At 43.0% G+C, this 72,089-nt stretch overlaps 1 protein-coding gene, 5 non-coding genes and 2 pseudogenes across 6 annotated transcripts; 3 read left to right on the top strand and 5 right to left on the bottom strand.

Moving 5' to 3' along the window:
* Positions 1-564: 564 nt before the first annotated feature.
* On the bottom strand, positions 565-728 carry LOC147050546 (U2 spliceosomal RNA; annotated as a pseudogene).
* Positions 729-18,088: 17,360 nt separating this feature from the next.
* LOC147050545 (U2 spliceosomal RNA) lies at positions 18,089-18,277 on the top strand. Its single transcript, XR_015067503.1, has one exon. It is a non-coding gene; the product is annotated as a U2 spliceosomal RNA (small nuclear RNA).
* A 5,485-nt stretch (positions 18,278-23,762) lies between these two features.
* LOC147050544 (U1 spliceosomal RNA) lies at positions 23,763-23,927 on the bottom strand. The gene has a single exon (XR_015067501.1). It is a non-coding gene; the product is annotated as a U1 spliceosomal RNA (small nuclear RNA).
* A 328-nt stretch (positions 23,928-24,255) lies between these two features.
* LOC147050543 (U2 spliceosomal RNA) lies at positions 24,256-24,445 on the bottom strand. The gene has a single exon (XR_015067505.1). It is a non-coding gene; the product is annotated as a U2 spliceosomal RNA (small nuclear RNA).
* A 15,893-nt stretch (positions 24,446-40,338) lies between these two features.
* LOC147050542 (uncharacterized) lies at positions 40,339-41,520 on the top strand. Its single transcript, XM_085922610.1, has one exon. It carries the CDS (start codon positions 40,339-40,341, stop codon positions 41,371-41,373), a length of 1,035 nt encoding a protein of 344 aa, XP_085778736.1. The 3' UTR covers positions 41,374-41,520.
* An 11,789-nt stretch (positions 41,521-53,309) lies between these two features.
* On the bottom strand, positions 53,310-53,503 carry LOC147050541 (U2 spliceosomal RNA). The gene has a single exon (XR_015067507.1). It is a non-coding gene; the product is annotated as a U2 spliceosomal RNA (small nuclear RNA).
* A 410-nt stretch (positions 53,504-53,913) lies between these two features.
* On the bottom strand, positions 53,914-53,995 carry trnas-aga (transfer RNA serine (anticodon AGA)). Its single transcript has one exon. It is a non-coding gene; the product is annotated as a tRNA-Ser (tRNA).
* Positions 53,996-64,085: 10,090 nt separating this feature from the next.
* Positions 64,086-64,204, top strand: LOC147050539 (5S ribosomal RNA; annotated as a pseudogene).
* Positions 64,205-72,089: the final 7,885 nt, after the last annotated feature.

Here is a 72,089-nt window from a genome sequence, read left to right as displayed (position 1 = left end):
CTCCGACCCTCCCTGTGTGGAGTTTGCATGTTCTCCATGAGCCCGCGTGGGTTTCCTTCGGGTACTCCGTTTTTTTCCCCACATCCCGAAAACATGCTTGGTAGGCCGATTGAGCACTCCAAATTGCCCCGAGGTGTTAGTGCGGATGGTTGTTCGTCTCTGTGTGCCCTGCAATTTGCTGGCAACCGGTTCAGGGTGTCCCCGCCTAGCGGTACAGAAAATGGATGGATGGAATTGTAATAAAAATTCCTCGTACAATGATAGGAAAATGTCAAGCAAAGAAACATCCATCCATCCAGTTTCTGTACCGCTTTGTCCCCATGGGGGTCGCGGGGGTGCTGGAGCCTATCCCAGCCATCATCGGGCAGTAGGCGGGGGACATTCAGAAACACATTTTGATTATATTTTAGAACGGGTACGTACATTCTTGCTGCCTCTCAAGTCGAAACGTCTTACATTTAGATCAGACCCCATCAAGTCATAATTGACTGCTTAATCCTGTAAGAATGAAGAGAACGGATTGAAATGGTTTTCTAACATACAGACTATTGATTTGACCAGTAGAGTGGGTGCATCTTTCGTGGAGATACTGCTATACCAGGTCGATGCGTGGAGTGAACAGGGCAAGCCCCTATTCCAACTCCATATTCCAAAAATCAATTTAATATGTGGTCCCCAGAAAAGGGATGTATCAGATATTAAACTCTCTCATTTCACAGAAAAACAAGTTCCGGTTTGATTGAGCTTCGCTCGGCATGGAGTACCAGTTGTCTCTCGTCGCCCGTTTGACATCAAGTCAACAAATTTGCAAGCAGAATCAAGACGCGGTGTAAGCCCCTGCTGTGCCGCCCAACTCTCTTGTATTCTTCGATCAAAAATCAACAAGACCTTGAGCTCCAAGCGATTCTCCTAGAACGCCGGAGTGACTTGATTGAAAGATGGCGAAGGAGGAGGCGCACGTCCCAGGGTAGTGACGACGATGACGACGATAAAATGGAGGAGATTAGGAAGGGCTTGAAAGACCTGGCAAAAAAATGGACGGAATGGTGGAAAATGTAGGAAAAATAAGTGGTCTGGTTGAAGATGTGAGGAAACTAAACAACCTACTCGCGCTGAAGGATGAGAAACAGGTGATTCAGTTCTTTAACAGAAATGACATCACCATTCATAAGGAGAGTATCGCTGCCTGCCATACTCTTCCCAAAAAAAAAGCACAATCAGAGCGAATCATCATTCAGAGATTTGTAAACAGAAGACACAAAACGGAGCTTTTGAAACAAGGAAGGAAACTGAAGAACACACAGGTTTACGTGAACGAACACATTACAAAGAGGAACGCCAAGATAGCCAAACGTGCGAGGGTTCTGAAGAAACAAAAGAAAATCTATTCAACATGGACAAGAGACTGTAAAATCTGGATTCGCACAAATGGTTCACTTGGTGAGGAGGCGAGTCCTGCTTATCCGGGACCTCAAAGACCTGGAGAAATATGAAACTGCATAGCCGAATAGAACATCCTCTAGCTGCCCAGATTTATTATTTTTGTCACTGTTCGGTATCCTTCCACCAATTGTTTTTTGGAATTACTGGAAACAGTTCTATCCTATTGTCGCTGGACTCATCTTGGAAGTACTCTTTTTTTTTTTTTTTTTTTTTTTTTTTTTTTTCCATATTGTGGATGCCTTTTTTGCACTTGAAGAGCACGGCTTGGTAGTGGTGAGTAGGTGTCTTGATACTTACTATGCCGGATTACTGGTAATTTTTCTCTTTTGGCTAAGAACGCCGACTGACTCTATCACAATCACACTTTCTTTCAATACCCCCAATGAACTCAAACTGGACTTGTTTTTCATCAATACACCTGCAGAATTTTTATACCACCATTACGCAACTTTTTTGCTGGACTTATATTGGTTAAATTGTCTCAACTATTTGGCTGCCATTACAAATGATATGTGTGCATGCGGGTGCGTGTGTGTGTGTGGACGTGGAGCTGTGGGTGTGTATGTGCTCAAATTTGGATGTGTGTGGATGGGAAGACGACTGTTTGCATTTACCTCAAACAATTACCATGCAGGTACAGAATGTAGATATAGACCCGGAAAGCCATTTCTTTGACTATGTAAATAGAAACGGCTGTTATTACACTGCAAATCAATTCAAGGAGAAATTCAACTTAGAGCAAGATGTATCAATATTACACTTCAACAGTAGGAGTTTATACGCAAACTTTGATAAGATTAAAAATTATTTACAGCATTACACCATGCAATTCAATATAATTGGCATTTCTGAGAGTTGGCTTAGCCACGTCAAAGGGACCGATTTTGAATTAGAAGGATATAATTTCAACTTTGTGAATAGGGCAAATAAAAAGGGTGGATGAGTTGCACTGTATATAGACAGTAGGTTAAAGTAGAGGATTGTAGAAAGCATGACAACTGTTATTGATGACTTATGTGAATGTATTGCTGTTGAAATTGATATGGGTAAAATGTCATTGTTAGCTGTGTTTATAGAACACCCAATTCTAGTATTGAAAATTTCAAAGAAGTATTTGAGGCCATGGTTTCAAACACCTAGCAGACGGTAGCCTTTTTATGTGGGGGCGATAATATAGACTTCTTAAATCCAAATAAAACACCTGCGATAATTTATTTTACCAGCTCAATGGCCTAGTAGTAGAGTGTCCTCCCTGAGACTGGAAGGTTGTTGGGTCAAACCCCGGCCGGTTAAAGATTAATCAGAGACGCAGGCCAGCAAACCTATCCTAGGCCGTTGCTTCGGGAATACTCCCGGACTTCGTGTTGGATCATGAGTGAACGATTCGTTCAAAAGAAAGAATATTTTTAGTGAGCGAGAGTTTTTACGGTTCATATGACTTCAACCAGGTGTCGGTAATGCCCATTGAAGCTGGTGCCACCTCGCCGTAAAACAAAACAAAGACGAAAATGACGTAACTTTCCGTTCATGAACGAGTCGTGAATTTAATTTCCCGTTCACCAACGAACGAATCTGCGAGTGAACGAATCTGCGAGTGAACGAATCTGTGAGTGAACGAACTGTAAGTGAACGAAGCTGTGAGTGAACGAATCTGTGAATGAACCTATCAGTGAGTGAGTGATTCGTATTTCCAGTTCATTGTGAGAACGGATCAGTGAGGGAACGAATCCTGACTTTCCCGTTCGCGAAAGAGTCAATGGGTGAACTGTCTTCCCGTGCATCAACGGATCAGTCAGTGAACGTGTTGCGTCTCCGAGCGTGAACTATGTAAGCAAGAATGTAGATTTACGATTTACTTATAGTAGGTTTTAAATAACGTGGATGCATATATATGCCTAAATATTGTGATCCAATATATCGACTGCAGTTTCACATTAGATTGCTGGTTTGAGGTGTACTTTTATTCTTATTATTATTCTTATTATTATTGTGTGAAGGCGAAGGCCTTCACACATATGTTATTCTACTCCATTCACTTTATTATTATTATTATTGTGTGAAGGCGATGGCCTTCACACATATGTTATTCTACTCCATTCACTTTATTATTATTATTATTATTATTATTATTATTATTATTATTCTATTTTATTCTCCGCGATTTCTGTCCTTCTACTTCTTCCACACAATTCAACCCATTCACTCCATTCCACTTTTCACTCATTCCAACTATTCCCGAGATGAGCGCTTCCATTTTTGGTATTCCGTAAATTCTCAGATTCCGCAAAATTCCCAAATTCCCGACAATTTTTTCCCCATTCATTCTCAATGGCACATTCAACATTTCACATTCACGTCATTCCAGTTTGAAATTCACGTCATTCCAGTTTCAAATTCACGTCATTCATCACATTCACGTCACATTGGGAAAGATTCCCAACATTCCCCAAATTCCCACTTCCCAAAAATTCCGCCAAATTCCACCAAATTCCCCAAAATTCCGTTTTTCACCTCTAAATTCCACGTTTTTCAACCCATTCAACCCATTCCAGCTTTCAACTCTTCATATTCTTCCACGCTATTCCCCAAATTCCCACTTACCAAAAATTCCGCATTTTCAAATAATAAATTCCACCAAATTCCACCAAATTCCACCAAATTCACCCAAATTCCACCAAATTCCACCAACTTCCCCAAAATTCCGTTTTTCACCTCTAAATTCCACGTTTTTCAACCCATTCAACCCATTCCAGCTTTCAACTCTTCATATTCTTCCACGCTATTCCCCAAATTCCCACTTCCCAAAAATTCCGCATTTTCAAATTTGAAATTCCACCAAATTCCACCAAATTCACCCAAATTCCGTTTTTCACCTCTAAATTCCACGTTTTTCAACGGATTCAACCCATTCCAACTTTATTCACCTTATGCTTCCCATATTCACCCCCTTGACCCCCACTTCCACTATGTGGCGGCCATCTTGGATTGACCCTAAAGTGACCCCAATGAGCCCTGATTGGACCGGAAGTGACCCCAGGGACCCCGGAAGTGACCCCAAATAGACCGGAAGTGACCCCCAATGAACCGGAAGTGACCTCAGGCAAACCGGAAGTGACCTCAGGCAAACCGGAAGTGACCCTAAATAGACCGGAAGTGACCTCAGGCAAACCGGAAGTGACCCCAGGTAAACCGGAAGTGACCCATATAAACAGGAAGTGACCTCAGGTAAACCGGAAGTGACCCAAATAAACCGGAAATGACCACAATAAAACCAGAAGTGACCCAAAAAATATTCAGCTTCTTCGCCTTCACACGCAATTTCTCCAGAAATTGCAAATTCTAGTTATTATTATTATTCTATTTTATTCTCCGCGATTTCTGTCCTTCTTCTTCTTCCACACAATTCAACCCATTCACTCCATTCCACTTTTCACTCATTCCAACTATTCCCGAGATGAGCGCTTCCATTTTTGGTATTCCGAAAATTCTCCGATTCCGCAAAATTCCCAAATTCCCGACAAATTTTTCCCCATTCATTCTCAATGGCACATTCAACGTTTCACATTCACGTCATTCCAGTTTCAAATTCACGTCATTCAGCACATTCACATCACATTGGGAAAGATTCTCAACATTCCCCAAATTCCCACTTCCCCAAAATTCCGCCAAATTCCCAAAAAATTCCCCAAAATTCCGTTTTTCACCTCTAAATTCCACGTTTTTCAACCCATTCAACCCATTCCAGTTTTCAACTCTTCATATTCTTCCACGCAATTCCCCAAATTCCCACTTCCCAAAAATTCTGCATTTTCAAATTTGAAATTCCACCAAATTCCACCAAATTCCCCAAAATTCCGTTTTTCACCTCTAGTTTCCACATTATTCAACCGATTCAACCCATTCCAGCTTTCAACTCTTCATATTCTTCCACGCTATTCCCCAAATTCCCACTTCCCAAAAATTCCGCGTTTTCAAATTTGAAATTCCACCAAATTCCACCAAATTCCACCAAATTCCCCAAAATTCCGTTTTTCACCTCAAAATTCTACGTTTCTCGAGAAATTCAACTCATTCCAAAATCATTCCACAGTATTCCCCAAAAAAAAAATTCAGCTTTTCGCCTTCACACGCAATTTCTCCAGAAATTGCAAATTCTAGTTGTGTGAAGGCGATGGCCTTCACACATATGTTATTCTACTCCATTCACTTTATTATTATTATTATTGTGTGAAGGCGATGGCCTTCACACATATGTTATTCTACTCCATTCACTTTATTATTATTATTATTATTATTATTGTGTGAAGGCGAAGGCCTTCACACATATGTTATTCTACTCCATTCACTTTATTATTATTATTATTATTATTATTATTATTCTTCTTCTTCTATTTTATTCTCCGCGATTTCTGTCCTTCTACTTCTTCCACACAATTCAACCCATTCACTCCATTCCACTTTTCACTCATTCCAACTATTCCCGAGATGAGCGCTTCCATTTTTGGTATTCCGAAAATTCTCCGATTCCGCAAAATTCCCAAATTCCCGACAAATTTTTCCCCATTCATTCTCAATGGCACATTCAACGTTTCACATTCACGTCATTCCAGTTTCAAATTCACGTCATTCAGCACATTCACATCACATTGGGAAAGATTCTCAACATTCCCCAAATTCCCACTTCCCCAAAATTCCGCCAAATTCCCAAAAAATTCCCCAAAATTCCGTTTTTCACCTCTAAATTCCACGTTTTTCAACCCATTCAACCCATTCCAGTTTTCAACTCTTCATATTCTTCCACGCAATTCCCCAAATTCCCACTTCCCAAAAATTCTGCATTTTCAAATTTGAAATTCCACCAAATTCCACCAAATTCCCCAAAATTCCGTTTTTCACCTCTAGTTTCCACATTATTCAACCGATTCAACCCATTCCAGCTTTCAACTCTTCATATTCTTCCACGCTATTCCCCAAATTCCCACTTCCCAAAAATTCCGCGTTTTCAAATTTGAAATTCCACCAAATTCCACCAAATTCCACCAAATTCCCCAAAATTCCGTTTTTCACCTCAAAATTCTACGTTTCTCGAGAAATTCAACTCATTCCAAAATCATTCCACAGTATTCCCCAAAAAAAAAATTCAGCTTTTCGCCTTCACACGCAATTTCTCCAGAAATTGCAAATTCTAGTTATTATTATTATTATTCTATTTTATTCTCCGCGATTTCTGTCCTTCTACTTCTTCCACACAATTCAACCCATTCACTCCATTCCACTTTTCACTCATTCCAACTATTCCCGAGATGAGCGCTTCCATTTTTGGTATTCCGTAAATTCTCAGATTCCGCAAAATTCCCAAATTCCCGACAATTTTTTCCCCATTCATTCTCAATGGCACATTCAACATTTCACATTCACGTCATTCCAGTTTGAAATTCACGTCATTCCAGTTTGAAATTCACGTCATTCATCACATTCACGTCACATTGGGAAAGATTCCCAACATTCCCCAGATTCCCACTTCCCAAAAATTCCGCCAAATTCCACCAAATTCCCCAAAATTCCGTTTTTCACCTCTAAATTCCACGTTTTTCAACCCATTCAACCCATTCCAGCTTTCAACTCTTCATATTCTTCCACGCTATTCCCCAAATTCCCACTTACCAAAAATTCCGCATTTTCAAATAATAAATTCCACCAAATTCCACCAAATTCCACCAAATTCCACCAAATTCACCCAAATTCCACCAAATTCCACCAACTTCCCCAAAATTCCGTTTTTCACCTCTAAATTCCACGTTTTTCAACCCATTCAACCCATTCCAGCTTTCAACTCTTCATATTCTTCCACGCTATTCCCCAAATTCCCACTTCCCAAAAATTCCGCATTTTCAAATTTGAAATTCCACCAAATTCCACCAAATTCACCCAAATTCCGTTTTTCACCTCTAAATTCCACGTTTTTCAACGGATTCAACCCATTCCAACTTTATTCACCTTATGCTTCCCATATTCACCCCCTTGACCCCCACTTCCACTATGTGGCGGCCATCTTGGATTGACCCTAAAGTGACCCCAATGAGCCCTGATTGGACCGGAAGTGACCCCAGGGACCCCGGAAGTGACCCCAAATAGACCGGAAGTGACCCCCAATGAACCGGAAGTGACCTCAGGCAAACCGGAAGTGACCTCAGGCAAACCGGAAGTGACCCTAAATAAACCGGAAGTGACCTCAGGCAAACCGGAAGTGACCTCAGGCAAACCGGAAGTGACCCTAAATAAACCGGAAGTGACCTCAGGCAAACCGGAAGTGACCCCAGGTAAACCGGAAATGACCCAAATAAACAGGAAGTGACCTCAGGTAAACCGGAAGTGACCCAAATAAACCGGAAATGACCAAAATAAAACCAGAAGTGACCCAAAAAATATTCAGCTTCTTCGCCTTCACACGCAATTTCTCCAGAAATTGCAAATTCTAGTTGTGTGAAGGCGAAGGCCTTCACACATATGTTATTCTACTCCATTCACTTTATTATTATTATTATTATTATTATTATTCTATTTTATTCTCCGCGATTTCTGTCCTTCTTCTTCTTCCACACAATTCAACCCATTCACTCCATTCCACTTTTCACTCATTCCAACTATTCCCGAGATGAGCGCTTCCATTTTTGGTATTCCGAAAATTCTCCGATTCCGCAAAATTCCCAAATTCCCGACAAATTTTTCCCCATTCATTCTCAATGGCACATTCAACGTTTCACATTCACGTCATTCCAGTTTCACATTCACGTCATTCCAGTTTCAAATTCACGTCATTCAGCACATTCACATCACATTGGGAAAGATTCTCAACATTCCCCAAATTCCCACTTCCCAAAAATTCCGCCAAATTCCCCAAAATTCCCCAAAATTCCGTTTTTCACCTCTAAATTCCACGTTTTTCAACCGATTCAACCCATTCCAGTTTTCAACTCTTCATATTCTTCCACGCTATTCCCCAAATTCCCACTTCCCAAAAATTCCGCATTTTCAAATTTGAAATTCCACCAAATTCGACCAAATTCCACTAAATTCCCCAAAATTCCGTTATTCACCTCTTAATTCCACGTTTTTCAACCGATTCAACCCATTCCAGTTTTCAACTCTTCATATTCTTCCACGCTATTCCCCAAATTCCCACTTCCCAAAAATTCCGCATTTTCAAATTTGAAATTCCACCAAATTCCACCAAATTCCCCAAAATTCCGTTTTTCACCTCTAAATTCCACGTTTTTCAACCCATTCAACCCATTCCAGCTTTCAACTCTTCATATTCTTCCACGCTATTCCCCAAATTCCCACTTCCCAAAAATTCCGCATTTTCAAATTTGAAATTCCACCAAATTCCACCAAATTCCACCAAATTCCACCAAATTCCACTAAATTCCACCAAATTCACCCAAATTCCGTTTTTCACCTCTAAATTCCACGTTTTTCAACGGATTCAACCCATTCCAACTTTATTCACCTCATGCTTCCCATATTCACCCCCTTGACCCCCACTTCCACTATGTGGCGGCCATCTTGGATTGACCCTAGTGACCCCAATGAGCCCTGATTGGACCGGAAGTGACCCCAGGGACCCCGGAAGTGACCCCAAATAGACCGGAAGTGACCCCCAATGAACCGGAAGTGACCTCAGGCAAACCGGAAGTGACCTCAGGCAAACCGGAAGTGACCCTAAATAAACCGGAAGTGACCTCAGGCAAACCGGAAGTGACCCCAGGTAAACCGGAAGTGACCCAAATAAACAGGAAGTGACCTCAGGTAAACCGGAAGTGACCCAAATAAACCGGAAATGACCAAAATAAAACCAGAAGTGACCCAAAAAATATTCAGCTTCTTCGCCTTCACACGCAATTTCTCCAGAAATTGCAAATTCTAGTTATTGTGTGAAGGCGATGGCCTTCACACATATGTTATTCTACTCCATTCACTTTATTGTGTGAAGGCGAAGGCCTTCACACATATGTTATTCTACTCCATTCACTTTATTATTATTATTATTATTATTATTATTATTATTATTATTCTATTTTATTCTCCGCGATTTCTGTCCTTCTACTTCTTCCACACAATTCAACCCATTCACTCCATTCCACTTTTCACTCATTCCAACTATTCCCGAGATGAGCGCTTCCATTTTTGGTATTCCGTAAATTCTCAGATTCCGCAAAATTCCCAAATTCCCGACAATTTTTTCCCCATTCATTCTCAATGGCACATTCAACATTTCACATTCACGTCATTCCAGTTTGAAATTCACGTCATTCCAGTTTGAAATTCACGTCATTCATCACATTCACGTCACATTGGGAAAGATTCCCAACATTCCCCAAATTCCCACTTCCCAAAAATTCCGCCAAATTCCACCAAATTCCCCAAAATTCCGTTTTTCACCTCTAAATTCCACGTTTTTCAACCCATTCAACCCATTCCAGCTTTCAACTCTTCATATTCTTCCACGCTATTCCCCAAATTCCCACTTACCAAAAATTCCGCATTTTCAAATAATAAATTCCACCAAATTCCACCAAATTCACCCAAATTCCACCAAATTCCACCAACTTCCCCAAAATTCCGTTTTTCACCTCTAAATTCCACGTTTTTCAACCCATTCAACCCATTCCAGCTTTCAACTCTTCATATTCTTCCACGCTATTCCCCAAATTCCCACTTCCCAAAAATTCCGCATTTTCAAATTTGAAATTCCACCAAATTCCACCAAATTCCACTAAATTCCCCAAAATTCCGTTATTCACCTTTAAATTCCACGTTTTTCAACCGATTCAACCCATTCCAGTTTTCAACTCTTCATATTCTTCCACGCTATTCCCCAAATTCCCACTTCCCAAAAATTCCGCATTTTCAAATTTGAAATTCCACCAAATTCCACCAAATTCCCCAAAATTCCGTTTTTCACCTCTAAATTCCACGTTTTTCAACGGATTCAACCCATTCCAACTTTATTCACCTTATGCTTCCCATATTCACCCCATTGACCCCCACTTCCACTATGTGGCGGCCATCTTGGATTGACCCTAAAGTGACCCCAATGAGCCCTGATTGGACCGGAAGTGACCCCAGGGACCCCGTAAGTGACCCCAAATAGACCGGAAGTGACCCCCAATGAACCGGAAGTGACCTCAGGCAAACCGGAAGTGACCTCAGGCAAACCGGAAGTGACCCTAAATAGACCGGAAGTGGCCTCAGGAAAACCGGAAGTGACCCCAGGTAAACCGGAAGTGACCCAAATAAACCGGAAGTGACTCAAATAAACCGGAAGTGACCCAAATAAACCGGAAATGACCAAAATAAAACCGGAAGTGACCCAAATCACACCGGAAGTGACTATTGCAACAAAAAGTGCCCCAAATAGCTACATTTTCGCTAACTTTTTCAATTTTTGTCCGATTCAACTCGTTTCAACATTTAACTCCGAAAGTGACAATTAGAAAGCCATATATTTAGTTTCGTTCCAAATTTCAAAACTTTTTGGCGCAAATTTTTTTTTAAATTCCCATTCATTCTCAATGGAGATTTATTATTTACTCTAACTTCTACATTTTTTAACCGATTCAACCCATTCCAGCTTTCAACTCTTCATATTCTTCCACGCTATTCCCCAAATTCCCACTTCCCAAAAATTCCGCATTTTCAAATTTGAAATTCCACCAAATTCCACCAAATTCACCCAAATTCCGTTTTTCACCTCTAAATTCCACGTTTTTCAACGGATTCAACCCATTCCAACTTTATTCACCTTATGCTTCCCATATTCACCCCCTTGACCCCCACTTCCACTATGTGGCGGCCATCTTGGATTGACCCTAAAGTGACCCCAATGAGCCCTGATTGGACCGGAAGTGACCCCAGGGACCCCGGAAGTGACCCCAAATAGACCGGAAGTGACCCCCAATGAACCGGAAGTGACCTCAGGCAAACCGGAAGTGACCTCAGGCAAACCGGAAGTGACCCTAAATAAACCGGAAGTGACCTCAGGCAAACCGGAAGTGACCCCAGGTAAACCGGAAGTGACCCAAATAAACAGGAAGTGACCTCAGGTAAACCGGAAGTGACCCAAATAAACCGGAAATGACCAAAATAAAACCAGAAGTGACCCAAAAAATATTCAGCTTCTTCGCCTTCACACGCAATTTCTCCAGAAATTGCAAATTCTAGTTGTGTGAAGGCGAAGGCCTTCACACATATGTTATTCTACTCCATTCACTTTATTATTATTATTATTATTATTATTATTCTTCTTCTTCTTCTATTTTATTCTCCGCGATTTCTGTCCTTCTACTTCTTCCACACAATTCAACCCATTCACTCCATTCCACTTTTCACTCATTCCAACTATTCCCGAGATGAGCGCTTCCATTTTTGGTATTCCGAAAATTCTCCGATTCCGCAAAATTCCCAAATTCCCGACAAATTTTTCCCCATTCATTCTCAATGGCACATTCAACGTTTCACATTCACGTCATTCCAGTTTGAAATTCACGTCATTCCAGTTTCAAATTCACGTCATTCAGCACATTCACATCACATTGGGAAAGATTCTCAACATTCCCCAAATTCCCACTTCCCAAAAATTCCGCAAAATTCCACCAAATTCCCCAAAATTCAGTTTTTCACCTCTAAATTCCACGTTTTTCAACCGATTCAACCCATTCCAGTTTTCAACTCTTCATATTCTTCCACGCTATTCCCCAAATTCCCACTTCCCAAAAATTCCGCATTTTCAAATTTGAAATTCCACCAAATTCCACTAAATTCCCCAAAATTCCGTTATTCACCTCTAAATTCCACGTTTTTCAACCGATTCAACCCATTCCAGTTTTCAACTCTTCATATTCTTCCACGCTATTCCCCAAATTCCCACTTCCCAAAAATTCCGCATTTTCAAATTTGAAATTCCACCAAATTCCACCAAATTCCACTAAATTCCCCAAAATTCCGTTATTCACCTTTAAATTCCACGTTTTTCAACCGATTCAACCCATTCCAGTTTTCAACTCTTCATATTCTTCCACGCTATTCCCCAAATTCCCACTTCCCAAAAATTCCGCATTTTCAAATTTGAAATTCCACCAAATTCCACCAAATTCCCCAAAATTCCGTTTTTCACCTCTAAATTCCACGTTTTTCAACGGATTCAACCCATTCCAACTTTATTCACCTTATGCTTCCCATATTCACCCCATTGACCCCCACTTCCACTATGTGGCGGCCATCTTGGATTGACCCTAAAGTGACCCCAATGAGCCCTGATTGGACCGGAAGTGACCCCAGGGACCCCGGAAGTGACCCCAAATAGACCGGAAGTGACCCCCAATGAACCGGAAGTGACCTCAGGCAAACCGGAAGTGACCTCAGGCAAACCGGAAGTGACCTTAAATAAACCGGAAGTGACCTCAGGCAAACCGGAAGTGACCCCAGGTAAACCGGAAGTGACCCAAATAAACAGGAAGTGACCTCAGGTAAACCGGAAGTGACCCAAATAAACCGGAAATGACCAAAATAAAACCAGAAGTGACCCAAAAAATATTCAGCTTCTTCGCCTTCACACGCAATTTCTCCAGAAATTGCAAATTCTAGTTATTATTATTATTCTTCTTCTTCTTCTATTTTATTCTCCGCGATTTCTGTCCTTCTACTTCTTCCACACAATTCAACCCATTCACTCCATTCCACTTTTCACTCATTCCAACTATTCCCGAGATGAGCGCTTCCATTTTTGGTATTCCGAAAATTCTCCGATTCCGCAAAATTCCCAAATTCCCGACAAATTTTTCCCCATTCATTCTCAATGGCACATTCAACGTTTCACATTCACGTCATTCCAGTTTCAAATTCACGTCATTCCAGTTTCAAATTCACGTCATTCAGCACATTCACATCACATTGGGAAAGATTCTCAACATTCCCCAAATTCCCACTTCCCAAAAATTCCGCAAAATTCCACCAAATTCCCCCAAATTCCGTTTTTCACCTCTAAATTCCACGTTTTTCAACCGATTCAACCCATTCCAGTTTTCAACTCTTCATATTCTTCCACGCTATTCCCCAAATTCCCACTTCCCAAAAATTCCGCATTTTCAAATTTGAAATTCCACCAAATTCCACTAAATTCCCCAAAATTCCGTTATTCACCTCTAAATTCCACGTTTTTCAACCGATTCAACCCATTCCAGTTTTCAACTCTTCATATTCTTCCACGCTATTCCCCAAATTCCCACTTCCCAAAAATTCCGCATTTTCAAATTTGAAATTCCACCAAATTCCACCAAATTCCACTAAATTCCCCAAAATTCCGTTATTCACCTTTAAATTCCACGTTTTTCAACCGATTCAACCCATTCCAGTTTTCAACTCTTCATATTCTTCAACGCTATTCCCCAAATTCCCACTTCCCAAAAATTCCGCATTTTCAAATTTGAAATTCCACCAAATTCCACCAAATTCCCCAAAATTCCGTTTTTCACCTCTAAATTCCACGTTTTTCAACGGATTCAACCCATTCCAACTTTATTCACCTTATGCTTCCCATATTCACCCCATTGACCCCCACTTCCACTATGTGGCGGCCATCTTGGATTGACCCTAAAGTGACCCCAATGAGCCCTGATTGGACCGGAAGTGACCCCAGGGACCCCGTAAGTGACCCCAAATAGACCGGAAGTGACCCCCAATGAACCGGAAGTGACCTCAGGCAAACCGGAAGTGACCTCAGGCAAACCGGAAGTGACCCTAAATAGACCGGAAGTGACCTCAGGCAAACCGGAAGTGACCCCAGGTAAACCGGAAGTGACCCAAATAAACCGGAAGTGACTCAAATAAACCGGAAGTGACCCAAATAAACCGGAAATGACCAAAATAAAACCGGAAGTGACCCAAATCACACCGGAAGTGACGATTGCAACAAAAAGTGCCCCAAATAGCTACATTTTCGCTAACTTTTTCAATTTTTGTCCGATTCAACTCGTTTCAACATTTAACTCCGAAAGTGACAATTAGAAAGCCATATATTTAGTTTCGTTCCAAATTTCAAAACTTTTTGGCGCAAATTTTTTTTTAAATTCCCATTCATTCTCAATGGAGATTTATTATTTACTCTAACTTCTACATTTTTTAACCGATTCAACCCATTCCAGCTTTCAACTCTTCATATTCTTCCACGCTATTCCCCAAATTCCCACTTCCCAAAAATTCCGCGTTTTCAAATTTGAAATTCCACCAAATTCCACCAAATTCCACCAAATTCCCCAAAATTCCGTTTTTCACCTCAAAATTCTACGTTTCTCGAGAAATTCAACTCATTCCAAAATCATTCCACAGTATTCCCCAAAAAAAAAATTCAGCTTTTCGCCTTCACACGCAATTTCTCCAGAAATTGCAAATTCTAGTTATTATTATTATTCTTCTTCTTCTTCTATTTTATTCTCCGCGATTTCTGTCCTTCTACTTCTTCCACACAATTCAACCCATTCACTCCATTCCACTTTTCACTCATTCCAACTATTCCCGAGATGAGCGCTTCCATTTTTGGTATTCCGAAAATTCTCCGATTCCGCAAAATTCCCAAATTCCCGACAAATTTTTCCCCATTCATTCTCAATGGCACATTCAACGTTTCACATTCACGTCATTCCAGTTTGAAATTCACGTCATTCCAGTTTCAAATTCACGTCATTCAGCACATTCACATCACATTGGGAAAGATTCTCAACATTCCCCAAATTCCCACTTCCCAAAAATTCCGCAAAATTCCACCAAATTCCCCAAAATTCAGTTTTTCACCTCTAAATTCCACGTTTTTCAACCGATTCAACCCATTCCAGTTTTCAACTCTTCATATTCTTCCACGCTATTCCCCAAATTCCCACTTCCCAAAAATTCCGCATTTTCAAATTTGAAATTCCACCAAATTCCACTAAATTCCCCAAAATTCCGTTATTCACCTCTAAATTCCACGTTTTTCAACCGATTCAACCCATTCCAGTTTTCAACTCTTCATATTCTTCCACGCTATTCCCCAAATTCCCACTTCCCAAAAATTCCGCATTTTCAAATTTGAAATTCCACCAAATTCCACCAAATTCCACCAAATTCCACTAAATTCCCCAAAATTCCGTTATTCACCTCTAAATTCCACGTTTTTCAACCGATTCAACCCATTCCAGTTTTCAACTCTTCATATTCTTCCACGCTATTCCCCAAATTCCCACTTCCCAAAAATTCCGCATTTTCAAATTTGAAATTCCACCAAATTCCACTAAATTCCCCAAAATTCCGTTATTCACCTTTAAATTCCACGTTTTTCAACCGATTCAACCCATTCCAGTTTTCAACTCTTCATATTCTTCCACGCTATTCCCCAAATTCCCACTTCCCAAAAATTCCGCATTTTCAAATTTGAAATTCCACCAAATTCCACCAAATTCCCCAAAATTCCGTTTTTCACCTCTAAATTCCACGTTTTTCAACGGATTCAACCCATTCCAACTTTATTCACCTTATGCTTCCCATATTCACCCCATTGACCCCCACTTCCACTATGTGGCGGCCATCTTGGATTGACCCTAAAGTGACCCCAATGAGCCCTGATTGGACCGGAAGTGACCCCAGGGACCCCGGAAGTGACCCCAAATAGACCGGAAGTGACCCCCAATGAACCGGAAGTGACCTCAGGCAAACCGGAAGTGACCTCAGGCAAACCGGAAGTGACCCTAAATAAACCGGAAGTGACCTCAGGCAAACCGGAAGTGACCCCAGGTAAACCGGAAGTGACCCAAATAAACAGGAAGTGACCTCAGGTAAACCGGAAGTGACCCAAATAAACCGGAAATGACCAAAATAAAACCAGAAGTGACCCAAATCACACCGGAAGTGACGATTGCAACAAAAAGTGCCCCAAATAGCTACATTTTCGCTAACTTTTTCAATTTTTGTCCGATTCAACCCGTTTCAACATTTAACTCCGAAAGTGACAATTAGAAAGCCATATATTTAGTTTCGTTCCAAATTTCAAAACTTTTTGGCGCAATTTTTTTTTTTAAATTCCCATTCATTCTCAATGGAGATTTATTATTTGCTCTAACTTTGACATTTTTTAACCGATTTAACCCATTCCAGCTTTCAACTCTTCATATTCTTCCACGTTTTTTTTCCAAATTCCCACTTCAGAAAAATTCCACATTTTCAAATTTGAAATTCCACCAAATTCCACCAAATTCCACTAAATTCCACCAAATTCCCCAAAATTCCGTTTTTCACCTCAAAATTCTACGTTTCTCGAGAAATTCAACTCATTCCAAAATCATTCCACAGTATTCCCCAAAAAAAAAATTCAGCTTTTCGCCTTCACACGCAATTTCTCCAGAAATTGCAAATTCTAGTTATTATTGCTATTATTATCATTATTATTTCATTAAACATTTATGTTATAACTTTTCTGGTGTTTTATTCCTTGTTTTTATATTCCCCAATCAAAGCATAAAAATCAGACATTTAGTTAACTGCTTTATGTGACAATATGTATATGTGTTTTACGTTGTTATATGAGTTGGTAACAAATGTCGGCTTAACGGGCTTTTTTCCCCAACCTTTTATTCAAACACAAACACATTCGGTATATTAACACCATCAACTACAAGCCAACAAATACAAAATTAAAACATCAATGTCGGCATAACGTGTGTCGGCTGGCAACGGCATAGCGGCAATGCTGTCTGTCACTCATTCGTGAATCTTCGCGAACGACCAATCAGCAGCGAGTAATAGATGGAGGAGGGACTTTACGAGTCAGTGACGTAGTTTCCAGCTCACGATCGAGTCAGTGACGCAACTTACCGTTCACGACTAGGTGAGAGACTGTTGCCAACGTCAGTGTGTAAGTGTTGTATAATAGAAAAAAATGTGTTTATTACCCGAGCCAATTAATATTATATATAATAATTGGTGGTGGGGGGGTGAAGTTGTATTGTTTGATGTGTATGGGTTGTTTACACAAGATGTGGGGGCACGATTTGTTGAACGAGTCGTTTCAACGAATCTTTTGAGTGAACTGATTCTATAAATATTCACCTAAAAGTACTGGAATTCACATCACATCAAGTGCCCTCGAAGCCTAACTTACCCCCGGTTTCTATCTCAAGTTAAAATCAACAAGACAGTGCTACAAACAATATACAAATAACAAGGAACAAAAAATAAATTCACACAAAAATAATTTGCACACCATGCAAAACTTGAAGCTTCGCCAGAGCCGCAACAGCTCCGCTCAGCGGCGGAAGACACAACTGCTTCGACTTCGGCAGTTACACCAAGGAAGCCTCATTGTCCATCACTACTCAAAAGCATTCAGTGTGTAACAGCACTGTAGACCTAAACTCCGTGTGAGTACTACTGTGCAAAATGTTTGTCTTAAACAGAAAGAAAACAATCCTCCACTCCCAGAAATTATGCAGTCGAGATTCCCACATTTGGGGAAATCCCAGGGGTCAGTATGTGGCATTAGCATTAGTTGATATATGTAACCGTAACTTGAATTGGTGGTCTCTTCATTTAAGTCATTGGCTCAAGCTCATTTCTGGCTATCGCTTCTCGGCCTTTTAGCTAAGATCAAGTGTAGTATCTGTTCTTATCAGTTTAATATCTGACATTTCTCCTATAAGGGGACTGCATATTAAATTGATTTTTGGAATAGGGAGGTGTAAGGGGCTTACCCCGTCCACGCCACGTATCGACCTGGGATTACAATATCTCCAGGAACGGTGCACCCTCTCTACTGGTCAAATCAATAGTGTGCATGATAGAAAACAATTTCAATCCTTTTGCCCCATTCTTACAGGATTAAGCAGTCAATTATATATGATGGGGTCTAATCTAAATGTAAGACGCAGAGGCAGCAAGAATTTACTTAACCGTTCTAAAATATAATTAAAATGTGTTTCTTTGCTTGAGATTTTCCGATCATTTTTCCTGGAAGTTTTATTACAATTCTTATCCTCAAATTTGGAATGTCATTTTCGAAACTTGTTCAGAAAAAAAAAGATATATATTATTCAGTGGTAATGTTGGAGATTTTCAATAAATACAAATTCATAGTTTTAGGGTTTTCAGGTTAAAAGAGACAATACATGATGGGCATGTTTTCAACAGTTCAAATCATCCATCCATTTTCTGAACCGCTTTGTCCCCACGAGGGTCGCGGGTGTGCTATCCCAGGAATCAGCGGGCAGTAGGCGGGGTACACCCTGAACTGGTGTCCAGCCAATCACAGGGCACACTGAGACAAACAACCATTCGCACGCGCACTCACACCTAGGGACAATTTGGAGTGCTCAATCAGCCTACCAAGCATGCTTTTGGGATGTGGGAGGAAACCGGAGTGCCCGGAGCGAACCCACGCGGACACGGGCAAACATGCAAACTCCACACAAGGAGGGCCAGAGGCGGAATCGAACCCGCACCCTCCTAACTGTGAGGCAGACGTGCTACCCAGTGCACCACCAGTTCATCTGCTTTAAATTTCAGTGTTTGTTGGATGAGCTTTCTGGAAAAGACTAACCTTGACATTACCAGCGACTCACCATTCATTTCCTTAAAAGTAAAGCGTACACTCTGGTGCCTCCGCATGGCAGCATGGGGAGCTACCATAGCGGAACATATACTGCAATTGATCTTAGCCAAAAGGCCGAGAAGCGATGGAATATACGAGTGACGGACTCGCTTACAGGCATCCCTGTCAACCCATTCTCACCGACAGTTACAGTACGGAACAGAGTGCTACTCTTCTGGGCACTAATAAATCGGCAAACTTGTCTGCCGACTTATTTGTTCACGAGGCATATATGTGTCTCCTTTCAGCAGTCTCTATCCAAATACACAGTGTAGGTACCTCTTAAAAAGGTAGTCCCGATGAACATGAAAGGCAAAGATTGATAAATCGCAAAGAACTTTCCAGGGTCATCATATGTACCCAATAGTTGCGCCGAAAAGAGTTGGGCCAGAAGTATAGATTGAAACTGATGCAGAAGTGGCAGGATTTGAACCCTCACCTCAGGAGTGCCTGGAGCCTAAATCCAGCACCTTAGACCGCTCGGCCACACTACCTACCAGCTGCAGTCTTGACAATGAATTTTGTTGACAATTCTCTTAAAACGCGATGGCGGATGAGTTGGTTTCTCCACCAGCATCCAGGTTAGTGCTTCCCGACTGAGCTTTATTCATAATGTAATGAAGCTTGTACACAACAGAGGCGAAACAATATGAGTGACAATCAAAATCCAGCTCTAAGTTGGAACCAAATGCTTGTTTCCCAATTAGAGGACTGAAAATACTAGCAGAGTGGCGCAGCGGGAGCGTGCTGGGCCCATAACCCAGAGGTCGATGGATCGAGACCATCCTCTGCTATTTGTAACTTGTATCCTTTGGAAAGCTTTGGACCTTCTCTCGAATTGTTATATTGTGAAGAAATGTCTTGCCCGCATTTTCCGCACGTTGGTTGTGCTGCATGGAAGTCGACCCATCCTCAATGCACACAGTTTATGAGGCAAATATGTCCTTTCTTTCATCATTCTCACCCCAAATACACAGTGCAGTTACATATTAAACGGGTACTCCAGGTTTGAATAAAAGGCAAAGATTTCTATTTCGCAAAGACTTTTGCAGTGTCTTGATACTTTCCAGCTGCACTGACAGGAATTGGGCAAGAAGACCAGACCTGAATTGATGCAGAAGTGGCTGTGGTGGGATTTGAACTGACACCTCAGGAGAGACTGGAGCTTTAGATCCAGCACCCTAGACCGCTCGGCCACAATACCTGATCGCTGAGCTACTGTATGGAATTTTCTTGACAATTATATTAAAACTTTGGAATCAGAATACATAGCTGGTTTCCCCACCAGCAACCAGGTTAGTGCTGTCATACACTGCCTTGTTTATAATGTACCAGAGAAGAAAAAACTCACAGAAGGCCTGGTGATCATCTACAAGAGCCAGTTACCCGGAAAGCAAAAATACGCAGAAAAGGTAGGTTGGTCCACGACCACCTACCCTGTTGAAGAGGGCTATCGGGGCTACGTCAGCACATCGACTTCGACAAGGCTGCTTCGTGTGAACAACTGGGGCTAAGCTCCGAAGGGAAGGGCAACGAAAGCCCTGACTGAGGAAGCAGAGAAGGGAAGCGTCTGGCTGTGGCTGAGGAGGAGAGATAAAGATTGGGGATCAAGGCAGTTAAATGGGCCAGCTGCAGGGGGGGACGTCTCCACCAGGACGCGTTCCAGGGTGAGCGAAACTCTGATGAGCGGTGGTCCCCGGTTGACGACCCTGCCGCTCACTCAAGGCGCCGTAGGAGGCGCGACAGGCACATGTGCCCTACAGAAACAACACCATACCTTGATTGTACCGAATCAATCACAACAGGCGAAACGACTTCAAAGACAACCAGAATCCAGTTGCAAGTGTTGGTACCTAATGCTTGTTTGGCAATGAGTGGACAGAAAGAGTTTTGACTGATCGGCTGCTGGGTAGCGCGGATGGAGCGTTCTGAGGCCATGGCCCGGAGCTTCATTGAGTGATTGAAAACATTTTCTGCAATCTGGAGCTCGTTGTTTCCTATTGTTAAACAGCCTCCAAACTTCTTTCAATCGTTGCTCTCGAACGAAGTATTGGGAAGTTCAGACTGTCTATACGTTGATTGTTGCACATGGAAGTTTACCCATCGTCACTTATGTTTCACATGGAATGTGTGTGCCTTCTTTTACCGGTCTCCTCATGAGAGACCGGAACCTTAATTCAGTGCTTTAAAGCAGTGGTCCCTGTTAGTGATGTTCACTCTAACTTATTTTGCAAGAACCACACGGGAGACCGTATGCCCTTTAAGCACTTGCAAGTGGAGAATTTGTTCGTGACTGTAGGTACAGCAATGTTCGAACAAAGTCTGACTTTCGATTCTTGTAAGAGAGTATTTATTGAGAGAAGTAGGGTGGGGGTGAGAGTGGCCAAGTTGGGGGTGAACCCCTGGCTTCTCAGGGTGTCACAGCAGGGGCGTTTTTACGATGTTGTGTAAACAGAACACCTCTGATTGCTTCCTCTGCAGTTGGTCAATCATTTCAAAGGATCTTAGCACTTGGTTCAAATACTTTTGTTGGGTCTAAATATGATCAGACATTAAATCACATGCTGGAACGAAGAGGAGAAGACAACCAGGATGAGTTTACTCGCGAGGAGAACGTTAGCGTTGCCACACTAAAGGGAGGAGAGATGGTGGTTGTAGCAACGCTGATTAGCTAAGGAATGTAGTGTAGTATGACCTAGCACTTGTCGGCCCTCGACCCCCGCATTGGGACTGCAGAGTCTGCTCTCTTCCCTCAACCAGTTGTCCTCTCCATGGGTGGCCGACTCCTCCTCGACTGTGATCAGATAACTTGAAACACGTTGAATGCCGCTTATCTGTGGAACAATGCAACTAACCCCTTGCTAAGTTTATCTTCTTAGTAAACTAACACAACACATAATAATAATAATAATAATATCTAGCCCTACCTAAACATTTCAACACATATTAAGTAAATGTAAGGTAACTGGTATACAGTTCCTGAAACGAACATTGAGTAAATATGGAATAACTTTAATGTGACTACTTCAAACTGTATATAACCAGTTACGATCATCTACAATCAATGAATCAAAGCTACAGTTAACTAAAAGGAATGAAGTCCCTTTAAACTGAACAAAGAACATTTCGCCTATGCAAAGAAGCTCTGCTCATTGTTAGTGAAGGCCTCTTACAAAACAAACACAAAAGTAAAATAAGGACAGGAAGGAACCATAAGGCTGACGGAGATCAAAAGACATTCCTTAAACTAAATACAAAGCATTTAGTTTAAAGGAGAGTCGTAAACTCGTAAAAGATAAGGCCTCCTGGTCTGGCAGGCCAAGGCTTCCCCCGAGATTATTCCAACAACTTTGTTAAGACAGGACAAGCTATGTTAATTATTACAGGTTACATTCCAACATAAGCATAAGATCAAACTAATCTCTCAACCCTAACAATCCCTAACTTTTTTTGCGCCACGGACCGGTTACGCATCAGAATAATTTTTGCGGATCGGCCTATATATAAATAAATATAAAATTTATATAAATAAATAATACATTTATAATAAATATATAAATATGATTAAATAAAATGATACGACTGGCATAAGAACAAATATAAACCACATACAAATAAAACTCACCATTTCGTTGATTTATTGGGCGCACCGAGCTTGTTTCTCAGAAACGAGTCGGTCCCATCTAGGCGTCATCAGAAACATTGACACCCGAAGTGGTTAAAGTTTGTCTTTTAATGCAGGATGCTTGGTCTCCATGTGTCGAAGCAGTTTTGAAGGTTCATTGCCTCGTTAGCTAGCCTGTAGCCGCATGTGCCGAGTGCGCTTGGCGCGTAATGCTCCACTATTACGCCTGTGACCTCTTATGCCCAGTGAGTAGTACACACACACTTCTAACCCACTAGCACCATCACGTCATTCGCCAGTTTACAAATGGCACCGTCATCAAACAGAGAGGATGTAAGATAAGTGGTCGCGTGCCCTGGCCTAAGAAGTCATACTTACTTGACAGGGGAGACAATGTGATCACAAAGGTCTCTTCTCTGTTTCTTGCTCATTTTTCCTTGCCTCGCTGGCTTGACTGGGATGACGTCACGTGACCGAGACGAGCATCTTGTGTCAAGAGACACAGCGACGGATGTAATTGGGAGAGAATTGCCAAATTATTTATATTTTTCAAAATAAATTATTACTCATTTTTGCTAGCTTTGGGGGCTCGACTGGGAAAACATATCCCGGTTTTGAGTGTCTTGACCAGAATGAATTGATCGTTGATTAACAAAAAAAAATAAAAAATAAAAATATATATATATATATATATATATATATATATATATATATATATATATATATATATATATATATTTATTTATTTATTTATTTATTTATTTATTTATTTTTTTTCTTCCTGTTCAGCTTGGCTTCTCGGTACCAAGTGACCGACCCACAGACCGGTACCGGTCCACGGACTGGTACCGGTCCACGTACCGAGGGTTGGGGACCTCTGCTTTAAAGCGCTTGGCCACATTACCTAGAAGCCTCAACTTCAATTTAAGATGCAGATGCCAAGTGCCTGCTGCGGCCCTGCAACAGGATTTGCGAGCATTTGTTTCTCATTTGGTTTAGGACTCTCTGTATTTAACAATCAAATCAGGGAGAGCACAGACACACTTCCCCGTTCTTACAAACTATGCAGTCAAAATTGCTGCATTTGGAGAACTCGCAGGGGTCAACACGACCCTCAGTGCAATGGGCACACCTCACACTTGGTGAACCACCTTCGTGATCACGTTGTCTCCCCTGTCAAGTAAGTATGACTTCTTAGGCCAGGGCATGCGCCATTTGTAAACTGGCGAATGACGTGATGGTACTAGTGGGTTAGAAGTGTGTGTGTACTACTCACTGGGCATAAGAGGTCATGCCAATGAGCTAATGCGACAAGCCTCTGGTGATGGTCGCAACCTGGGTTTGACTCACTAGAACTGGTGAGCAGTAGAGCAAATGTTTTTCGGTCAAGTGTCCGTCTGGCTGTCCTGAAGGCATTGTTTTCTTTTGCAAGGCGCGCCATAAGAAACTGAGCAGTGCTCATAAGCCAAACAGCATCTGAGCGGTCCTAGCTGTGTTTTATTGAATTTGCAACATTGGAAGGTGCACTAGTCCCAGATATATTGCAATACCAGTTGATGCGCAGAGTGGGGAGAGCAAGCTCTGTACCGCATCTTCCTGTTCCAAAAAGTAATTTCATATTAAGTCCCTCAATAGTGATGTATCAGATATTTACCTGATAAGAACAAATACTACACTTAATCTTAGCCAAAAGACCGAGAAGCGTCGGTGTGTATGAGTGACGGACTAGCTGATAGGCTTCCCTGTCTACCCATTCTCACCGACGGTTACAGTACGGCACAGAGAGCTGCCCTTCTGGACACTGGTAAATCGGCAAACATGCGTGCTGTTAGGGATGTTCTAACTCTAACTTATTTTGCAAGAACCACAAGAGAGACAGTATGCCCTTTGAACACTTGCAAGTGGAGAATTCGTTCGTTACTGTAGATACAGCAATGTCCGAACAAAGTCTGCCTTTGCATTCTTGCAAGAGTGTATTTATTGAGAGAAGAAGGGTGGGGGTGAGAGTGGCAAAGGTGGGGGTGACAATTTACATGTGTGGTGGTCACCACAGACAATGGTTGACCACTTCAGAGGGTCCCAGTTTATTGTTTTACGAGGTCGTGGAAATAAAACCTAGTGGAGCCTTCCAGATGACTAACTAAACAACACACCATTTGAAAGGGGGGCAACAACTGAATGGTTAAACTTTTCAGAGTCAAAGAAAGGTAGAAGGTTAAAACAAAGTTCATCATTCTAGTCTACATCCCAACATAATCATACGATCAAGATAGTTCATAAACCCTAACATATCCCTCCTGTTTATCATATGATTATGCCCACCCCGATCAATCAAACATAAGTAAGAAAATATAATGAAGAAAGAAAAACAACAATAAAATCAAAACACAGAAACAGCACATCATTGTACCCATCACTTGCGAAGCATTTTCGATGGTCAAATCATTAAGTTTCTGTAAAACATGCTCGGCCAAACATCATCTACGCAATTTACGTAGATCAATTTTAGTGTGTGAGTGAAAAACCTGCGGCAAAATGTTATAATGCAGGAAAAGTCTCACACGGTCCCTCTGCCTTAGGCGACCATAATGTTATCAATAACAACAGTCAAGACAAAAAACTGCTCGTGATTATTCAGCCGTCATAGTCATCACATTTGACATGTCTGATATGTTGTATTTGCACTTGTGCTATGGTAGAAGATAAAATCTTGATACAGCAGACTTCAAACACGGGATAACACAGGTTGTAAATAAGCACATCAACACAAGCACAAAAAGCACAGGAGTCACACATTTCATCAGCAGTTGCCACCAGTTGCCAGAGAATAGCCACGAAAAGAAATCCCATTGACGTGGGACTTTGTCTTTTAACATGGCCTGCTGTAAGTTCTTCAGTGAATTCATGGCGTCGTTGATGTGCGTGTCATTTTCTCCTGGTATGTATGTGCAACAGGAGGTCCCAATAATGTGGCACACACCATCTTGCGCTGCAGTCATCAAGTCCAGAACCATCCTGTTTTGTAAGACCATTAGCCTAATAGCCTGAATCTCTCTGTGTAGGCCACTTGCGGCAATGTTCGTCCTTTAACAGTCACATTGAGATTTGTCCAGAAAAGCTGATCACAGGTACCGTCTGCAAGTCCAGGGCGGAAAGGGTCGGCATCACTGACTGTGACAGCACGGTGTTGATATCCAATTCCTCCTATGGATGCCATACATTTTGCTTCAGTGACATTCATTGCTCTCGCCTCCAAGTGAACTTGCGTGGAGGAAGGAGGGAGTTTGGAACACACATAGCATCCCTCCTGTGTGTGAGCTCTCACACTGAACTTCACATATCGGTACCAAGCGTTGGTTTCGTATGGGTTTCTGGGGTCCCATGACCAGTCCTCGAAATTCTCATCATGTGACCATCTTCTTCCACGAATGACACTGTCCATTGGTCCATTCAGATGAGCCCACAAACTATAGCACACTCCAACCACAGCGCAGCATAGAATCCACCTGGCATATGGAATTCCGTTGCTACTAGGATGGCAGAGACACCGGGACATCTCCTCGCCTAGCGGAGTGGGGATCGCTGAATTCTTCACCAACGTTGAGACGTTCCACCCTAAACGATGAAACCCCTTTGAAGTCGGACTTCCCCACTACTCCGAATGAGGAGTCCAGCACTCTCTGCAACTTGCAGTGGCTGAGGTGAATCCAGCTGGGCCGTTCAGCAATCTTTACTGCAGTGGGGGTAGTCAGCAAGACTTGGAATGGTCCCTCCCACCGCGGGCTGGCCCAGTTCTTTCTTTTGATGACCTTGATGTAGACCCAGTCTCCTGGCTTGATGAGGTTCTCAACCTGTGGTGAAAGAAGACCAGGCGGCAGTAAATTTGCATTTAACACATCTTTCATTTTGAGCGTTCTGATCATGTAATCTGCCAAGGTCTGTTCTTCATCTGCTTTTTGCAAATCTGCAGGGAACACAGGTAGTCTATATGGTCTCCCATGTATAATTTCAAAAAGCGTTAGCCCTTCTGAATTGGGGGTGATTCTCATATAGAGTTTCACCAAGTCTAGGCACTCTGGCCAGGCTCTGCCTGTTGATTCCATGCATTTTTTCAACCTGCTTTTGATAGTAGCGTTTGCTCGTTCAACCAGGCCTGCACTGGATGGGTGCCAAGCACAGTGGTTTTTTAACGTTATCCCAAGGTGTACAGCCATGTTTTGTACAACTTGGTTCACAAAGTGTGGACCATTGTCACTGTAAATGATCTGTGGGATGCCATGAACCGGTATGACGGTTTTGCAAATGGCTTTTGCCACTGTTAGGGCATCTGCTCGTTTAGATGGAACTATTTCAACCCATTTGGAAAATGCATCAATCATCACTAGGCAGTATTTGTGAGGTCCACTTTGTGTGAGTTCAATAAAATCCATGTGCATGATTTGGAATGGGTAAGACGGTTTTGGAAAGGAGCCTCTCTTAGGTCTCATGTTTCCTTGTGGATTATGTTTCACACAAACAGGACATGCTTTACAAAAATTTTTGAAGTAAGCATCTAAACCAAAGGTAGTGAATTGTTGATGTATGATGGACCTCATCCCTCCTGTCGACACATGGCAAGGCCCATGTGTCGCAATTGCTGCTGCCTTAAAAAGTGATTTTGGTAAAACAGGTTTGTCATTGATGCGGTGGATATTATCTGTATCTACAACTGCACCTTTTGTCGTCCACATTCGTTTTTCCACCATTGGAGCATTGCCCTGCATGTCTGTCAGTATAGTTTTATCTATGAGTTGCGTGTCCTCTGAATCTATTAAAAAAACTTCATGGCCATGTTTCCCTGCTGCTGCTTCTTTAGCGATTTTATCTGCAAATCTGTTTCCATTTGAGACTTCATCTGTGCCTGTGGTGTGAGCAGCACATTTACACACAGCAAGTTTAGCAGGTAAACGGATGGCCTGCAACAAGTCTTTTAACAAGGAGGCATGGGTAACCGGCTTACCGGTTGATGTTGTCATCCCCCTGCGCTCCCATTGTTTTGCAAAATAGAACAGAGTAGAAAACGCATACTGACTGTCTGTGTATACAGTGACTTCCTTATCTTTTGCTAATTGACAAGCTCTTGTCAGTGCAATCAGCTCAGCAGCCTGCGCTGACCGATTGCATGGAAGCTTCTCTGCTTCAATAATCTGGTTTGGCAACTTCACAATTGCATAACCACTTTGATTGTTCCCTTTAGGATCCTTTGAACATGATCCATCCACAAACCATTTTTCCCCTTTATCAAGTGGAGTGTCACTTAAATCTTGTCTGGGTAGCTGTAGATGTTCTGTAGCATCCAAACAATTATGTGGGGTTCCCTCCCCTGGCAACGGGATCAATGTTGCTGGATTTAGGACTGTGCACCTTTTTATCATAATATGCGGTTGTGACAGAAGTGTAGCAGTGTAGGATAGGTGTCTGGCGGGTGACAAAAAGTTCATTTTGCTTTGCAGTAGCAACACATCTACAGCATGTGGAACCAGCAAGTCCATTTTGTGGAAAAAGACCACATCTGCGGATAGTGTCACTGCAAGCGCTGCTGCGCATACAGCTTGGACACAGTCTGGTAACGATTGAGCCACTGGATCCAATTTTTTTGAATAAAATGCAATTGGTCTTAGTTTACTGCCATGACTCTGCAGCAACACTGAGGTCATAAAACCATTCCTGCAGTCTACTGTTTGCACAAACGTTTTATTGTAGTCTGGTAAGATAAGGGTTGTAGTTTCCATCAAAGCCTGTTTCAGTACTACAAAAGCATCTTCTGCTACTGGTGTCCATATTATTTTTTCTGTCATTGCCATGGGGACTCCATGCACAATATTCAGCAGTGGTTGCGTCTTTTCTGCATAATGTGGGATCCATGCTCTGCAGTAATTGCAGAGCCCCAAAAATGACATCATTTGTTTTTTTGTCTCAGGTTTTGGTGCATCTGAAATGATTTGTTTTCTGTTTTTTTGTATCTGTCTTCCAGCAGCTGACAACGTGTGACCTAAATAGTTCACTTCCTGTTTGACCCATTGTAGTTTATTTTTGCTTACTTTATTCCCTGTTTTACAGAGATAGTGTAACAAAGCTAAGGAGTCTTCCTTGCAAGCAGCTTCAGTTTCAGAGGCTATCAAGAGATCATCTACATAAACTAGAAGTTGGCTTTTGTTTGAAATTTGAAAATCAGCCAAACATGCCATGATAGCTTGAATGAAAATAGTTGGACTATCAGCAAATCCCTGCGGCAATCTGGTGTACGTATAACTTTGTCCTTTAAAGGTAAACGCAAACCAAAACTGTGAGTCTGGGTGGATTGGCACTGAGAAAAATGCATTGCTAAGATCAATCACTGTGAAAAACTTCTGGTTTGGTTTCAAAGTGTTCAGAAGTGTGTGCGGGTCAGGCACATTAGGTGCTCTTGTTTGTATTGCCTCTTTTACTGCTCGTAAATCTTGTATCATTCGCCAATCAATTTTATTGGCCTTTTGGACTGGAAAAATAGGAGTGTTGCAAGGAGAATCTGAGCACTTCCTAATGATCCCTCCTGACAAAAGGTCTTTTATAACAGGGGCAATCCCATTTATTGCCTCCTGTTTTAAAGGATATTGCTTAACTCTTGGACGCCACTCTGATCTTGGTTTGATCTGTACTGGGGGGATGGACTTTAAAAGTCCTACATCAGATGGGCCCTTTGTCCATAGTTCTTCAGGAAGCTCAGCCAATTCCCCCTCCTCCATCTCAGTCAAACAAACATTAACTAATCAGGGAAGCGCATAAGCGCATGCCCTTCCATGAGCCACTTCACACACTGTTTGCTTCCACATGTCAAAACTGGTACTGTAGCTCCACCCATCACCTTTGTCCTCATAATCAGTGACAGATTCGGCAAGTTTAATTCGGCAACCCACATCTGCCCATGTTATACTGTGAGGTTTAAACAATGAAATGTGGGGTACAGCCAACAACTTATATTTGTCTTTCTGAGGAGCGGGCAGGAGCACAGCAGCAGCTGCAAATGACCTGCGATCAGTGTACAGAGCAGTGACTGTTAAGGTTACTTCTGTGTCACTGAGAAAACTTTCAATATATTCATCTTGTGGATCAGTGAGAATATTCATGGTGACATGTAATTGATTACAAGTCATTTCTGATTCAGGTCGTGACAATTGCTTTCGGGCTTCACTCAGTAAACTGTTTGGTAGCTTGGGATTCTGTTCAACAGAGATGTCATACGAACAGCAAATTTGTTCACCTGCTTGTGCAGCGTATAAGTCAACATCTCTCACTCTACATGCTCGCATGCCACCCTTTACTGGAATTATTGCAATTCCCAATCTAGTCATCAGATCTCGACCCAGTAGGTTTATGGGGCATTTTGGGGATAAGACAATCGAGACTGAAGCTATGTTTCCAGTTTCATCATCCCTTACTTCAACTGGATTGGAGATACTCTCCTTGTGTACCTGCCCATCAGCAGATTTCACCCAAATAGTATTTTGGGAGGCCTTTAGATTAGGGACTTTAGTTTTTATTACGGTTTTACAAGCCCCGGTATCACACAAAAACTCTACATCACTTCCTCCAATGTTTAAGGTAACGTGGTTTTTCTTTTAATGTACTCAAAATGTCCCATGCTGTATGGACATCTACTATTTCTTCCTCTGTAGGAGTACAAAAGATCAAAGGGGAGGAATCTAGTCATGCTGAGAATTTGGCTTTTCCTCTGCCCCTTCCTCCACCCTTTGATTGGTCTTGTTTTGCATAACGACACTCTCTTGCAAAGTGTCCTCGTCTCCCACAGTTCCAACAGTTGTCAGAATCTGATGGGGGTTTTGAATTGTATGGTGGCCTTCGACCCTGTTGACCTCTTCCTCTGCCCCGTTGGGAGCCTCGGAAGAAGACAGTTTTATCTTCATCTAGGTCCTCATCATCATCGTCAAGATGAAATACATCAGAACTTTTGCCTTTTTTGATCACCTTTTCAGCATGTCTGATTTGATTTACCGTTTTTATTTCCCATCTTAACTTGTTTCTTTTAGATTTTTCCAATTTTTTTTTTATTTTTTTATTTTCCAATTTTCGTTTTTCTTTTTTTTTTTAGGATCCTCAATGCAGGATTAAATTGACCGTTCAACAACAATTGCCTCTTAGTCAAATTATCCTACCAGTCACACACTCAACCACACAACTTAGCGCTTTTTAACTTGTAGGCCTATCTCGGATGGGTGCAAAAACCCTTCCAAACAGCTAGGAAAAAAAACGGACAAAAAAGAACCTACGCCCTTCTCCAATCAAGAAAAAGAAGCTCTGCCTTTCTTAACACGTTCCATCCACTGGGTCTAGAACCCAAACTGTTCTTTGGCTCAGAAAAACGTACAAAGAAAAATCTACACCCTTCTTTGAATCACAAAAAAGAAGCTCTGTGTTCCTTAGCACGTTCCTTCCGCTGGGACTCGAACCCAAGCCAGATCCCGCAGCTTGGAAGAACAGACAAAGAAGAATCTACGCACCTCTTCAATGAATGAAAAGGAAGCTCTGTTTTCCCTAGACTGTTCCTTCCACTGGGACTTGAACCCAAGCATTAAACCGTGCACTTTCCACTCTTACGCGTTTCACAACAACACAATCACACAATTTTAGGGCTTTAACTTACTTGTCCCCTGGTTCGTTGCACTGCCGGATCCCGTCAATCCGCCGCTGTCAGACGAAAGCAGACCTAAGATGCTGGCCCAGCGAAGAATTCACTCCCCAGGACTTTCTTAACCAGGTCCACCTAATAGACGCTGGCCCGTCGACGGAAAGCAGCACGTCGTCCTCAGTCGGTCAGCAACGGGTATGTTTGGGATCCGGGTCACGGCACCAAAATGTTAGGGATGTTGTAACTCTAACTTATTTTGCAAGAACCACAAGAGAGACAGTATGCCCTTTGAACACTTGCAAGTGGAGAATTTGTTCGTTACTGTAGATACAGCAATGTCCGAACAAAGTCTGCCTTTGCATTCTTGCAAGAGTGTATTTATTGAGAGAAGGGTGGGGGTGAGAGTGGCAAAGGTGGGGGTGACAATTTACATGTGTGGTGGTCACCACACACAATGGTTGACCACTTCAGATGGTCCCAGTTTATTGTTTTACGAGGTCGTGGAAATAAAACCTAGTGGAGCCTTCCAGATGACTAACTAAACAACACACCATTTGGAGAGTGGCAACAACTGAATGGTTAAACTTTTCAGAGTCAAAGAAAGGTAGAAGGTTAAAACAAAGTTCATCATTCTAGTCTACATCCCAACATAATCATACGATCAAGATAGTTCAGAAACCCTAACACGTGCCGACTTCTTTGTTCACTCTTCTTCAGCTGCAGAATGCTTGTAGTTCACGAGGCATATACTGTATGTGCCTCCTTTCAGCAGTCTCTATCCAAATACACAATGTAGGTACCTATTAAATGGGTAGTCCCGATGAAGATGAAAGGTAAAGCTGGATATTTCGCAAAGAAATTTGCAGGGTTTCTGATAAAAAACGAGCAAGTTGGTCCTTTGCGCTACAGCTAGTAGCGCTCTAGTATTTGTTCCTACCACAGTGCATGCACAGTTTGAAAAATAGAAATTAGGGGGAACTACAACAAGCCCCATAGAGCAGAATTGATGAAAGCGGCTGTCGGAGTAATATTGCATTATGATTTATCATGTGTTATGATACATTTGTGATCACTGTGGAAAGTGTGTTGTGAAAAACAAACAGGAGCAGAGGAGCCATAACTTGTTTCCTCTGGTTGGCCCCAGCTGATCTCAAGCCGGCGGAGAGGAAAGAGGAAAACACCGAAGACCTTTCTGCTGTTAGATGATATGATGAAATGACGTGCAAAAGAGCTAATCTGTTAATGTCTGCTTGCAGAGACTCTGCTAGAAAAACATGTAAACAAATGCTGATTTCCCCACGCCTTAGAGTTGTGTAATTTAGGGATCTCAAACCAAATAAAAGTGGGATTGATGGGAGAGCTGATTGGAAGTAGTTGAGACCAGCGTACGTCTCTCCTATTTCTCCTTGCGGAGGGAATTGTGAGAACCATTAAACTCGCCTAGTCTCCTTTCAAAAAAATACACTCTTCATTATTTATGAGTATTTTAGGAAATGAAACCTGGCAGTGGTGGGATTTGAACCACCATCGAAGAAGTTGTTTGCTTCTTAATACAACGCCTTAGACCACTCGTCCTTACTACCGACCACTGAGGGCTCCCATGTCAATTCTATTAAAAAGTTAAATTGGAGGATGAATACATTTCTCCACCAGCATCCAGATTATTGCAGCCCGACTGAGATTTGTTCATAATGTAATGAAGCCTGTATACAACAGAGGCAAAGCAATATGAGTGACAATCAGAATCCAGTTGCGGGTCGGAACCGAATGCTTGTTTGCCGATTAGAGGACATCATGAACAGGTACTGCTGAACAGCAGAGTGGCGCATCCAGAATGTGCTGGGCCCATGACCCAGAGGTCTATGGATCGAAACCATCCTCTTGCAACTGGTGGGGTTAGGACACCTTTGGACCGTCTTTCAAATCATGCTTTTTGAGAGGAAATGTTGTGCGGGTGATATTTTCCACACGGCTGTGCTGCATGGAAGTCTAGCCATCCTCAATGCATACCGTCTACGAGGCATATATGTCCCTTCTCTCACCATTCTCAGTCCAAACACACGGTGTCGTTACCAAACGCACGACCCGCGGGCCAGAACCGGCCCGCCTGGGGGTTTAGTCCGGTCTGTTAGGGTTTATAAACTATCTTGATCGTATGATTATGTTGGAATGTAGACTAGAATTATTTACTTTTAAACCTTTTACCTTTCCTTGACTCTGAAAAGTTTAACCATTCAGTTGTTACCAACTCAGTGGCCTCGTAGTAGAGTGTTCTCCCTGAGACTGGAAAGTTGTGGGTTCAAACCCTGGCCGGGTTGTACCAAAGACTATTAAAAATGGAACCCATTGCCTCCCTGCTTGGCACTCAGCATTAAGGGTTCAAATTGGGGGGTTAGATCACCAAATGATTCCCGAGCACGGCACCGCTACTGCTCCCCTCTCCCCCAGGGGATGGATCAAAATTACATGGGGATGGGTTAAATGGAGAGGACAAATTTCACCACACCCAGATGTGTGTGTGACGATGATCATTGGGACTTTTGTTGAAACTTTCCAAATGGTGTGGAAACACTTTCTTGCTTAGTTAGTCATCTACAATGCTCCACTAGTTTCTGTTTCCATGGCCTTGTAAAACAATGAGCTGGGACCCTCTGCACTGATTAACCAGTTGCTGAGGTGACCACAAAACATGTAATTAAGTAATACATGTAGTGGTAATAGTTTGTCTTCTTTTTTGTTTTTCAAAAAAGTAATTTAGTAGTTTGTTGGAGCTACTATTCACCTATTTCACCCCCACCCTACTTGTTCTCAATAAATATGCTCTTGTAAGAGACTAACGGCAGAGTTTGTTCGAACATTGCTGTACCTACAGTAACGAACAGGCTCTCCACTTGCAACAATAGTTAATTTTGAAGAACTAACTTTGAAGTAACTCCTACTCAGGCCCCCTTCTCCAGGTCTTCCATGTCAAGCTTTGAAATTTGGAATTTCATCTTAGCCAATTCGTCTGGGCCAAATCCAATACACACTCACGCACCATCTCTTACCATCCTATCCACCATGTAACTCCACACACTTTATTTCCTACTTTTCTCCTTTTTCTTTCTTTCTATTTGTCCGTCGGCAATGCTGGTGCCTTCTACCGCACCTCGGCGTGTGCAGATCGTTTCGGATCGGATATTTTTTTTCCCTGGAAGCCGGGATGGCTGCGCACATTGGTCGGGACCGGCATGACTCTTCGACGGCCATCCTGCTCATCCGGCCGGTCCCTCGCCTTGGCCTTGCAGTCGCGGCCCCTGTGGGAGGTCCGCTCCCTCATGCTCGTCGGAACCAACGACCTTAGCCGTGCCAGCCCCATGGTGACCATCTGCATGTGCCCCAGTGGGTGCCCAGGACACTGCTCACGTTTGCCTGTTTTGTGATGTTTTACCGGTTCACGACCATGGTCCATTGGGCGCCGTTGAACTTGACTGATCTACACCTGTTTATGGACCCCGTGGAGGCTATTCTGTGTGTTTCATAGTTTACATGCAACAAATTAATCCTATACTGTTACATGAATATCATATTGTTAAATGTCAATCCATTAATCAGAAAGCTAATTGGTCAATGCAGTCAAGGCCCTGCAGCGCATAGTGAACACGGCCGGTAGGATTATCGGTGCTTCACTCCCCTCCCTGAAGGACATTTATACCTCCCGTCTCACCCGCAAGGCGACCACGACTGTGTGTGATGTGCGTCACCCCACTCACGCTTTGTTTCATCTGCTGCCCTCTGGGAAGAGGTACAGGAGCCTGCGCTCCCGCACCACCAGACTCGCCAACAGCTTCTTACTCCAGGCTGCTAGGATCCTGAACTCTCTCCGCCCTCGGCTGCATAACGTCCTGACCTTTTGGGCCGCGTTGGCTGCCTTGCACTACTCTTGCGCTATATTCTGACTGTCTGCTGTATGCACACTTGCTCCGTTTTTGCTCCTCTTATTTGTTTATTTATTTATATTCATTCATCGCTCTTGTTTATTTATTGTCTGTGCCTTCTTGATTTTACTTTTTGTGTTGTTGTTTTGGATGTTTTGTTATGTCTTGTCACCGTGGGATAGTGGGTAACGGAATTTCAATCTCTTTGTGTGTCTTGGCATGTGAAGTGATTGACAATAAAGCTGACTTTGACAAATTTGTACGCACACAACACTTTGTAATTGCGTACTTTATTTCTACAGTTCTATGTTTGACACACTGGCGGTTGTCCTTATATGTTCTAAGTTACTGAATAGATATTTGAAAGAGTAATATGGGAAATGGCTTTAAAATATATGTAGTCTCCGCTCAGCATCCGTCACCATTGAATGAATGCCAGTTTCAAGGCTGAATTCGTGTGTCACGTGACGTGCGTTCGCGTCGCACTGGAAGTCACGTCACGCAGCCTGATAACTGGCAAAAAAAAACGACTTTCTGAGGATGCAGCCTGTGTATTTGGACACAGCTAGTGAGTCCTTCTTTGCAAGACCAGTTCTCTTGCTAGCAATGAGGCTTTAGCACCTAGCGCTCATCAAAAATTCAAACACACTACTATCAAGCAGGGTTAGCAGATGTAGCCGTCTGTCGGACCCTGGTGGGAATTTAACTCACGCCCTCTGATTTACAATTCTAGTGCTCTTATTAGTGAGCTACGTGGCCTTGCTTGGCAAACCTGTGTCAACCTTTTCGAGGATTAACCAAAGAAACACTTGAAAATGTAGTCTAAACAGGACTCTAAGCCAGCGATTTTCATTCAAGGTGGACACATTTGTGTGCCGTGAGAAATTATAATATTTCCCTTAACATCCTCAAAGACAACAGCAACTCATCACAAAACTGCTGTTCACCAGTACCATGGACAAGATACATGGAATTACACCCTAAATTCTTATAAATCCAGCTTGCGCAGCAAATGTTTAGTATAAAATCAGAATTAAACTCACGACTCCTGGTTGACAAGACCAACGCTCTAACCACTGAGCTACAAGGACTGTTGTACTGCTGCTAATAATAAGGTGTAAAGTATTGAAGTACAATATTGCAAAGTGGAAATCAGGATGTCACCACGTTTACCTCCCATGCTACTATTCTGCGAGCAAGCAAGGCTAGATAGCTTGGCCAAGTTTGAGTACCTGTTAGTGTGCTCGAACCTCATAGCTGGTTGAAGCACTGGTCTTGGAAAGCAGGGTCGAGTCATGATTATGATTCTCTATATGTACAAGTTTGAATGTGACAACAGCCAGGAACAGCCGTGCTTCACGAGCAAATGGACAAGGTGTGTCCTTTCATAAAAAATTTTTTTTAAAAAGAGGAGGCGGAGCCAGAACAAGGAGGGAAAAGACCCCTACGACACTAAAGAGGAAGAAGAGGATATCTACAATATGCCCTCATCTGGTCTCTCTTTGAAGAGTATAGATGAGGCTCAACATGCAGTGAGCACAGGGGCGGAGCCTCCAAGTAGAGCACTTGTCAATAAATGACAACAGAAGAGAATGGAGACCACCGTGGAGGATCGCAAGCAGACGACCCCTTAGCTCCAACATCAGACAGTGATGACATGACGTCACATGCTTCTGACGCTGCACTCTGAAAACACTGGAAATGTTCTATGTTGGAAAATGTGTATATATAATATGTAAGAATACACACAGGAGAGAAACATGTTTCCAAAGATTCTTTCAGAAGAGGCACTTAACAAGTCACATGAGAAACCACACTGGTGGTTTTCCTGCTGAGTTTTTGGAAAAAGATTCTCTAAGAAAGAAACACACACAAGAACCCACACTGGCCACAAACCCTTTTCCTTCTCAGTTTGTGGCCAAAGATTCTCTCAGAAGGTAAACTTAAAAATACATGCAAGAACACACACAGGTGAGAAAGCTTTTTCCTGCTCACTTTGTGGCCAAAGATTCTCTCGGAAGGGACATTTAAAAACACATGCAAGAACACACACAGGCGAGAAACCTTTTTCCTGCTCACTTTGTGGCCAGAGATTCTCTCTGAAGAGAAACTTCAAAATCCACTATTTTGTCGGACCCCACGGTGTCCAAATATGCATGGCCTGGAACTGTTCCATCTGACTTGGCCCACAATAGCTCCAACAAGATGTCTCCCAGGTCTCTTAGCTGGCTCGTATCTTTGTTTATTAGCCTTGGAAACTCACCTATGTTTTTTTAGCAGTGCGTCCTCAATTGCTTCTGAGGAACCATAACACTCTTCAAGCCGTTCCCAAATCATCTTCACACCTCCAGCGAGTACTGCATGAATCCTCTTCTCCTGTTCTACAGATCTTGGACCACCTTGTTAGTAGGTCTAACTCCTCTCTTTCTGAAAAATATAAGTCTTTAGTCACGCCAATAAATGATGCTTTCCATGCCCAATGATTTTCTGGTTTGTTTTCAAATTTCAGTAAACCAGCGCTGACGAGTTAATTGTGGATGAGGTTTTTCGCGAAGTCCTGTGCTCCGTTTGCTTTGACTGAGTTTCTATTTGCAGGTTGGAAAGCTTGGGCTAATGGTTTGAAGGCGGAGGTGTTGGTTGGACCTTTGTTTATTTCCGGTTCTTGTTTAATCTCCTCCATTCTTGGTGGTGACACGCGACGTTGTAGTTGAGTTTGAGCAACTTGTTTTGTTGGTCCACATATGCACCGGCTTGACAAGAGGTTTCATGCTCAGCTCCCCGCTTTCACGTTGTACTTCTTCGTATGCTGTAACCTCAGCTAATGATGCAGCTACTTCTTTTTTACTTTTCAAAATATGAAGACACACGATTGGTGCTTTATCACAAAAGCAGATGAATGTGTTTGTGGTCTACATAATTTAACCACGACACAGAGCCACGGCGGAGAAGCGCACTTCGCCGAGTCCTCTCTCCACAAAGCCTTGGCACACACTTTAGCAGCATCCGTTACGAAGTGAGTGAGTGTGGAGTGAGTGTTTGGCGCCACATCTTTGGTGGCGCCAAACACTGCCCTCCTGCCAGAATTCTGACTTTATTCTCAGAATTCCGACTTTAAAGTCAGAATTCCCCATTTCTGACTTTAAAGTCAGAATTCTGACTTTATTCTCAGAATTCTGACTTTAAAGTCGGAATTCTGACTTTATTCTCAGAATTCTGACTTTATTCTCAGAATTCTGACTTTAAAGTCGGAATTCTGACTTTATTCTCAGAATTCTGACTTTAAAGTCAGAATTCTGAGAATAAAGTGAGAATTCTGACTTTATGGTGTGGGGTGGCGGAGGGAAAGTCAGTGTGGTGTGGTTTTGACCAGAGAGGACATTATGTCGTCAACGAGTGACTTTTTGCGTGCCAGAGGATTGCCGGAGAACATCATTTCACTCTTGGAGGAGCAGGGGGTGAGTAAATAAAGGATTGTGTTCATTTTGGTGACTGTTGGGTATATAACTGGCTCCGTGTAGCATGTAGCTCCGTTGCTAATTGATAGCTCTTGACGGGATGCGTCGCATTTGCACGTAAAGAAGCATTATGCTATTTTTGTTCATTCAGGAGTCAGTTTCATTCAACCGATGACGTAATGTACGATTATAAATGTGTATATATATATATATATATATATATATATATATATATATATATATATATATATATATATATATATATATATATATATATATACACAGAAATGTGTTGGTTTGTTCTTGTGGACTTTTCATTGTTTGAATTGTATGCCTTCTTTTGTTAATGTGATTTCTATATGTATCAAGAATATAGAATTATTCTATATTATAGAATATATATTATGTATATATATATATATATATATACATATACATATACATAGTTTCCTTAAACCGATGACGTCATGTACGATTATAAATATACATATACATACATACACGTCACGGCAACGTCACAAAGCGTCGGTACAAAACCGCGACTCGCGGCATCAAACCCCTTATGCTTTGCTGACTCCATACCACTATCCAACTCTAGCTCATTTTAAGTATGTACACACATTAAGTGAACTGATGATTGAAGTAGTGTATAAAATGAAATAAAAAACACAGACTTCAGGTATAAATGTGGCTTAATAAATTCTTAAAGATTAAACAGTTGCAACATGTTTGTCGAGTGTGGATTTGATTTACAATAAGTATTATATTTGTGCTTCATTCTTTCAAATTAAGTGATTCTGTGTGATGGATTTTTTTTTTTTCTATCATCGTGCAGATTGACAGTGATGTCATCACACTGATGGACGATGCCACTCTTGCCAATTACATCCCTCGCTATGGAGACCGGATTGCACTCTTTAATTTTTGCAAGACGAAACAGCCTACATCCAAAAGAAAAAACGGACTTTTAGAAAAACTACGTGAAAAAATGAAACTCAGGAAAGATAGTGACAAAGAGGACACCACCTCAAAGACACAACCACAAGAGACAAAGAAGCAGAAAACAAGAAATATTGCAATCGGATGGATACACAGTGATGGAAAGATAACCAAACAGGTAAGGGAGAAGCAGGGAGGGGGGGGTACCAGAAAACTTCAAATGTCCACAGAAGCTGGGTTGAAAGACATTCTCAAGGAAGGAAAAAAACTATTTTTCCCAGACGGAACTTCTCCCAAAGGATCACAATTGGACTTTGAGTTTGAGGTTTGGGATTTCAAACAAAACTGCCTCAGTGATGACACCTGCCATTCCATCGGCTATATGTACGAGGCTGCAAAGCTAACATTGTTGCGTTTTTACATTGCAACAAGACCAAAAGACAACCAAGATGATGTCCACACACACGAGGAAGTTACGTCAGTCAATGGCAGTGAATACAATGCCGCAGAAAGTGACGAGGTCTCTGTTTATTCAAATGAAGTCTACCAGCCATTCAACATTTCTGTTGATTCAGAAATTACTTTTGGTCCCACATATGACAATAGAAGATACAGAAGTCACAATGATCTACGATGGTCCTGCTATGCCCCTCAATCCACCTGATCCACAGGATGTGTTGACTATAACTGTCCACTCCACTGACACATTGAATGACATGATAAGAGCATTTTGTAAAGAAGAAATATTGAACAAACCACTCAGTGTGAAACGCATACTCCCAGATGATAGAGAAGAAACAGGTGTTGGGTCTGGAGTACTGAGAGATGTTCTCACCTGTTTCTGGCAGGAATTCTATGACCGATGCACCCTTGGTACATCAATTAAAGTGCCATTTATCCGTCATAATTTTTCTGCAGCAAAGTGGAAAGCAGTTGGGAGAATACTTGTAAAAGGTTACCAAGATTGTTGCTATTTCCCAAACAAACTTGCGTTTCCTTTCCTCGAGCAAGTGCTTTTCAACTGTGTCTACAGTGATCCAAGGGCCCACTTTCTGCAGTTTGTGAGCAGCCAGGAGCGTGACGTTTTGATGGACGCAATGAAGGACTTTTCAGAAGTAGACCAAGATGATCTTGTGGAAGTTCTTGATAGCTACGGGTGTAGAAAGAGAATCACACCTGAAACCTTTCCCACAATACTGCAGGAAATAGCGCACAAAGAGCTTGTCCAAAAGCCCATGTTTGTTATTGACTGCTGGAGGGAGGTTACTTTTCACCATGACTTCATAAGTCCTGACGCACTTAACAAGTTGTGCTCTGACTTGCAACCTACTTCCAAAAAGGTCTGCCAACTGCTGAAATTTCCAAATGATTTAACCTCAACGCAGAAGGAAGTGGTAAATCATCTGAAAAGGTTCATCAGAGAGTTGGATGAACTCAAGCTTCAGAAATTTCTCCGGTTTTGCACTGGATCTGATCTTATTGTCACCGACACCATCCTTGTGGAGTTTCAACAAATGACAGAGTTTAGTAGAAGACCAGTGGGGCACACGTGTGGAAAGGTTTTGTACATTGCTGACAGCTATGAAAATTTCCCAGACTTCCGATCAGAATTCAATGCCGTTCTCGAAAGCAATATCTGGGTCATGGATATTGTTTAATTCTGTCAATAACCATAACTCCGTTAATTATCCGTTGTAAGTTGCATCAACACAACATATTTTGTTCACTGTTCTTATTGGTCAAATAGAAACAAACTTTGTATTCATTCCTTCACTGTTTTTAGAATTTTATAGAAACAGCTTGCATTTGGTATTATGTTCCAGTTATGTAAAAATTCTAGGGCTTTATTAAAATGACCCAAGATGTTATGCATAACCATTGTATGGTTGTTTTCAGCAGCTACATTGTATTAAGTGAATGCTTCTGTAATAAACAGTAGTAATATTTTATTGCATTCAATAAACTCACTCTTCATCCACTATGTATTTCCTGACTGTACCTGAATGTTGGTATATAAAAATAAAGTATTGTAATGTTGTACAGATGCCTTCTATGGAAAGAAACAATTTTTAATATACAAGTAATACATTAATACATATTTAAGCAGTCAATTTCAGGACATTTCAAGCAAAATGTAACATCTTTGTTTTTGTTAGTCACAAATGTAAAAGAATAAGCATAGATCAGGTAAGCATAGTTAAAAAGAAATTCCATTTTGCAATGAATTATTCTGGAAAATTTGAGTCATTAAGAATATTTTAAGGTCAAGAAGGCATTGTAAGACTAAAGAAACATAGTAACTAAGTATACAGAGTATTGATAAAAAAAAATCAGAAAAAAATATTTTCTGAGGAGTTTATATGTTCATTACATCAATATGCTTGTCAAACAATCTTCAGTAATTCCTCTCTCAACATAAGATACAAGTCACTTGCATGCAATGGATCTGATGGAGCGTGCCATTCATTTTCCTCCATTAGCAGACAACACAGTTCAAATACAGTTTCATCGCAAGGAAACTGGCATTTTGGAGTGCACTCTTCCATACATGCAGTGATATCTTGCATTCCAGTGGGTTTCAGTCGATCCTCGGCACTGTGCATGGCAGGGAATGAATACATGACGACTGGCCGGCCTGAAGCTGTATCACCATTCGACCTTGGTCTTATTTTGTGTGAGTTCCATGTGTTCACAACTTCATCCAGCTCATCCTGCACAAGAGCAGCATAGTTAAGTATTTAAGTACATTGTTATTTTTTCTTCAAAAACATGACGGGGAGACAAAATATTTTACCTGCACAAGATTAAGAAAGCAGAACTGGATAAGACTAATAAAATATAAATAAAAATATGGATAAAAATCCAGAAAATCTCTTGTGTAGTGACCATCCTCCTGAAGAGTTTGAAATAAATTAATCCAGAACTGTGCGCTCTGTTTGCGAAGGATGGACCACCACCCTTCAATGCGCTGATTGGCAGTACTTCTCCCGTAAAGAAAACTTTTTTCCCCAGCAAAATTGTCAGAGTGGTTTTGTCGCAAAAACACAACCATTTTCTGTGCCCCTGTCTGCACGGATCCTCTCTGGACATCCACCAATGCGCGAAACTGTTTTGATAAAATAACTTGCAATCACCTTGGGATCATTGTTTGTGGTATAGGCCTCTGCCCATAACACATACCGGCTAAACCCATCAATACAACCATTGATGCAAATCCCATAGGGTTTTAATTTATCATAGCCATCCATGTGCCAAAGAGCATTTGGGCCTCGGCAGCTGTACTGGCGTCTTCTAAGGCGTCGTGCTCTTCTTAATTCCACGCCGACTGGGTCAACCAATTTTATAATTTGTCTTATTGTATCTTGTGAGACAACAAATCCTTTTTGAATCGCACGTAGATGAAGCCAACGATAACCTTGCATCTGGCCACAAGTCAGGATTTCATGCTGGACAAAAGCCAACACATTTTCCAGGTCCGACTGATTCTTTCTTCGGAACAGACCAAGTCTTTTACAAGTTCTCTTCAGAGTCCGAATACTTATAATAGTCTGAGCATTATGTGCTAAAACTGCAAGTATTTCCTTGTTGCTGAATGCAAGTCTAAAGCATAGTTTGATTAAGTCATCCAAATCCGGCTTTTCAGGCACTGGTTGAGTTGCACCCTCCATCAGTCACTTTATCTGCACAACAAACTAAAAACAATTACAATTTGTCAAACACAACAGTGGGCATTTTGAAAACATGACTTTATGACAGTATGCTTATTGTACAAAGTTGTTTCATTTAAATAATGTTCTCACTCCTGATACGATGTCAGGTGTAACATCACTAAACAAGTCTCATCCAGTGAGTAAATAAAGGTGTGCATGATTATACTTGAAATGATGTAACCTTGAATTGTGGCACATAGAATCACTACTCTTAAACAACAGTGTGATCAGTGTATTGAGTTAAATTTAAGGTTCAATGAAATTGCAGCCGGCCACAATCAGCAAGGCATAGTTTATGCCGCGAGTCGCGGTGTTGTACCGACGCTTTGTGACATTGCCGTGACGTGTATGTATGTATATGTATATTTATAATCGTACATGACGTCATCGGTTTAAGGAAACTATGTGTGTATATATATATATATATACACATTTATAATCGTACATTACGTCATCGGTTGAATGAAACTGACTCCTGAATGAACAAAAATAGCATAATGCTTCTTTACGTGTAAATGCGACGCATCCCGTCAAGAGCTATCAATTAGCAACGGAGCTACATGCTACACGGAGCCAGTTATATACGCAACAGTCACCAAAATGAACACAATGCTTTATTTACTCACCCCCTGCTCCTCCAAGAGTGAAATGATGTTCTCCGGCAATCCTCTGGCACCCAAAAAGTCACTCGTTGACGACTCTGATCAAAACCACACCACACTGACTTTCCCTCCGCCACCCCACGCCATAAAGTCAGAATTCTGACTTTATTCTCAGAATTCTGACTTTAAAGTCGGAATTCTGAGAATAAAGTCAGAATTCCGACTTTAAAGTCAGAATTCTGAGAATAAAGTCAGAATTCCGACTTCAAAGTCAGAATTCTGAGAATAAAGTCTGAATTCCGACTTTAAAGTCAGAATTCTGAGAATAAAGTCAGAATTCCGACTTTAAAGTCAGAATTCTGAGAATAAAGTCAGAATTCTGACTTTAAAGTCAGAAATGGGGAATTCTGAGAATAAAGTCAGAATTCTGACTTTAAAGTCAGAATTCTGAGAATAAAGTCAGAATTCTGATTTTAAAGTCAGAATTCTGAGAATAAAGTCAGAATTCTGACTTTAGAATTCTGAGAATAAAGTCAGAATTCTGAGAAAAAAGTCAGAATCCTGTCACCCCTCGTTTTTTTTTTCTTCACTGGCCCTAATCCTCTTCCGTACTCTTCCGTAAAAACGAAACGGTGGGGAATACTGTAATGGAATGGTCTGACAATATCCTGGCACTGTCTGTGGCTGAGAAAACTGGACAATATGACCTGGAGGGGTAAGTGTTCCTTTTTTTATGTCAGATCATCATCAGCAGCTGCTGCAGCCTCGTGTCTCAAGGACATCCAGCCCTAAGGTTACAGTCATCCAGCTCTGCAACCAGTGACAGTCATTTCAGTACGGAGGTCGAGACGGCCGTGCTGTTCTCCGTATCCTTAGGTGTTAGTAGACTCACACATATTTTGACCTAAATGTTAGCGGTTTGGGTAGCTCGGTGGCGCACTGGTTAGCATGTCCGCATCACAGTTAGGGGGAGTTCGATTCCACCTCTGACCCTCCCTGTGTGGAGTTTGGTTTGTTCTCCCCGTGCCTGTGTGGGTTTTCTCCAGGCACTCTGGTTTTCTCCCGCATTCCAAAAACCATGCTTGGTAGGCCGATTGAGCACTCCAAATTGCCCCTAGGTGTGAGTGCAAGTGCAGGTGGTTGTTCGTCTCTGTCTGCCCTGCGATCGGCTGGCTACCGGTTCAGGGTGTCCCCCGCCTACTGCTCAATGACTGCTGGGATAGGCTCCAGCACGCCCGTGACCCCCGTGGGGACAAGTGGTATAGAACATGGGTGGATGTTAGTAGCCTATATTAATCATTATGTATTTTAGGGCAACAAAAGTGCGCAAATGATATTGAATAATGGCACTAAATGTAGGAATTTACTCATAGCCACTCAAAGTAAACTGCCTTGACAGGGAATCGAACCCGAGCCTCACGCTTGAATCCTACCACTGGACTACCAATGCAACTTTTGGCAGCTACCTATCAGATTTTGGAAAGATGACTCCAGCCATCACAAACTGCTGAACTCACTGATTTTCTTTTGGTAAACTGTCGAAGCGAACATCATCAGAAACCAAAATTAGATTTCGCTGAAATGCTAAATAATGTTAAAGTTGACTTGGAAAAGCTGTCAATTATTGTCCTAATAGGTTTCAATGGACACATATAATATGGTAGCTTACAATATACTGTTGAACGGGGAGGAAACTTGGGTCTCACCAATAGCTGTCCCCGTCAATATCCTTTGGAGCACCCCGTCTTACAGCCAGTGTCAAATATTGAACAGAGTCCGTTAATGATCCTAGGAAACGTCCTGACATGGTCTGCGCTGCTTCTCACTCTCTGACGCCATCTTTAGAGAACTGATGGCTGAGTCTACTGTGCAATGCACAAGGAGGTTGTGGAAGTACACAATAAACTATCAATGGGGAATTTCACAAAGCACATTGTCCCTCCGCTAAGCCTATTGAAAGAGGCCTCAGCTTTCCAGAGGCCGAACAGAAGGCCTTTGAACTGCTACACGCTGGTGATGGGTGCTTACTTAGGCTTGACAACTGAGGCTGGTGTAGGAGGAGGATGGTGTAGATACGAGGGAAAGGCGGTTGGCATACAGGGGTTTAAATCCACAATTTATGCAGGGGATTTTATGTTGGTAGGATTGGGCAGGTGTTGGTGCTAGATTCTGTTTCCGTGGGCAATACTGAAATTGAGTGGTCTGACAATAACCTGGCTTCGTCGGTGAATGAGAAAACTGGACAATATGATCTGGAAGGGTAAGTGCTCCTTTATTTGTGTCAGAGCAGCAACAAAAGCCAAGTGTCTGTTAGGATACGGATTTTTGGCTATTGATCTGACTCCAAATTGCGATCAACACTTAAGACAAGTTTCTCTGTCCCAATCCACGCACTGGCGCACCTAACAATTTTGCGAGTTCGTTCTGTCAAAGAGAAGACCAGTAGATCAATCAGACCAAATTTACCAATTGTTTATTCCTAACAAAGCGCACTAATACAGGCCTGGGTCCCGGGTCCCTCACACTAAAACTCGTGCGTTTTTGTGACCACCACATTCTTCCGGGTTGCCCAGTTTTAAAGAAACACAATATGAATATTAAAGCATGCAAAATATTGTGTGATGATTGGTCGATGGCCATCTCCTCCCCGTCGAGGTGTCATCACTGTGGTCAGGGGGTTGGGTTTTTTCCTCTCGAAGCCCAACCACCTGATGTGGTGTTGTTCTTTGTTCTCGTTCTTCACCGACCTTGAGGTGTTATCGTCCGGTACTCCCTTCGTCCCGTACGATCCCGTACTCCCTGTCTCGGCCTGTTTTACAACACTTCGCAGAAAACAAGTTCATGCAGCGTGCCTGCACATTCCTCACCCCTCACCAATCCACACAAGCACTCCAATACTAGATATTATATTAATATGATTATATGTTTAACACAACCTTAAAAAATATGTTTGCAAACTGCTGAAAGCACATTTCCCTTTATGTCTCAAGAAGACCTGGGGCTGGGTCTTCTTCTGCAACGAAAAAATGCAGCAAAAATCATCTTTGCATAATCTCAAGGTCACCAGTGAGTCACTCAATATATGTGCTGACTCACCAGGGACAGTCATTACTGAGGTCAAGACGGTCGTGCCGTTTCCTTTTTCCTTAGGTGTTAGCAGACTCAGACATTTTCTTTACCTAAATATTAGTGGTTTGAAGGAAGCCTTTGTTAATCACAATCCATTTTAGGGCGTTCGATCATTTCTGGTCGTACCCATTTGAATTTAAATCTGTCATTTTACTTTAGGAAGGAAACCTTCACCTTCACCTTCATGTTCTTCCGCTTATCCGGGGTCGGGTCGCGGGGGCAGCAGCTTTAGGAGGGACTCCCAGAACTCCCACTCCCCAGCCACTTCCTCCAGCTCATCCCGGGGGATCCCAAGGCGTTCCCAGGCCAGCCGAGAGACGTAGTCTCTCCAGCGCGTCCTGGGTGGACCCCGGGGTCTCCTACCGGTGGGACATGCCCGGAACACCTCCCCAGGGAGGCGTCCAGGAGGCATCCTGGTGAGATGCCCGAGCCACCTCATCTGGCTCCTCTCAACGTGGAGGAGCAGCGGCTCTACTCCGAGTCTCTCCCGGATGACCGAGCTTCTCACCCTATCTCTAAGGAAGAGCCCGGACACCCTACGGAGGAAACTCATTTCAGCCGCTTGTATCCTGGATCTCGTTCTTTCGGTCACGACCCATAGCTCGTGACCATAGGTGAGGGTAGGAGCGTAGATCGACCGGTAAATCGAGAGCTTTGCCTTTTGGCTCAGCTCTCTCTTCACCACGACGGACCGGTACAGAGTCCGCATGACTGCCGATGCTGCACCGATCCGCCTGTCGATCTCGCGCTCCATCTTGCCCTCACTCGTGAACAAGACCCCAAGATACTTGAATTCCTCCACTTGGGGCAGGATCTCATCCCCGATCCGGAGAGGGAATTCCACCCTTTTCCGACCGAGGACCATGGACTCGGATTTGGAGGTGCTGACCCTCATCCCGACCGCTTCACATATGAAGCGAACCGCTCCAGTGAGAGCTGGAGATCACGGACTGAAGAAGCCAACAGCACCACGTCATCTGCAAAAAGCAGAGACGCGATGCTGAGGTCCCCAAACCGGACCCCCTCAACGCCTCGGCTGCGCCTAGAAATTCTGTCCATAAAAATTATGAACAGAATCGGTGACAAAGGGCAGCCTTGGCGGAGTCCAACCCTCACTGCGAACGAATCCGACTTACTGCCGGAAATGCGGACCAAACTCTGGCATCGGTGATACAGGGACCGAACCGCCCTTATCAGTTGGATCGGCACCCCGTACTCCCGAAGCACCCCCTAGAGAACCTCCCAAGGGACACGGTCGAACGCCTTCTCCAAGTCCACAAAACACATGTGGACTGGTTGGGCGAACTCCCATGCACCCTCGAGGATCCTGCCGAGGGTGTAGAGCTGGTCCACTGTTCCACGGCCAGGACGAAAGCCACACTGCTCCTCCTGAATCCGAGGTTCGACCTCCCGACGGATCCTCCTCTCCAGCACCCCTGAATAGACCTTACCAGGGAGGCTGAGGAGTGTGATTCCCCTGTAATTGGAACACACCCTCCGGTCCCCCTTCTTAAAGAGGGGAACCACCACCCCAGTCTGCCAATCCAGAGGCACCGTCCCCGATGTCCACGCAATGCTGTAGAGGCGTGTCAGCCATGACAGCCCCACAACATCCAGAGCCTTTAAGAAGGCGGATCTCATCCACCCCTGGGGCCTTGCCACCGAGGAGTTTTTTGACTACCTCAGTGACTTCGACCTCCGAGATTGGAGAGTCCGCCTCAGAATCCCCAGGCCCTGCTTCCACAATGGAAGGCGTGTCGGTGGAATTGAGGAGGTCTTCGAAGTATTCCCCCCACCGACTCACGACATCCCGAGTCGAGGTCAGCAGCACACCATCTCCACTGTAAACAGTGTTGACCGTGCACTGCTTCCCCCTCCTGAGACGCCGGATGGTGGACCAGAATTTCCTCGAAGCCGTCCGGAAGTCATTCTCCATGGCCTCGCCAAACTCCTCCCACGCCCGAGTTTTTGCCTCAGCAACCGCCGAAGCCGCGTTCCGCTTGGCCATCCGGTACCTGTCAGCTGCCTCCGGAGTCCCGCAGGCCAAAAAGGCCCTATAGGACTCCTTCTTCAGCTTGACGGCATCCCTTACCACCGGTGTCCACCACCGGGTTCGGGGATTGCCGCCACGACAGGCACCAACAACCTTACGGCCACAGCTCCGGTCGGCTGCCTCAACAATGGAGGCGCGGAACAAGGTCCACTCGGACTCAATGTCCCCCGCCTCCCCCGGGACGTGGAAAAAGCTCTGCCGGAGGTGGGAGTTGAAGCTCTTCCTGACAGGGGATTCTGACAGACGTTCCCAGCAGACCCTCACGGAGCGTTTGGGCCTGCCAGGTCGGACCGGCATCTTCCCCCACCATCGGAGCCAACCCACCACCAGGTGGTGATCAGTTGACAGCTCCGCCCCTCTCTTCACCCGAGTGTCCAAAACATGCGGCCGCAAATCCGATGACACGACTACAAGGTCGATCAACGAACTGCGGCCTAGGGTGTCCTGGTGCCAAGTGCACACATGGACACCCTTATGCTTGAACATGGTGTTCATTATAGAAAATCCGTGTCGAGCACAGAATTCCAACAATAGAACACCGCTCGGGTTCAGATCGGGGGGGGGCGTTCCTCCCAATCACGCCCTTCCAGGTCTCACTGTCATTGCCCACGTGAGCATTGAAGTCACCCAGTAGGACGATGGAGTCCCCAGAAGAAGCGCTCTCCAGCACTTCCTCCAGGGACTCTAAGAAGGGTGGGTACTCTGAGCTGCCGTTCGGTGCATAGACACAGACAACAGTCAGGACCCGTCCCCCCACCCAAAGGCGGAGGGAGGCTACCCTCTCGCTCACCGGGGTGAACCCCAATGTGCAGGCGCCCAGCCGGGGGGCAATAAGTATGCCAACACCTGCTCGACGCCTCTCACCGTGGGCAACTCCAGAGTGGAAGAGAGTCCAGCCCCTCTCGAGAGGACTTGTACCAGAGCCCAAACTATGTGTGGAGGCAAGTCCGACTATATTTAGTCGGAACCTTTCTGCCTCACACACCAGCTCGGGCTCCTTTCCAGCCAGAGAGGTGACATTCCATGTCCCTAGAGCCAGTTTCTGCAGCCGGGGATCGGACCGCCAAGGTCCCCGCCTTTGGCCGCCGCCCAGCTCACTATGCACCCGACCCCTTTGGCCCCTCCTATAGGTGGTGAGCCCATTGGAAGGGGGACCCACGTTTTCTTTTCGGGCTATGCCCGACCGGACCCCATGAGCGAAGGCCCGGCCACCAGGCGCTCGCCTTCGAGCCCTACCTCCAGGCCTGGCTCCAGAGAGGGGCCCCGGTGACCCGCGTCCGGGCGAGGGAAAACGACGTCCATTTATTGTAATCATCATCAGGGGTCTTCTGAGCCGTGCTTTGTCTGGCCCCTCACCTAGGACCCTTCTGCCATGGGTGACCCTACCAGGGGCATGAAGCCCCAGACAACATGGCTCCTAGGATCATAGGGGCACGCAAACCCCTCCACCACGATAAGGTTACGACTCACGGAGGGGTAGGAAGGAAACATTTCTTAAAAATCCATACTTGTGATGTGCGAGGAACAACAATCTGGAGCATTCTTCAAAAGGACAGACCAACAGCCGACAAAAATGCACAGTTCCAGACTACAGTTGATAATGCTCAAAAGTCGTATTGTGTCGCGGGATGCTGATGCTTGTATCGAGTATTCCAGGAAGTGTTTAGTGCAGCTTGCATCGAGGCATGTATCATTATGGAATGGAGACCTCATCGATGAAAGAGGAGGCTTCGTCTGCTCGACGGGTGCCGTGATTGGCTGACACACAGACGAGGCTTAGTCTGCTTGACGGGTGCCGTGATTGGCTGACATATAAAAGCGGCAACGCGTCCCCTGTCTTCCCCCCGCAATTTGAGTTTCTGTGCGACAATACGAGATTTTTTGCTAACGAACCGTTTTCATGGAGCCTAAGAGAAAAAAGAAACATTCCCCAGTAGGATAACATTTTGATCTTGTTTCCCCAAATAAGGTGTTCTTTTGTATGGTGCCCCATTTCATCGACATTTGCATTTATGTCTTGCATTCTTTTCCAAGGTGTCCCTGAGGGTCCAGTGGTTAGGATGAGGAGCTTCCACAGCCCCGCCTCCTGTTTTCGATTCCCTGTCACGTCAGGCTATTTATTGTTTTTGAATAAAAACCAATAACTGTTAGGGTTTATAAACTATCTTGATCGTATGATTATGTTGGGATGTAGACTAGAATGATGAACTTTGTTTGAACCTTTTACCGTTCCTTGACTCTGAAAAGTTTAACCATTCAGTTGTTGACACTTTCCAAATGGTGTGTTGTTTAGTTAGTCATCTGAAAGGCTCCACTAGGTTTTATTTCCACGACCTCGTAAAACAATAAACTGGGACGCTCTGAAGTGGTTAACCATTTGCTGAGGTGACCACCACACATGTCAAATGTCACCCCCGCCTTGGCCACTCTCACCCCCACCCTTCTTCTCTCAATAAATACTCTCTTGCATGACTCCAACGGCAGACTTTGTTCGGACATTGCTGTATCTACAGTAACGAACAAACTCTCCACTTGCAAGTGTTCAAAGGGCATACTGTCTCCCGTGTGGTTCTTGCAAAATAAGTTAGAGTCAGAACATCCCTAACAATAACCATCCCCTTCAATTGCACAAGCACTCCTTTACTGTTCACAAGCACAATCGCAAGTACAGGCCATCTTCATCCATCAGTCTTTCCTTCTTGAAACAGGAGACCTTCAAAACAAAATGTGTTCCATCAACTTTTAGTGTCTTGATAGACAATGATGGTATTTATTTACATATTGAAACACAATATTTTACCTCCTTCAATGTTACACGTGAATGCACATACAGAGAGAAATTGTATTCATTTTGATCAGGCTACATGAAGCGAAATATAAAGGTGAATGTAACTCTCATTAATGGAATGAATGACTCCTTTTGACCAGGAGGAGGGTTTATGTGCCGCCCTCAAGAAATAAACCTGTTTGCAAACAGTTTGGTGGGAAAGCCTCAAATCCCAAGGTAGTCTCATGTGTCCATCACTATTCATTAGCGTTTGGTGTGTCACAGCACTGTAAACCTGGAATATGTTTTGAACAGTAAAATTGGGGAAGAGAGCAAACGCAGCCCCTCATAATTGGATTAAGTTCTTCAGATGCCCACCTTTGGAGAGACCGTAATCAGTGCAAACGTAGTGCAATTACAACGACTCACGCAGGTGGGGGGTTGATCCATTTTTTTGCGCATGGTGTCTCACTTGCCTGTGGAGCGTGAGGTTTCCAAGTTGCCAGGCCCAACTCTTTACCGCGCACGCTGTTAGGGTTTATGAACTATCTTGATCGTATGATTATGTTGGGATGTAGATAAGTTAGAGTCAGAACATCCCTAACACACGCCATCTTCAGTCACGGGCTTAATTGCTACAAACGTGTGGCACAAATACACTCAGTGGATGAAACAGGATTCCTGGAACTGTTGAAATAGTACCTTTCGTCGTTACAAAACCAAAGCATTATAAATTAAGTAATACCCCCACGCCTTTGTTCACCTCCTTTTTCTTAGAGTCGCCATCTAGTGGTGATGGCAGCAACCATAATAAACCATAAAAAATGAAGTAAAATAATATATCTGCAAAAACATGCCCATCATGCATTGCCTCTTTTAACCTGAGAACACTAAAACTATGACTTTGTATTTATTGAAAATCTCCAACATTACCACTGAATATTTTTTTTTTCTGAACAAGTTTTGAAAATGACATTTTCTTAAAACTTTGAGAATAAGAATTGTAATAAAAATTCCTGGAACAATGATGTGAAAATCTCAGGCAAAGAAACATCCATCCATCCAGTTTCTGTACCGCTTTGTCCCCACGGGGGTCGCGGGCGTGCTGGAGCCTATCCCAGCCGTCATCGGGCAGTAGGCGGGGGACTTTTAGAAACACATTTTAATTGCTGTATATTTTAGAACGGTTACGTAAATTCATGCTGCCTCTCAAGTTGAAACGTCTTACATTTAGATTGGACGCTATCAAGTCATAATTGACTACTTACTCCTGTAAAGCGGACTTTGAATTTGTTTTTTTTTATATCATACGAACTATTGATTTGACCAGTAGAGGGGGTACACCGTTCCTGTAGGTAATGCAATACCAGATCGATTCGTGTAGTGGATTGGGCAAGCCCCTGTTACACCTCCCTATTCCAAAAATCTATTTAATATGTGGTCCCCATATAGGGGCCGTATCAGATATTAAACTGATAAGAACAGATACTACAGTTTTGCATGCTTCCCCTCGAAGAGTGCATAAATGTGTATTTTGCCCTGATATCCACACAGTGGCAGTCAGTGGATGTAAAACTAAGAGATCTCTGGAGAAGCTGTTGCTCCCTTGCACCCATGTCCATTCACTCAGCATCTGATAAACATATTGAGTAAGAACACAAAAGACACTCTCGACTCTGCAGCTGCCATTTTACAAAGGAGCGAATCCTGGTTCCTTACAATAGAATATGGTCCAGAGAAAGTAACGCCAGTAAAATTCCAAGTTTGTCGTGGCCGAGTGGTTGAGGAGATAGACTTGAAATCCATTGGGGTCTCCCCTCGCAGATTTGAATCCTGCCGGGAACAGATGTCACTTGCTGTACACAGCTTTGGTTGTCACATCGTCAAATTTCACCTACTATCTTTAACGTTATTGTCTTTCTATCTTAAAATGGAAGTGTTGTCGACAGGATTCGAATCAGTGCGGGGAAACCCCAATGAATTTCTAGTCCATCGCTTTAACCACTCAGCCACAACAACTTACTCATGCAGTTGCATGCTGCCATTTTATCAGGACGGAGCAAACCCGGGTTCACGCACCTGGCCTGAGAAATTAACACCTGGACAAAATGTTGTCATGGCTGAGTGGTTAAAACAACATCTGTCTTATGGAAGAGAACGTCGGCGATGTTCACAACGGATTTCACTTGACAGTTTTTTTCAACACATGTAAGTTCAGCTCATAATCAAAATGTCAAGAGCATGTTTCATTTTAACACTACATAATTCTATGGCAGTACTGAGCCAAAATCAGCAGGATTTGAACCTGCACGGGGAGGCCCCAAGGGAATTCTAGGCCATCCCCTTAACTACTCGAAGAAGATATTGACTGTTCCTTTTTTTTTTAAATAACTTCATAGGGTTTAAAACTGAAAAAGAATAAGCCAATAGTGGAAGAGGAAAAGTTTCATAAGTCTTCAAAGCATCTGCTGAAGATTTGTACATTATGTGACCGACTGTACTCACAACTGCTGTAAACTGTGTCGGGAGGTCGTCAGAGGCGGCACAGAAGAAGGTGTCCGACACCAGCAGGACTACCACTTACCGGGCTTCGAACCGAGAGTCATCCAAATGGCCGAGTCAGTTCATTTCAAAGAAGCCACCTTTATCTTCTGAATCCAATTCCTCACACGAGACATTGAGAAGAGATTCCACAGTTCCCTTTGGCACCTCTCCTGCAGACCCATCAGGACTTGTTCACTCTCAACCATCTCCTGCACCACGCCTTCCACTTTCGGAAGCAGACCCATGACGCGCTGACGACAAATGCCCGTCTTACTGCAAGAATTCAACGAGCAAAGAGCGTGTGACTCTACAGAAAGTTTGATGAGGGTCGATTCTTTTGGATCGTTTTTTTTTCAGATATTTTAAAGCAAAATGTTCCTAAATTTGATCCTGCTCCAAAATATAGGCACACTCTCTGCAGGATGTGAAGACATGGTTAGGAACTATTAGGACTTGGTTAGAGGGTTGTTTGGACTTGGTTAGGAACTGTTAGGACTTCGTTAAGGACTGCAATGAAGGACGAAGGAAAGCAATTGCAGTATAGAAGATTACATTCGACTATTCATTACAGTACATTCACAGTTTTGTCAAATAGATGTTTTAGCAACTTCTTCTGCTCTGAAGTGGATGTAAGCGTACATCAGTAGCCGAGGTGTGTATAGAAGTCTCAAAGCGTCCTCTCATAGAACTGCACCGCTTGTACCACTAGACGCGAGATTTCCTGATCATCCCCTGAACAACACTGCTCTGGGTGCCAGATTAAAAGTTTCATTTCATGAAGACACAAAAAAGTTCTCAGAGGAGAAAAGATGCATGAAGAATCCAAAACTTTGGGTTTCTCTCTCAGCTTGCGCAGCATTCCCATAGCCTTTCCTTAACTAATAGAAAAACAGGTCAAGTTAACAGTGCAGTTCTTAGTAACTGTTGTGTGAAACATTCATTGGGATGTGACTCACAGTGTGTCCAAAGCCTCGCCGCTCCTCCATGGCAGACGCTGAACATCCAGAATGTCTTGTTGCAGGTGCATCATCTCCTCAAAATCACTTACTTTGGTCTGTGCTCACACACGCACACGCACATGCACACGCACACACACACACACACACACACACACACACACACACGGCAGTGACTCTCCAATACACATAGATACCAAATAGTCAGATGACGCTTTCCCGCCTTTTCCGGACAGTATAAAACCTTCTGACGGGGAGATGGGGGGTGTTGTTACATCTGATGAAGTGCCATGTGGACTGACTGCCATCAAACAACCCAAGATCTTGTCAATAAAGAACCAATCGTTACTTCACATCTTAGTTTTCCTGACCCAACAACGGACATCATCAACAACACGCAAAGGCCGTTGGTGGAATCGAACCCGCACTTTCCTAACTGTGAAGCAGACAAGCTAACCAGTGCATCACTGAGCCGCCAACGAGTATAAATTTTACTATATTGAGTCAAATACAAGCCAGATTACAGATACAACAATTTAAAACCAACCTTCGATGAGGATGGGATTTAAACCCATTTGTGCAGAGCACAATGGATTAGCAATCAATCACCTTAACCTCTCGGCCACCTCGTCATGTATATCTTGCATTGACACGTCACGTTATGTACGTTGTGCCAAGATACTTCGGGGGCTGAAAATTTGACGAGGATGCGATATGAAATGATGAGTGGAGAGCACAATGGAGGAGCAACCCATGGCTGAATATCTTAGCCACCGCATCTTACGGATGAGTTGTATGGGCGACACGATATGGTAGGTACGGTGTGGTATAAGCCGCAAGGTAATATGATACGATACTTTAGATGTGAAACGAACGAGAGGTAAGCCACAAAAGAAGCGACACTGTCAACAAATAAAAGCGTTTTTTCAATGTTGTCTCACCCCAAATCTTTGCGATCAACGGATCTGCGCATTTGGATTGTTCCACCACCATTTTAACATCAACATACTTTCATGGTCTGCCTGCGCGTCCTGGCTGAAGATCCTAAAGGGTTTTCAACTTATTCTATGCTTCTGCATATAAGCCATGGTCGTGTCTGCGTTGTGGCCGCAGTGACCACGGTTCAAATCTGGGTCATGGCATAATCAAATTACATTGTTGAATTTGTCTGCTGTTCAATGTTGCAAAATAGTCTTCCTTTGGACAATGATAATTTTCCACACAAGTTTACAGTTGATAGCCATAACTTGTAGGGTGAGTGCCACAATGGATCCCGCATCATAGCTGATTCAAGTAATGTCGCCCATGTTTTATTTATTTTTTTGTTCATTTTTGCAAAAGTGTTATGCGTTGAAGTGACTCACAGACACTGTCAACAAAGAAGTCTTTCCAATGTTGTCTCATCTAAAGTCTTTCGGATCATCGGATCTGCACAGTGAGATAGTTCCACCAACATTTTAACATCAACATTCTTTCATGGTCTGCCTGGGTGTCCTGGCTGAAGATCCTAAAGAAAAGACCTTAAACCTATTGTATGCTCTTGCATATTGGTCATGACCGTATAGCGTTGTGGCCGCAGCATCCCTGGAACGAATCTGTCATTAGATTAAATGACCTTGCTGAATTTGTCCATTGTTCACTGTTGCCAAACAGCCTTCTGTTAAACACAAGCTTCCAGACATTACGTCCACCTACGTTTTAACATCAACTTCATTTCATAAAGGTCTTCTTACTTCATCTTGGCTAAAGTCCCTCAGGTGTTCCCATCTTTTTGTAGGCCTGGCTGCCACAAGGCAGCGGTAGACACACAATTATGGCCCTGACAGGATACGCGCATGATATTAATCAGAATTCATTAATCACCGAAATGCAGTCCTCAGGTCCATGTCATATTCGCTACCAATCGGAATGTAACTAAGAGAGCTAATTTGGTACGGGACTTGTTGGTCTCAGGGAATGATTCTCGCTTAGGCTGCGAGAGGTCCCGGGTTCAACTACTTACTTTGAAACACTTATGTCACACTCTGCCATTTTCGACAGGCCAATGTCACATGGGCATCATTTACAAGCTGTATTCCTGTGTCACGTGATGCGAATTTGATCACAGCTAAGGACTACCAAATGGAATGTAAGAGTCAGCATGGTTTCAACAAAAAAGTTAGTGAAATATAGCAGTTTTCATCCAGTCTCAAATCAGGTACCACATCATAGTTGCATCGCAAAATCATTTTAATGTGTCAGGGACTTTGCAAAGGAACCAACAATGACAAGAAAGATCAGAAGTAGCTGTTTCCACCCAGTCTAGAATTCGGTACCTTTCACGTGTTCGGCGAATTATATATCCATTACACTATGGAAACATCTGCTGCAATGGTGTACCTTACTTGCTGGCCCAAAGGTGGGTGCTACTGGACACCAAGCGCACCTGAACAAACGCTACAGTAATCCCTCGCTACATCGCTACATAATGATAATAAGAGTTCTAATACATATTTACAGTGTTGTACCTTGTTATAGAATGTTTTTTTATAATAATAAAAGAGGTCTAAAAACATATTTACAGTATGCACACTTGTACCTTGTTATTAAAAAATATTATAATAATAAAAGTTGTTCCAAAAACATATTTACAGTATGTGTTAAGAATTCTCCACGTTATTTATTTTATTCAGCCGTGCTTTGATTTGAGGCAGGGAGATTTATTTTGAAGGCCGTTTTCATCCCACTTCCTGTTTTACGTTTGCGTACATATGGATGTTCCTTGCAAGAGAAATAAACGATCACACGTCTAACCTTTAGGACAATGCAGTATTGCTCCAAATATTCGTTTACATTCCTTTAGAGGTCCGTTTTTCCGTGTTAGCACGATCGTGAATTAGCATTTTCCCGCTAGCCCGTTTGCCTGCCCAGTATTCTTGCTAACATGTGACACGCACACACGTATATTTATATTTTCAATACTCATACAAACATTTCAAGTCAAGTTTTTATATAGCCCTAAATCACAAGCAGTCTCAAAGGGCTCTGTCCTCTGCATTTAACCCATCCCCATGTGATTTTGATCCATCCCCTGGGGGAGAGGGGAGCAGTGAGCAGCAGCGGTGCCGCGCTCGGAAATCATTTTTGGTGATCTAACCCCCCAATTCCAACCCTTAATGCTGAGTGCCAAGCAGGGAGGCAATGGGTTCCATTTTTATAGTCTTTGGTATGACCCGGCCGGGGTTTGAACCCACATCCTTCCAGTCTCAGGGCGGACACTCTACTACTAGGCCACTGAGCTGGTAAAATTTCTGTATGTTATTTATACTATGAATATATTATTTTGTTTGAAATAATTTAATGCTCTAATAATAAAATTTGCACTTAATTGGTTTCATATACATTTATTGACACAAAAAATGCACAGATGAGCGGGTGACCGTACTTCGTGGATTTCACTTATCGCGGGTGGTTTTTGGAACCAATTATCTGCGATTAACGAAGGATTACTGTATTTTAAATCTTTACGACTGCTCCCTCATTCATTCATGTTTGGTGAAACCTCCCCAAATCCACACCCAAATATGCAAAGCATACGATTCAACATGAAAGCAAATCCATTTGTATTTGCAGCAGCGAAATGGCATGGCTGATGACCCCTTGTGGTATGTTATTCCACTGCTAAAGAATGAGAACCAAGTCATGTATTCTCATATATCTGAAATAATGGATCAACAAGATCATATTGATAGCGACCGAAGAGACATGATTTACAAACACTATCCAAAGAGGGAACAAGATATAAGACATACAAAGATATTAACCCAGAATTATCGGTGCATCCACTATATACAAGCACCAGCAGTATACCTTACATCGAGGACTATTTGAGGATAGCCTTTACACGGTTTCGGTTGTCTCATAAATTACGTGTGGAAATGGGAAGTTGGAATCGCACACTACCTGAGCAGTGGACATGTCAATGTGAGACTAGTATACAGAACAAACAGCACATACTGGTGTGTCCCCTCACACAAGACATTAGAGAGAAATATGGACTTGAGTGTAAGGACCTGAGCTCACTCTTTGTGGGCACTAACAGAGCAACTTTGCGAATGTTACATGTCTGTCTGTCAACGTTGGAAAAACAGAAAACTGTGAAGCAAGGATTTTTGTGTTTTGTTTTTATTTTAATCTATTGTGGTATTTATTTAAACATTTTGTAATGTGTACCTTTTTTTGTTTAGACCCAAAGTTTTATACTTTTGTCAATAGACTAACTAACTAACTAACTAACTAACTAACTAACTAACTAACTAACTAACTAACTAACTAACTAACTAACTAACTAACTATCATAGAAGGACTTTTGACTTATGATCTGGCTCTCCCTGTGTGGAGTTTGCATGTTCTCCCCAAACCTATGTGGGTTTTCCCCGGGTTTTCCTTTCACATTACAAAAACAAGCTTGGTCAGCGGATTGAGTAATCCAAATTGCCCATAGGTGTGAGTGCAAGTACGAATGGTTGTTTGTCTCCGTGTGTCCTGTGATTGCTGACAACCAGTTACAATGTCTCCCCCGCCTACTGCCCGATGACTGCTCGGATAGGCTCCAGCACGCCCGCGACCCCACATGGTACAGATAATGGATGGAATGGATGGAATTGAATGGGGATTAGTTTAGGGCCTCAAGAAGGAGCAACAGCAATGTTACTTACTTACTAGTTTACCCAAACATACATATATACTTCATCATATCAATCAATGTGTAAATACTCTTATTAATTGTTGCTCAATCAGAGCCCAGACACAGCACACAGAGCTTTGTGACTTTCACAGACACATAGGCAGAGAGCACAGACACGGCACACAGAGCTCAGTTAAGTTTCATGACACATAGTCACAAAACATTCAGTAGATAACAGAACATTAAAGTGATAACAGAACAGATATCTAACTTATAAGGACATGCTTTTCCTTCCCTCCCATTCCCCTCCTAGTTCCTGATTTTGGTCAGTATAAAGCCTTCTGATCTGGAGTGTGACGTTCTTGTTTCATCTGCTGAAGTGTTTTGCACGGACCGCCATTAAACAACCCAAAATCTTGCAAAAAAAGAACCACCTGTCACTCCACCGCAAGGTGGCTAGATTTGAGGAGAAGGGCGTGACTTATTTGCGAACGATTACAGAGAAACCTGGAATAGAGTCAAATGGAACGGAGTGGCAATTCTATTGACAATGTACTGTACATGTGAGGCAGTCGAAGCAAATCCCAGACAGTTTTTTAAATTCCCCTCGGACAGATTTTTGGGGCTGAAAAGTAGGACATGTTCGGGGAAAAAGGGACGTCTGGTCACCGTAGCTTTTGTTGCACAGTTTTGAAGAGCAAATCAAAAGGATCATAAGACCGGTTACCACCTGGTTTCTAACCAGAGACCTTTCCCGTGCGAGGCAAATGTGATAACCACTACACTATGGACACTGCGCTGACATACAGAGCCTTTTGAAAAGCCAGGCAAAATTTCAACACAAGTGCAAAAATTCACCCAGTCTCAAATCAGGTACCCTTTAGCGAAATGACGCACAGCCTCGGCTCGGCAAATCGGACTTCAATTCCCCGACGCGGAGCTTATTTCTTTGTATGAAAAAATTGCTTTTGCTGGCACAGTTTTGAAAAGCAAATGAAAAGGTTCATAAGTGCCTGCTTTCTTCCTTGCGACTTATACCACACCGTACATACCCTATCATGTCGACCCACACAACTCATGCGGTGGCTGAGATTCAGGGAATAAATTGCTACTCCATTGTGCTCTTCACTCATCATTTCATATCACATCCTCGAATTTTCATGATCTTGTTTCACATCCAAAGTACGTATATCTTGGCACAACGTACATACCGTGTCAACATAACTTGTCATCATTCAATATGAGCCTTGAGACCAGGGGCTCTTAACCTGGGTTCGGTCGAACCCTAGGGGTTCGGTGAGTCTGTCTCAGGTGTTTGGCAGAGCCTCCAATGCGGAGGTCCAAACAAATCTGATTTATAAATTTGTGATAACGCATATCTGAACTGGTCCCGCAAAGGCAACAGCAGAAGTTGCACTGATTTGCTGGTATATTATTTTTTTGTGAAATCATGCATTGTGTTGGTTTTATTCTTTGAACAAGGGGATGTTCATGCACGGTTTATTTTGTGCGCCAGTAAAAAACATCTATGTTTTGAATTTGAAAAAAAAAACCAAAAAAAGATTTCCACTAAAGAGGTGTTCTGTGATTGCGCATATAAAACTGAAGGGATTGCTCTGAACACTTCCTATAGGTTCCAATTATAGTCTGGATTCTGTTTGAAGGTATATTTGACCATTCTTCTTGACAAATCTGTAACTCCTACAAACTTCATTTCACTTGACGAGTGACAGAGGTTAAGATGGTGCGTGAAAAAGTGTTGGATTTGGCCTAGACCAGGGGTCGGCAACCCGCGGCTCCGGAGCCGCATGCGGCTCTTTAGCACGCCCCTGGCGGCTCCCTGGAGTTTTGCAAAAATGCGTGAAAATGGAAAAATACGTTTTTGTTTTTTTTTGTTGTTGGTGGTTTTTTAAATATGGTTTTTAGATGGTTATCATGACACAAGAATTCTTATGCTTTAAAAGTGTATGTAGTTGTAAATATATTAAAAATACTGAATTTAAGAATGACGCCAAACAGCAAAATTGCGTCATAGCCTGCGTCACATCACAGATGAGTTGTAAACAAAGTGATGAGTGAGCGTGAGTGATGGGCCATGGATTCAAAAGGCAAAAAGAGAAAGATTGATGATGAGAACAGAGGCTTTAAGAAAGAATGGACTGATCTCTTTGCTTTCATTGCCAATGCTGAAGCATTGCCTGCATGTTTGCTTTGGAATGAGAAGTTGTCGAATAACAAGAAGAGGAATTTGGAGCGACATTTTCAGCTAAAGCATGCTAAATTTGCTGTTGGAACTGAGAGGAAAGGTGTAATTTGAGGAACGAAAAAACAGTTTTAATAAGTGGATTGCATCTCCAAATTCTACTACTGCTGCAAGTTTTGTTGCAGCCCGGGAGATAATAAAGCGCGGAAAACCATTCACCGATGGCGACTTCATGACGGATTCATTCTTAAAATATCAGAGTGTCTATTTTCGGACTTCAAAAACAAAACCGAGATCATTCAGAAAATTCAAGACATGCCTCTCCGTACAAACAATATCACCGATCAGCAGATGAAGGACATCAATTCAGCTCCAGCTTTCTCAATTGCCTGTGATGGATGACTTGTGTGACATGACCGATATCGAACAGACAGCTCTGCTATGCAGGTACGTGAACTCTAATGGGCCGCAAGAAGAAATTATCAAATAGATACCACTATTTTTCTTTACATTATTTTAATGGTAGGCATACAACTTATGTATTGACAGTCTATGTTGCATTATAAAAGCCTTTTAGATTTTTGCGGCTCCAGACAGGTATGTTTTTTTTTTGGGGGGGGGGGGGGGGGGCAATATGACTCTTTGAACATTTTGGGTTGCTGAACCCTGGCCTAGACAATTGGCTTGAATGAAAATCTAAATTTCACCAGAAGATGGTGACAAAAGCTTGACATGAGAGATCTGAGGAAGGGGGTCGAGTTATAATAGGTTAATAGTTAGTTTTTCCAAATTAATAATTCATAATAATAACAATTTCACCAGCAGATAGTGTTAATGTTAAATTGACCTGATAATAGATCAGTAATCACAATTGTTAATTAATCAGAAGGACATATTCTGGATGAAACAGGGACACACAACTTTGGTTGACAAAATTTGAGCTTTAGAAAGGAGAAGAGAAAAGGATAGGCATAGAGAAAAACAATGCCAAATTAGGACGGCGCTTCTCTTCTCCGAGGCCATTTAGATGTATATAGAGATTTTGGAATTAGCTGACCTCCATGTTAAAATACCAATATTGCAATGGATAACTGCCAATATCATATTCCGTACAGCAGTCATACTTTCACATAATTCATACTGACACATATGTAAACAGGTTCACATAAACAGAGAAATTATGCCAAGTGCAGACAGACAATCACGTTTAAGCCCTCGTTTATCAATGCAGTTTTGTTTCTGGTGGTACCCATTTGAATGGGCACATGTCAGTCTATTGTAATTTGGCAAAAAATATTGTTCTTGAATAAAAAACAATAACCATTACCCTCAATTGCACAAGCACTCCTCTTTGCTGTTCACAAACACAATCACAAGTCATCTTCATAAGCACATCAGTCTTTTCTTGTTAAAACAGAGCAGCCCTTCAAAACATGTGTTTCATCAACCTCCAGTGATGGTATTTATTTACATATTGAAGCACTATATTTCACCTCCTTCAATGTTACACGTGAATGCACATACAGAGAGAAGTTTTATTTATTTTGATCAGGTAACATGAAGCAAAATATAAAAGTTATTGTAATTCTCATTAATGGAATAAATGACTCATTTTGACCAGCAGGGGCGTTTGTGTCATTTTTTATGGTTTATTATTGTTGCTGCCATCACCACGAGATGGCGACTCTAAGGAGGTGAACAAAGGTGTCTATAAACGGCAAAACTCTGGAGATTCTAACGGCTTACGGCCATACCACCCTGAGAACGCCCGATCTCGTCCGATCTCGGAAACTTAGCAGGTTTGGGTGTGGTTAGTACTTGGATGGGAGAACGCCTGGGAATACCAGGTGTTGTAAGCTTTTATTTTATTTTTTATTTTTTTCAATTCAATCATTCAAGCAATTTTTTTACAGAACCCATCACGTATGGCATTCGGAAACTTCAGCCCTAGTTTTAACTCCGACATTGAAACTTTTTAGCTATTGATCTGACTCCAAATTGCGATCAACACTTAACACAAGTTTCTATGTCCCAATCCACACACTGGCGCACCTAACAATTTTGCGAGTTCGTTCTGTCAAAGAGAAGACCAGTAGATCAATCAGGCCAAATTTACCAATTGTTTATTCCTAACAAAGCACACTAATACAGGCCTCGGTCCGGGGTCCCTCACACTAAAACTCGTGTGTTTTTGTGACCACCAAAAGACGACACATTCTTCCGTGTTGCCCAGTTTTAAAGAACCACGTTATGAATATTAAAGCATGCAAAATATTGTGTGATGATTGGTCGATGGTCATCTCCTCCCCGTCAAGGTGTCATCACTGTGGTCAGGAGTTGTTTTTTTTCCACTTGAAGCCCGACCACCTGGACGTGGTGTTGTTCTTTGTTCTCGTTCCTCACCGACCTTGAGGTGTTATCGTCCAGTACTCCCTCTCTGGGCCTGTTTTGCAACACAGTGCGGTATCGGTCCTTCCTTCCCCCGCGGCTCATGTTGAGTCACCAGGGTATATTGGACCATCGGTGGCAACGGGCCAACGGTTTTCTCGATCAACCGGACAGTGAGTGATCTAATACATGGAATACAACAACAACCGCATAACATCATAATTGTAGTAAAAACAGCCACAGCAACAAGCACAGACATGATGAGCCCTTTCCAGTTTCTGAACGTTTTCATCCAATCAGACCAAATATCGGTGTGTACACCTGAATGATCTTTCATCTTTTTGTTCTGTGTTTTTAGTCCTTCCAACGCCTTGGTCAGTCGTCCCCCTGGTGCCGTGTTGTTTGGGATGAAAGTACAACATGCATCACCAAACATTCCACACACACCATGTTCCTTAGCCAATAGCATGTCCAACGCAATTCTATTTTGGAACGCCATTAATGACGTTGCGGCCAATTGTTCATGAACTGCGGCAAACGATTCAGCTGTATAATTACCCAGTCGTTGGAAATTGTAATGAAGGTAATTAATACGGTCTACATTTTTATTGGGGGTGATCTATGGGAAGATACTTTCGAATCCCGAGGCCACTTGATTAACGATTTTATACTCATCTGGTACACCTCGGGGCACTCCTATAGTGTCAATATATGTTGGATCGTCGTCGCTCAACCACGGAGCAAAACGTCTCTTTTGGCTCGCTTCAGGAGCTCCGCCAATGGGGACTCCAGGTCCCAATTGAGATTCTGTATTTCAATGGGGACAACCACCACAGGCATTATCAAAGACAAAAGGGCACATATACCTGATGCATTCTTTGGCAAGTGATCATATAATTTGTCATCACCACACCACAACCAGATGTCTGCACGAGAGAGAGGAGAGGTTACAGTCAGTGACAAATTGAATTTGCACCATGTGGAATCTATTGTCGCAATACTTATGCCGGTTCCCTTTAACTTTAAACATGTCATATTTTGTTGAGTCACATGGTTGTCAAAAACAGGCTTTCTTTTTTAGTGAATAATTGTATGCCGTGACTCTCCAATGCCCTCTCAACCGAGGACAAACCAAACTCATTCCGTAAGCATTGAAATACCATAAATAAAATAAACAACCACATTTTTCCATATGTTAACTTCTTTTGTCCATGACATGAAGCAACTACAAACCGTCCATCCTCTTTACCTTGGTGAATACATGTCCCTTCTCTGTCTGGTGGGGCTAAATCCAATACTTCCCTTACCTGTGAGACGTCCTGGCCAAGACACGAAAGGGGCCCTTCCACCTGGGCTCCGTCCACTTTCTGAAGATGACTCGGACGTACACGTGTACATGTGAGCTGTTTCTCCACCGACACGCTTCCTCCGCCGCAGCGGATTTCTCTCCAATCTGTGCAGAAACACTGGACACCAAAGCAGACAAATAGGACCAGTATGCTCTATGAGACAAATTTGGTACCGTAACATCCGAGCGTCGTTGCTGGTCCCGGCATTAGACGACCTGTCATCAATTCAAACGGTGCAAATCCAGTGTGCCTGTTAACAGATTGCCGCACAGACAACAAGGCAAGCGGAATCGCTTGGAGCCAATTCATTTTCATTTGAGCAATAATTTTGACCAGTTTTTCCTTCAACGTCCGGTTCATTCGTTCAACTTTGCCCTGGCTCTGAGGATGGTAGACACAGCCAAATCGATGCTTCAAACCCAAAATTGATTCCACCTTGGCCAAGGCTTTGTTGTTAAAGTGTGTACCATTGTCAGAGCGGATCAGGGCCGGAAAACCATGTGTGGGGATGCAATGGGTGATCAAAGCCTTGATCACAGCAGCAGAATCTTCTTTCGAGCACGGATATGCCTCAGGCCAGCCTGAGTAAGCGTCAACCAACACAAGCAAAAAGCGTTTCCCATTCACTCTTGTATACATGTCGGTGAAATCAATGATGACCTCTGCTCCCGGCCACGGGGTCCTCTGAAACAGGCTGGGCTTAGGCTTCAACGTAGGACGTGCATTGAATGTCTGGCAGGACTCACAATCCGCAACGAATTTCCAGACCATGTCCGAGAGTCTGGGATGCCACCAACTTCGAAGATGGATCATCATGGGATAGGGACCCACATCAATCAATCAATCAAGTCAAGTTTATATAGCCCTAAATCACAAGCAGTCTCAAAGGGCTCTGTCCTCTGCATTTAACCCATCCCCATGTGATTTTGATCCATCCCCTGGGGGAGAGGGGAGCAGTGAGCAGCAGCGGCGCCGCGCTCGGGAATCATTTTTGGTGATCTAACCCCCCAATTCCAACCCTTAAATGCTGAGTGCCAAGCAGGGAGGCAATGGGTTCCATTTTTAAAGTCTTTGGTATGACCCGGCCGGGGTTTGAACCCACAACCTTCCAGTCTCAGGGCGGACACTCTACTACTAGGCCACTGAGCTGGTTATGGGAACTTAACATGGGAAGTTGTGTGTGCCTGTGACAGGACCTTCGCCATTAGCCTTCCTTCCGGAAGAGCGGGCTGGCCTTTGGGTCCTACCCACAAGCCATCTGATTGTTTGACAGCCTTTGCTGCCAGCCAAACTGTTTTTTGTTCCGGGGACGTGGCATCCTGGGCGGCACACAGATCGGCATGTGAGAGCGACAGAGGCAAACAGGAGTCGGGGTGTTCCCCGTCCAGATTACTGGACCGCGGTTCACCAACATCATGTCCAGCAATCCTGTGTCTGCCATGGGTTGTTTAATTTGGTGTGCATTCTGAAACTCAGACCATTACAAATTAGGAATGTGAGTTTTCCGCCAATCGGTCTGTTGCAACAACTGCTTGACCATTGAGCCTAATTGTCTGGCCTCGTGTCCTGGGGCAATAGCCAGCGAAATGTGTGGCACCCCTTTCTCTGTCATTTTGAACCACTGCATTTGTTCATGTGTCAGTTCAGTTGCCGCTGCAACTCCCAATTTACCAATCAAAATACGTGATGAAGTTAAATCCCACATGTGCCCTTCAATTTCTTCAAACAAATCCCGATATACATCATCACTTTTTCGGTCATAATATCAAGAACATCAAGAGAGAAACCCGGAACACGCAAGCGGAGCGCGCGGTGTTGAGGAGCAGGGATCGTGTCAGATTCCTATCCAGTCGCTAATATCGTCGCCCAAAAGGCTCAAGGAATTCGCTGATGAGTTAAATACGACGAAGGTGGCTGTGTAACGATTCAAAAACGATCTCACGTTCAAGCGTCAGCGTGTGTGTTTTCACCAGCTGATTAAGCTGTCAAATAGATAGCTGCGACTAACGTGAGCAATATGGGGCCAAAAAAACCTAACCATGTCCACGGAGGAGGTCGAGGACATAAAAAGGTCACTTGACTTCCTTTCGGAAGAAGTTTCTGCTTTAAGGATGCAGCAGAAAAACATCTTGACACTGGTGGAAGAGGTAAAGACGCTCCGTATGCTCAATGCTGAGAAGGACAAGCGGCTTGGCTACCTTGAAAGTCGGGTAGCGGATATTGAGCAGTATACAAGAATAAATGACATTGTCATCACGGGAATAGCAATTAAACCTATATCTTATGCAAGGGCAGTGACGGCAGGTAACGATGGCTGTGAGCAAGATGCAAGCTCAGCCGAGCAACAGGTAGCTGCGTTTCTGCAAACTAAAGGAATAACTATGGACTCCAACCAGGTTGAAGCATGTCATCCACTGCCCAGAAGAAACAGTAATGACAAACCAGCAGTCATTCTGAAATTTGTCAACAGGAAGCACAAAGTTGCACTTCTAAAGCAGGGTAAGTTGCTCAAAGGCACAGAAATCTACATAAATGAACATTTGACAAAGACCAATGCGGATATTGCAAAGAAAGCACGTCACTTGAGAAGAATGGGAAAAATACAGAGTACATGGACCAGAAATTGTAAGATATACATCAAACTAAATGGATCACCATACTGATGGTGAGGAGTATTGAAGAACTGGAAAAGCTTGAATAAGTATCCTCAATAGAAAATCAACTGGAGTGGACTTGGAACTGAATGGAGGTAACAACACAAAACATAAACATAATGCTCAGGGACACTACTCAACCTACATCAAGCAACAATGGACATGTAACACAGTGGATACAAGAACACGAACAACTCCAACTAACGTTTGATTACAGTGAAAGCAGCACTCTGGACATAGATCAGAACATTGACCCAGACAATAATTTCTTTTCCACCACAAACAACACATATTATTACAGCAATGATCAGTACAACACGGACATCTTAACAAAAGATAAACTATCTATTATTCATTTCAATAGCCGGAGTCTATATAGAAATTTTAGTAGCATTCGGGATTACTTAAACACATTCAAACAACCATTTAATATAATTACTATTTCTGAGACCTGGATGACGACTGAGAAGGCACTTTGAGATGGAAGGCTATGAATTCATACATAACAGACAAAGTAAAGGTGGTGGTGGTGTTGCAATTTATGTTGATTTGAATATGAAATTCAAGATTGTAGAGGCTATGACACAGGTGGTGGTGAATGAATAAAACAACTATGGCCAAGCGGGATTCGAACTCGCTTGCGGACGTGGCTCGTGGTCAAAGCGCCATTGTCTTCTTACTGAGCGAAACAGCGACTTAGTGTAGCTGCGGTGGAATGATGCTATTAAACGAGAAATAAAAATGCTACCGTTAAAACGGTAAAATGATGTTTTTAACTTAAAATTAAATGAATAACTAAATGAATGAATGAAAAATAAATAAATAAAAAATAAATGAGTTAAGGAAAGAAATCATGATAAAAGTTGTCATAATAAAACTTTTTATTATGCCAAATTAACCAGAGTGACGGGAGAGCGACATTTCAGAAAACGTGCTTATCTCGCCAAGAAAATGCGATTGAGGCAATAAAAATTAAAACGCGTGTAAAACATGAACCAAACGTTTCAGGTGGTCATTTTGTCATGTATAATGATCAACTTGATACTCTCGAGCCCCAAACAGCCCTTTTTATTATGCCAAATTAACCAGAGTGACGGGAGAGCGACATTTCAGAAAACGTGCTTAACTCGGCGAGAAAAGGCGATTTCGGCAATAAAAATTAAAACGCTTGTAAAACATAAACCAAACGTTGAAGGTGGTCATTTCTTCATGTATAATGATCAACTCTATAGTCTCGAGCCCCCAACAGCCCATTTTATTATGCCAAATTAACCTGAGTGATGGGAGAGCGACATTTCAGAAAACGTGCTTATCTCGGCGAGAAAATGCGATTGAGGCAAGAAAAATAAAAACGCGCGTAAAACATAAACCAAACGTTTCAGGTGGTCATTTCTTCATGTAGAATGATCAACTCTATACTCTCGAGCCCCCAACAGCCCTTTTTATTATGCCAATTTAACCAGAGTGACGGGAGAGCGACATTTCAGAAAACGTGCTTAACTCGGTCTGGACACCGGAGGCTGCCGAGGTCTTTGAATCACTGGTGCATGAGCTGGCCTGTGCTGCGACTTTGGCCACTCCTGATTACACCCTGCCCTTCCATTTAGATGTCTCCATTTCAGGAAAAGTTGTGAATGGAGCTCTGTACCAGAAAATGCATCATGGACGTGCAGTGCTGATGTATTGCAGCGTCCCCTTGGACAACATTGAGCAACGACAACAAGACTGTTCCAGATATGCTGCTGGCCTGGCAAAGATCTTACTCAAAACAGCCCACACGGTCATGGGACATCCCATTTATGTGTTAACTGACCATGCGGTATCCTCATTTGTCGCGTCAGCGGCATTCACGTTAACTCCGCTGCGACAAACACGGTTGTTGAAAATATTGACTGCTCCAAATGTCAACTATGTCCATTCCGGAGAGAACATGGCCGATCAATTGTTGGTGGGTCCACATGAGTGTGCATTAAAGGTTCAGACAGTGGCGAAAGTCTGACCTGACCTCTATTTCACTCCGCTCGGGCACGGTCGGGTGTTGTTCACAGATGGCTGCTGTTGGAGAGACAAGGAAAGCTCCCTCCATGCGGCCGCGGCTGCGGTCGAGTGGAGGGATGGTTCCTTCCAGCCTCTTAAAGTGATGAAGCTCACCACCCGCCCATCGACCCAGGCGGCGGAAGTCTTTTCCTTGGTGTTAGCCTTACAGCAGTGTGAGAGGAGGCCGTGACCATCTACTCTGACTCCGCTTACGCGGTGTCGGCCGCCTTAATCGATCTGGTAGGGTGGCTACAGAATGGGTTCACCACGGCCAGAGGCTCGGAGATTGCACACAAGGACTAGCTGTTGCAGCTGTTCGAGACGTTAAAATACCCGAGCGAGGTAGCCGTTGTCAAAGTGCCTGGTCACTCCAAAGCTGACACCATAGTGGCCAGGGGAAACCAAGCGGCTGATGAATTGGCCAAACAGACGCCCGGGTATTGTGTTGCAGCGGACATGATGGTGTCCCGCGGTCCAGTAATGCTGGACGGGGAACACCCCAACTCCTGTTTGCCTCTGTTGCTCTCACATGCCGATCTGTGTGCCACCCAGGATGCCACGTCCCCGGAACAAAAATCAGTCTGGCTGGCAGCAAAGGCTGTCAAACGATCGGATGGCTTGTGGGTAGCACCCAAAGGCCAGCCCGCTCTTCCGGAAGGAAGGCTAATGGCGGAAGTCCTATCACAGGCACACACACCTTCCCATGTGGGTCCCCATGCCATGATGATCCATCTCCGAAGTTGGTGGTGTTAGGGTTTATAAACTATCTTGATCGTATGATTATGTTGGGATGTAGACTAGAATGATGAACTTTGTTTGAACCTTTTACCTTCCCGTGATTCTGAACAGTTGAACCATTCAGTTGTTGAAGCTCTCCAGGTGGTGTGGAGGCGTCCTTGTTTTGCTCCACTAGAATTTATGTCCACGGCCTCGTGGAGCGATAAACTGGGACCCTCCCAAGTGGTTAATCATTTGCTGAGGTGCCCACTACACATGTCAAATGTCACCCCCACCTTGGCTGACTCTCACCCCCACCCTTCTTCTCTCAATAAAGACTCTCTTGCATGACTTCAACGGCAGACTTTGTTTGGACATTGCTGTATCTACAGTAACGAACAAATTCTCCACTTGCAAGTGTTCAAAGGGCATACTGTCTCTCTGTGTGGTTCTTGCAAAATAAGTTAGAGTTAGAACATCCCTAACAGGTGGCATCCCAGACTCTCGGACGTGGTCTGGAAATTCGTTGCGGATTGTGAGTCCTGACAGAAATTTAATGCACGTCCTACGTTGAAGCCTAAGCCCGGCCTGTTTCAGCC

This window comes from Syngnathus leptorhynchus, chromosome 10, assembly GCF_054491065.1.
Source record: "Syngnathus leptorhynchus isolate UIUO chromosome 10, UIUO_Slep, whole genome shotgun sequence".
In the NCBI taxonomy this organism is placed as follows: Eukaryota; Metazoa; Chordata; class Actinopteri; order Syngnathiformes; family Syngnathidae; genus Syngnathus; species Syngnathus leptorhynchus.
Note: the sequence above shows the minus strand (reverse complement) of the source record. Positions and strands in the feature narration are given on the sequence as shown.

Bases quoted from the DNA above. Each gene is read 5' to 3' on its own strand.
- LOC147050542 (XM_085922610.1), top strand. From the start codon at position 40,339: ATGATCTACGATGGTCCTGCTATGCCCCTCAATCCACCTGATCCACAG.